Here is a 68038-nt window from a genome sequence, read left to right on the forward strand (position 1 = left end):
TTAAATCCTCTGAACCCCAATTATAAATCAAAATTTCCCTGATACGTTGCTCCTATATTGAAGATAAATATACTTTATGACACAAAAGTTTTTTAAACCAACTTCACTCGAGAGTGCGATGAATGATCAGTAATGAGCAAACATTTTTCAAAACCAGACTTTGGAATATAATATCAGCATGATTGTCAAAAGTTGCATCACCCTCTAGTGGGAAATTGAGTTCTCAGGGCGTTAATTGACTTTACATCATACTCAATTACTATTTTTTTACAAAAAAATATAATAAAACTCAAGTAGAAAGTAAAAATCGTTTCATTTGGATAAACTACCAACCAGCTAATAGCTATTATCTATTCAACAGCAAAGTACTCGCGGCATGTTTAAGGTCAAAGGAGCAATGATGTACTCCAAAAGTAACGATGTACTAAGAGATGAGATTTCTGCACAATGAGGTTTTTGAAATGTGGTGCCACTGAAGAATGATGAGAATCTAATGGTCGACTCAGTACATCCACATTTGCATTTAAATAATACCCTGCGAGCCACCGCTAAGGTGTTTGACACCTTAGAGGTAGCTAATGAGGAAGTCCTAAGAAGTATAAGTTATTAGTATTGTATTATTTCAATTTCCCATAGTAATCATCATCCCAATTTTCTACAGTGGATGGCAGTAGGAGAGCGTCTGATTCAGTGAAGATTCCAGAAGATACTAAGCGTTTGAAAAGAGGAGGATATATGAATAGGGTAGTTTACTTCATGAAAGAAAACGAAAGGCATTGATAGCGATTCGTTACCCAACATTAGTGTATTCATAATACACAAATCATTTGGTTTTAGAAATATAAATTTAGACGAATGTTAATGGTCAATTTTAACCTCATTTGAAAAAAAGCCAGATTGGCGCCTATGCGATGCCACTCCACGTGACGTCACAGGGACCTAGATGCTATACGAGTAGATAGGAGTTTTACATCGTCTGAGGTTATCAATGCATCCATGAGGCACAGAGCTCAGGGAAACGTCTCTTAATAATCACCTATTAAAACTGCCTATGGTCGGTAAGTGTACTTCGTTTGATCGGGTATTAATAATCCTTATTCAAGCCAAGCGCTACCTCCTAGCAGCCTGAATTGTAGCGGCGCTCATAGCCTCGCACTAAGGTGGCCTCACATGGCGGCAGCCGGAACCAGAATGACGTCACACGGGCTTTTCCCAGCATTCATACTTAGCCGTCGCGTTTTTGCGCGCTTGAAAATTTTCACTTTTCATTAAATCGCGAAAAATAGATATATTCGTTTAAAAATCTAAAAGCGTGAAATACGTACTCCAGGAGTATTAATATTTCGATTTAGGCATTAAAAAAATAGGAAACCACTCTATTACGGAGAACAAGAGAGGCAAAAGACTTCATATCCTTAGTGCTACACAGCATACAACTACAGAGAAAATATAATCTCACGTCAATCCCATTTGTCAAGTGATGGAGCAGCGTATTGAGTTGATCGAGACGAGGGCGGGATGAAACCACTGCTGATCTTAAGCGAATACACGTTTTCAAGGTATACGTGTACACATTTTAGAGAACGGAAGGGCTTGACCCATATCCAGAGTTTGTGGGGCAAACAGGTTTTAGGACCGTGCTTTCCAACGTCTTTAAAGCATGCCAAATGAGACCTAGCAGCCAAGGACAAACGTGAGTGCTGTGGGGAAAAACCACAAATATTTGCCCGACTCCGTGTTTTATTATAAACTGGTACGCTGGTTCCATTATATTTCATCATCGAAGCCCAGATATACCAATAAGCTGGTATCTATACTTGAGAATAAAATAAAATGGTTACCTTCCACACAATTTTATTTACTGAAGTACCGACCCGGTTTCGACACGTAGTGTCATTATCATTATCGAAACTTATCGTTACTTTAGTAAATAAAATTGTGTGGAAGGTTACCATTTTATTTTATTCTCATGGATGTAAAACATTTCCACCAGATATCGCCGGACACTGGTATCTATATCTCTGAAGAAGATACTCAACCGTTGGTTAATTAATTGTTTTAAGCAGGGGCAGATCCAGGATTTTTTTCTGGGAGGGGCACAAGCAAGGCCGTATCCAGGATTTTGTTCTGGGTGGGGCACAAGGATACCTCGTAATACAAAACGAACGCAATGATAATGGGACCGTATTAAAAATCTTGCATATTTTTGAGGGTCTGGGGGGGGCACGTGCCCCCGTGCCCCCCCCTGGATCCGCCTATGGTTTTAAGTATTGCTTGTTTAATGTTTTGGCTATTATTTCGAAATGTTAGCGCATATAGAGTACACTCCTGTCAGTTTTATCTTGTATATCAAAACATCAAAACATCAAAATTTCAGACAATAGAAAATAATTATACCAAAGCCTGTGCGAGCGGCGAAGAAAAATTCCTAGGGAGTCAAAATTACTTTTAAATTAAGGATAAAGATTCGACATGAAGAGAATCATTTGACTTATCCGGGACTCGCACCCGATTCTCCTAATTGCCCATCAGGTATGCTACCAGTGACAAAAACATTCCATTTTATTCTTAACCCTCGAGCGGGCACGCTGTCGCATGAAGTAGGCCAATCTTCGAAAAACCAGGGATTTCAACATTTTACGTACTACATTCTTGTTTAGTTTGGCCTAATGTATTCTTACAGTGTACTTTGACTGTCAATAGTGAGAGTTTTCAAACCTCGAAGTAGCGTAGCTAATTTATTTTAGATCCGCAAAAAGAACCGACACCCGTGACTTACTACGTACTTCGTGCGACTGGTCGTTACCTCGTGCTTGTCTTTTCTGAAATGGCCTCCTGTATTCATACACTGTTATTTTGACTGTCTATAGGGAGTTTTTTTAAAGCACAAATAATGTAGCAATTTTTTTTAGGTCGGCAAGAGTAACCCGACACTCGTGGCGTATAAATTACGCCGCGCGACCGGCCGTGTACCAGCTGTGCACCTTCATATCTGTATCACCTATAAATGTACTAGCTTGAACTATTTTCTACAAATAAAGATAAATTTTAACGAAAATAGTGTTATCATATAAATGCATATATCGTGGGCAAAGTATGGCAATGGCAATAGGCCCGGTCATGTATAGGACGGCCCTTATTTTTCAGAATTGCGAAAAGTTATGTTTTCCTAGATTCAAAATGATCCAGATGAGGTTTATATTCACATGTTAAAATTTGGTTACTTTAAAATAGCGGCAACCCGTGGCCCAAGGGCCCTAAGTACTGAGGACCCTCAGTTGAGTTTTTCGGATCAGAAAAAGTGCTATCCCTATGTAAAACGTAAAATTAAAGCTCTTTAGGACCGATTTTATGTTTGTTTTCACCTATATCTAAGCGTTTAAGAGATATCGTCCGTCGTAATGCAATCCACCCCCCAGGGCGCCACCGCGAACCGAGGCATTGTATAGGAAAAGCGCCCGGTCGTGTAAAAATATCCGAAGCGCCCGCTCGAGGGTTAAAAAAATCTTAGTCCAGTCGCATACCTGACCGGCAATCGGGAGATTTGGGATCGTATCACGGCTAAGGTAATCCATGTTGTACCTATTCCCTCTGGGTAATGTAAAAGATGCCATGGTGATATAAACCCGTACTAATCATCACTCATAAAATAATTGTGGTCTCAGCAAAGCCTAATTACAAATGATTTAACTGTTAATATTATAAATCTAACTCATATTTTGTTTGCAATGAACTGTTTTCAGGTTTTCGACCGCGTTAGGCCCTCCATTGCAACCGATATTTCATGGAAATACCTACTTTTTCGTCGAAGCGTTGGTAGACATAGCTTATCCCGTTTGTAAGCCCAAGAAGCTTTCATTGCATCAGTTCACCGAGAAAGGACGAAATAATAAATTTGTATCTTTTATGTTTTCCTAACGGTTTTGGACTTTTCCTTTCGAACTTTTCACTGTGTGATCACTGATCTTTACATGTGAAATATTTCGCCACCTCTACCGTTTTCTTTTATAGCCAGGAGCTTCAAATGCCTGAATTCTCCCAGATTGGTCTCTCGTTAAATGGTCACCATGATAGTAAAGTATAGTACATCGGAGTAAATTACAATACGCAATTCACTCACTCATTCACTTGGATAGGTGAGGGTAGAGATAATCTCGGACTAAACCACAGGTATGAGATTTTCACCCATACAGAGTAGCGAAGTAAGTTTATATCCCTGGGCTACCTCTCACTTCGCATCTATGTTTGCCATTTTTCATTTCTGAATCATTTTTATTTTCAACAAAACTATTTTTATGACAATATTACCAGATAAAGAACGAATATTTCACTGTCAGATAGCAGTGCAGGTAAAAATTGATACAGTGTAACGGTTCTCCTAGACGATGTAAGAAAACCATTACAAAAAAGATCGGCAGTTAGACAGTTCGTTTCCACAGACGAAAATTTTAATTTACACACAACAAGGAATTCGGTCTATCTATCGGGTAAATTCGAGAACTTTAATAAACCAATGTAGTAAAATTGAACCACAACACGAGTTAAGGTCACATTAATGATTTTGCAACGGTAATTAATTTTAGATATTGACATAATTTGTGAATTGGGCCCATTACATTTCATTAAATAATCAAATTGATTTATGAGAATGACCTAACTGTGAGTATTGATAATAAGATTGTAATAAATAATTGTTTTATTCACCAACATAATGGAGAAGATAGAAGTTAATTGGTGACTGGAAAAGTAGTTGCTAATATGGACAAAAGGTAGGTCAGATGTTGAAGTTTTTAGAAGCATCGGAGAGGCAGATTTTTAATAGGGATAGGGAAAAATAACCTGTAAATCTGTCATCGGGAGAAGCGAACGAGACAAGGTCAATGATTGAAGTGATAATGATAATAGCTAACAATAATAATCTTATCCATTACGTGATTTGAAAACACAATAGTAAGAAACAGAGCCGATTCACGATGAAAATTTCAAGTGATTGCAGATAACATATCAGTAATTGCGCATAAAATTGCGCAACGGTCACGTTTGTTAACGGCACTCCCCTGAGATGACCACCAATCTGGGACCAACACGGCCTTATGTGGTTTGCTTTTACGTTTCCCGAAAGCACTGCACACGTTATAAGCTATTCGATTGCCGAGTGGCCGTCCAATTAGGCCACCAAGCTATTAAAATCTTACGACACCAGAAGGTTCCACAGCATTAAAAAAAAATGAACCAACCTAAAAAATTCTAAACTCCTTCCCTTTTTTCGGTCCGAAAATGTGAGTTGAAATCCATCGTACTTTCCTCACTTTCTCTCCAACTTGACCTTAACTTTGGGAGAAGAGGACGAGTGTTAATATTGCAAATGAATGAACACACAGATGCATTACGTAAGTCATAAGGTTCCAAGCATACGATGAAAATGGACTATTATGACGCATAAAAATTTACTGTTATATGAGGCAACTTGGATTGAAACATCTACTAACAATACTACTTGTTAATTCTGGTGTTTAAACCTACTAATGCCCGTCAATTGTTCGAATATTTTCCACTATCTAAATGTAGAACTACAGTACTCCACTCCATTACTGCGGGAATAACATCAATTTGCTGCTAAGGCAACGACATAATGATTCCTCCACTGCACAATCCACCCTCCGAATCAAATTCGCTCATCTAGCAGCCCTAGTAGTACTACATTTGATTCGGTAAGCGATTGTTGAGCGTTTGTGCAGTGGATGTACTACCTATCCATATGAACTCAATTTTTCAACGGCTTAAATATAAATGACTCAAAATTGAGCATAATCCGTTTTGTTTAGCAATATAATGGGGAAGTTAGATGTTAATTGATGGCACATTTGAAGTGTTTAGAAGCATTGGCGAAGCAGGTTTTTAATAGAAATCCGAATAAATTGTTAAGGGTAACTTATCAGGGGTTTTTGGATTATGAGAACCTCTTCAAAGCATTATTTTTAAAGTATTCTAACGATAAAGGTAGGTTTTCATGGAATATTTAAGAAGTATTCTTTGACCCCCCCTCACTGTAACAATACAGATAATGCGTATGTACTCTACATAGATGTTTATTAGGTACGAGGCATGCAGAGACTGCCTCTGCAGACCACACTGGTGTGGACTAGCGGGCAATGACAAATGACATGCGATATACATATGTTACATTCACTTCATAGAGTTCACTCTTCAATTCACAATATTCACTTTCATTATATCTAAAAATCTTATTCTCTATACCCTTCCTCTCCCTCGTTTACTTAACATTCTACCCTCTAACACTGTTTTCAACATCCCCTCCACGCTAAGTACTCATCCATCAATACCTTCTACCTTCTACGTATCTCATCTAGAAGCTGTCTCTTCTCACCCACCACGTCCAGCACTTTATCGTTCTGCCTCCTCTCCGTTCACATAAGCATTCTTTTCCAGTTCAAAGCATTTAGAGAAGGAAAAAATTAAGATAAATTTAAAAAAGAAGCAAGTTTTTCTATTTCTTAAACAATAGCAGCCATTATCGCTTTTCGAAATTTCATTAAATGTTACTACTCATCTTCAAGATGTTCCATGTTACTTCATCACTATGAAGATAATGTTGAAACATTGAAACCTAGGTCGCAATAAATTGTCTAATCGTGGAAAATTGCGAGTATTCATTTCCACATAAAAAAATTCCACAAAATTTTGACACAGAAAGACAAGAATTTTGACATAAAAAACAACCCTGTGCAAAAATATGGTGTGTCAAAATTCTTGTGTCATTCTTTTTTCTATTATATTATTGTAAAAATATTGCTTGTAACCTTTAATTTTGTTTATGCATCAATATTGTACACTCATTTTTCATTTAAAGCCTTGAAGATGGGTTATAAATTAACCGAAACGACGGAATAAAAGTTTTGCATCATTTTGACCTAAACTCCAAGATAATTATGATCATTAAAAATATAGGTCAAGACAAGAAAAAATCTAATTATTAAAACACTCATTTTCATTTAATAATTCAACTTTCGATACTTATTTGAAGACGGCTATAGAGAGGAATGCTTCGCTGAGAGCTACCAAAGGTGGTGAAGAAGACATCAATACCTTAGTGAACTTGAGGAATTTTTTAGGCAGAGTAGCCCTTGAAATAAAGCCGGTAACGTGACCGAGCGTTAATTTCAAACGTCAACTGCGTGGGAACGTGACGCATATCTCTTTACAACTCGGGGAACACTTCCTCACCTCTCAAATATGCGCGGTGAGAAGGGAAGAGGATATAAGCTACGAAACCGGATGGTGTTTTAAGGCATGACGTTGGCTCATCGTCCGACACAGGCGAGAATAAATTCGGCAAACTCATCTTCACGCCAGCTCACCCATATAAGGTCACATTCCGAAGGGCGCACGTGAGAACAAATCGTAGAACTGTTAGGTTTCTTGGATAGTTAACTTTGATTTATACAAAAAAATTTTTAGCGCGACCGTAGTTGGACCCCCTGGTCGGCGCACGATAAACTTTTTGAAAAATATGTAAAATTACTGCAAATGTACTATTTAAGTACATAATTTTATTTGTACTTATACCAAAAAGAAATAATTAATAAGAAATTTATAATTTTACAGAAAAAAAATTTAATTTTACTTCGATTTTGGACGATGAAACCTTCTTTCATACACCAATCTAACACATACTTTTGACCGTATACAGGCAACAATGCGAAATATCCGATGGAATATTTCACCTATTATAAAAAACATTCATCCAAATTCTTCTTTTAATCCACAGATTCCATCGAAATCATGCTCGAACGTTTTCTAAATGTGGGAAACGTCGTACGTGGAAAAAAAGACATTCTGAATCTGTCTGTTCTACAGTATATCTCTCTTATTTTATTTATATGATCTAATATTCCGTAGTATGTTGGCGTCCGTAAGATATGGTTAACTAAAATGTTTAGTCTATTTTTCAATCTACGGTCTGACAGAGATTCCCACCCGAGTTTATCTAAGAGGCCAGTTACACTAACAAGACTATCGTAACGACCTTTCGCATACCTGGCAGTTCTTCTTTGCACGCGTTCTAACGCTGTTATTAAGCCTTTTTCATGAGGGTCCCAAACACTGGTAGCGTATTCTAAATAGCTTTCTAATTCTAAAAATTAAATTAATTAAATATTAAATTAAATAAATTCTAAAAATAAATATTCTAACGAGGGAAAAGTAGCTAATTTCTCTCACTTTGTCGTCGCACTTTCCTAATATTCTTTTCCAACCTAGTGGTGACCTGCACGGTACCTCGTAGATATGGATATCTACAACGATGGGGCACCATGAAAATCACTACCAGGGAGTGTGGCACGGGGTGATTCCGCACCAAGCATGCAGCACTCATCCCAGCCTTATTCGGGTTCCAAACTTATTTTAACCATTGTAACTTCCTCATTTGGTGACATAGGAGTTACTTTCATTACTCATTCGAAGATAGTTGACGAACGATATACATACCAGTATTGGCACAACTGAGTCATGAACGGCAGTGGCGCAGCGATAGGGGTTTTTGGGGGATAAAACCCCCCCAGAGCTCAGAGAAATTTTTAAGTGTAATCCATTTTACTTATTTGGATCCGTATTACTTATAGAATGGTGTTAGGATTTATCAAATATCCCTCAGAAAGCCGTAAAACTCGCCATTTTGAACCATTATTCTTCAAACTTTTCTGGAGGAGGGCCCCCTGCAACTCCTGCTTACCCCGGTGGGTATGCAATACCCCCACACCCATAAGTATTAGCATGGTATTAGTTACCCTAAAATCCCCCCTAGCCCCAAATCCTAGCAGCGCCCCTGATGAACGTAATATGAAATCGTTGATCTGAATTCTGGAAGAGAAACGCTGAGTGCTGTTGATTACACCACACAAAAGTTTTAAATATTATTATGATGCGTCCAAAAGTTTTCCCACCGAACATCTACAATCAGGATTTAATTTTCAATTTTACAATTTTTAATAAATCATTCTTACTTGGGTTCCACCTTAGATACATTCCCGCTAGTAAAGGTAACCATGGCTGGCTAGTTACGTGCGTAGCTCTAACCTGTGGCGCAGCGAGGGGGTAAGGGGGATAAACCCCCCCCCCAGAGCTCAGAGAAATTTTTAAGTTTAATCCATTTTACTTAATTGGATTGATATTACTGATAGAATAGTGTAAGGATTAATAAAATCTTCCTCGGAAAGCCGTAATACTCACCATTTTGAACCATTTATCTTAAAATTCCGCAATCTATTAATCTCGCACCTACCGCTTATCCTGGTGGGTATTCCATACCCTCACACACCCCGGTATTAATTGCACCTAAAACCCCCCCAGCCTTAATTCCTGGCTGCGCCCCTGGCTCTAACTAGTGTAGGAAACCGCATAGCGTAGTACTTGGGAATAAGGCATTTGCAAGTCAATGATCGGCGAAGTCCTCAACTTGAATTGCATTCGTCGGTACTTTGCGAAGCGCCCGTGACTAAAAACCACGTGCTCGGCAGCTGTGAGGCAACTAGGTAAGGACTGAAATGAATCGTGGTTTGGCTTGCGTCTTTCATTTTCTATTCCCATCCTTCCCCATACGCTCGACAGCGACTTTTTGCTGGCCATGCTCTTCTTACGATTCGCATGAATGGGCAAGCGATTAAGTCACGTGATCATATTTATAATTTGCGCCACGACAGAGAGGCATGGGCGATGACGGCAGCGGAGAATACGTCAAGAATAACATTAAAATCATCATCAGTGGTCAACAATCCTAGCATTGGTTTGACGTAGCTCTCCACTCATTTCTCCTATCAGCTAATCTTTTCACACCTACGTATTTCTTCTCTTTCACATCTTTCTTTACCTGTTCCATATATTTTATTCGAGGTCATCCTTTTCCGTTCTTGCCATCTACTTGTCCCTCGGCGATTGTCTTCATCAGGCCATCATGTCAAGGGCATACCCAGGATCAAAACTTGGGGGGGGGGGGGGGCAAGCCTTGGTTGTTCAAATTGTAGGTTAGATTTAAGCATGGAATGGGTGAATGAAATCAACATTTTAAGGAAGCTATAACAGCTCTTTATGTTTTCAAAGTTATTTGCTTGAAAAAATATTATTTTCCTTAAAAATATTTGCGATTTTTGCTTCCACGAGGAAGGGGTGTAGCTGCCCCCTTCTGTCCCTCGCTGGGTACGCCCATGCATCATGTCTAAAGATATGGCCTATTAGATTGTCAACCTTCCCAAGGAAACACTAACTGAGTTATCATTGACCAGTAGTCATGATTCTTGAGCGAACAAATAGGTCGCAATTCTCCCTGAAGGATGTCCGGTTCTCGCATACCGGCACGTAATTTGTATAAGTGGAGAGAATAACGTGATTATTTCCTGCGGCAATTAAAATATTCCCATGTCAATGAAAATTAAGTTTAGAAGAATGGCAAGGCCAATAAAACGATGGTTTGCTCAAGGAAGAGCTAATAGCAAAATGCTGATGCTACCTTGAGGTTAGCGGGCAATAAAATTCTCGTGACAAAGGTCACTTCACTTACCTATCCTTCCCGTCGGGAGAGACGGTGCAGATAATCGTGAAAATAGCGTTAAGTCCGGGAAATAAATTATACAAGGTCAGACTGGGGGAAGATGTGCTGGTTTCCCGCGATTGTATGCTCAAAAATAAAGACTGTTGCTATATAAGTCGTGTAAATACAATAAATAATATTCCTAATGAGATCAAAAATGGTATCATCGTTTTAAAGAAAGAGAAGAAAATAAATAAAGATTTAAAAGCACACTTTTTCCAAAAACAGTAGAAAGCCGCGAGCCGCCTAAAAGGCGCGTTGCAGCGGTTACTAGGACACCATCCATTTACACATAAAAAGGAAATGCTCATGCGAAATTACGACTAGCATTTATTAAAGTCCTTTATATTTCGGGGGAAAAACGAATTCCCATCTATTTGTTCAGCAAAACATCTCTCTTAATTTATCGCTTCCGTCGGACCTGGAAATATAATGTGGCTCTATTTTCTTCTCCGTGTCGCCCTTAAAGATATCCATTCTAAATCGTTCAAGCAATCTATGCCTAGCGCTGAGCCTCCGAGTCTCCAGCGGCTCCCACCCTAGTTAAAAATTACATCACAATGGAACAAAATTTCAAATATCTGATTGTTGAATATTTAATTGTCTTCAGAAGTGTGAAAAATTGCTTGCCGATTCCGGCAAAGGGATGTGGGTTGTCAATCAATTGCAAGATTCCATCGATAAAATAGTCAAATAGACGGAGCAAATTTAGAGATAGCGTGTGGAAATGGAAAATATTAGGCTTGAAAGTACCCACTTGATACCTCAACCCACCTATTCATATCGTCCCATTGGGCTCCTACGGAATGATAGCAATGTAAGACAATAAATCGCGATCGAAACCTGATGTCTAATATTTCATAAATATACTTATTTTTATTTTTATTACACATTGCTTCAAGTAGACTATTGCCTGGTGGCAGCATTAGATGTACATGAATAACAAATGTGTACATACAAAGTTTCTATCTATCTAATACAAAGTTTAGAAACATAATAGTCACCCATGGTAAAAATAATACCCTAATTCTAATCTCATACTACTAAGAATTACACATTGTCCCAATAAACCAATTTCAAACAATCCATTAAATACATTAATTCTAATATAATACCACTAAAAATTAACATTGACCCAATTAACCCAATTTCACACACTCCCTTTTAAACCACTATGTAATTAATCAATAAGTGATGAACACTTCTTCCTAAAAATTTTCGTATTTGCAGGGAAGATCTTAAAAATGACTTCAGGTAGGTCGTTCCACTCTTATATTCCTCTATGTGGAAAGGATTTTTTCAAAATGTCTATTTTCTGTTTTTTTGACTTAATTTTGAATCTATGATCTTTCCTTCCTATGTAGCAGGAATTGTGTAGCATTATGTCGTCGTAGTTATGTAATTGAGATTAAAGTGTGGTTATATTGCTCATTTCTAACATTTATACATGGCATTATTAGATGATTTTTACTATGCTGGCATTTCAAGAAATGAATCCCGTAACTTATCGTGGGAAAAGGAGGAGGGATGTTGTTCAAAGTGTATTGTGCCACCAGAGGATACCAATGGTACTCATGCTGGTGAAAGCACGAGCAATGAAGATTTGGAATCAGAGTCACCTGATTACTACAAAGTCCTTCAGAAATTTTTTCGAAAGTGTGCAAAAATCAATGTACACATGTGTTTGAATAATCATTCCAGGTGTTTCGTTAAATTTAATTAAGAATACCGCGGTTTACTGTTATTTATACCAAACATCTACGGCAAATCTCCAAATGCTTCCCCATTCATTTTTTTTATTTTGCTGAATTGATGACAGCACATAGTACATCCATTTTATAATAGGTGTTTGATTATGATATGTAACTCTCCCCAAATTTATTTCACTAAACAGCCGTCAGATTTCATCAGACACGTTATTATGGATACATTTTTGTTTGCGGTTTGGAAAAAAAAACTTTTTTCTCTAGCATATATTCTTTTATGCTGCCAGCTGATGTTTGATTGTAAATGAGTTATTTATGATTTCCACATTGAGATATTATGGAAGGTAAATTTGAGCAGGGTTTGAAATGTTCCAGTGTTGTGCTATTATGACTGAATATTATAAATAGGCAATTAATAAGCATTTATTTCCTTTATATTTAACAATTGCACGGCGGGTAGCCTACCTTCTGGTGGAGCCTAACGTGCCGGGAATGCGCAATGTACCGAATTAGCCACATACGTAAATATTAATCAATTTCGAGAAAATAAAAAAAATGGGTAGGTGTGCTTTCTGTGAACTCCTTTCATTGAAATTTGGAAGGAAACAAATTTTTCGATAGGAAAAAAAAAAATTGTAGTCCAGAAAGAGTTTGGCAGCATTCTTTGAGTAGGTATGCCAAAACAAAGAGTAGATTAATTATCGAGGAGATCAATTACTCACAAAACGTTTTCGGCAAATTTTCGCTTGATAAAGCTTCTTTAATTTCCGTAACAATGCTATGGAGCATGATTCTAATCAAGACTACTTAATAAAATAATATTATATTATTTTGAACTGAACTATGGTAAATACACGAAAGTAAATCTTGAAAGGATTGTGCATTTCATTAAATTTTATCAAAATATCTCCTCGGAAAAACAAATGAAATTTACCAAGAACTAATATCGAGAAAAAATGCTAAAATACTATTTTTGCTGTCGCCATGGTACATCAGAACGTGCATGGTGAGGAAATAGGATGAGAAAAACTGGAGAGTTCTAGATGTGGGAGTGTAGGATAGAGAAGAAAGTGGAGTGGACGGAGAGAAAAATGACTATTGTGAAATAATTTGTGGCCAACACGATTACCTACATTGTTCTTATAAAATAGCAGCTTTGAATTCTAGGAAGGTATCCTCAACACAGAATTTTATTTGATATAAGACACGGTCTCAGGCGTTACTTTGTGGAATTGCTTCATTATAGATTAAATAAAATTACTTTGTTTTATTCCACACGTTATTTTAAATAGCACGACCCGGGTTTAAGCATCTAATGCTAACATCTTACAATAGATATATGATATGATGATAGCATTAGATGCAAGGTATTTTATTTAATCTATAATTTTATTGGAGGCTACATAAAGCTTCTCATAGTATTTTATGAGAACTGTTTATATTTTTCGTGAACATATTTTGTTAAGAAATAAAACTAAATATTGTAAGCACCACGCATTAATAATAATTTGGCACAGGTTATTTATCGAGGAAGAATTAAGTAATTATATTTACTATCACCCACTGTTACAGGTTCAACCAAATCGGTTTCTTTCGCAATGGATAAGCATCACTCCAGAGTCATCGTCTTGGGTCAACACACCTACTTGGGCGCGTGGGCCGTGTAATGCACACAGATGAGGACTGTTTACGGAGAATTCGAGTGGTAAACACGACCCTTTCATCATTTTTCCTGGGCGTGTATTGGATTGCTTTATATGCAAGGGATATTTTTTTCAAGGTTCGAAATCAAATCCAATTAAAATCTGCGTAAATATATCGTGCTGCGTCTCTAGTATCTTCGTCCACCGTGTTACGTCGCCACTGTTGCATCTTCACTGAATTGTTGAGATATTTACCTTGTAGAATTCCATCAAGGAGGTTTTAATATGCGAGGGACGTTTATTTTCAACCTCCGATAGCTCAGCAAAAACACCACACAAGCGACAGGCGGGTACTGCGCGTAGGTATAGGGCAACTGCGCATCCTCCGCACCACACGCTCAAGTCATTTCTGATCATAAGTTTATAGTTTAAGGTTAGTAGAAATCTCTTAAACTACAGCGCCTCGATTAATTCACCCGCAAAGCGTGCACTGCGGAGCAACAGCCAGAAAACTCGCCGAATAGCTTCAGCGTTGACTTGTCTTTTATGCCGATAAAAGAGAATTTTTTAATGCACTGTGGCTAGAAAATGAAACAGTGTGAAACATTAAACCCATTCCCATTCAAAACAAAAGAGGAGACATGCTGGCTTCAGGAAGTGTTCTGATCCATGATAACGACCCTCATCTCAGCGCTGATGCAGCTCAACCGCTCCTTGGGCGATTTCAATGGGACATTTTCGATCATCCGCCGTGCAATGCCGACATAGTGCCGTATGACTTCCATCTCAACACTGAAGAGAAGAAGTGGCTAGGAGGGAAGGGTTTTTAAACAGATTTGAGCTTCAGAACTGAGGCAAAATTCATTGGAGGTCCGTGGTGGCAACATCTTCTGAAGAGGATATAGTAAAACTTGTCCACAGGGACGACCAATACCTGAATTGGCGAGGCGATTATGTCTAAAGGATACCACCCGTGTGATCAACATTTATCAATGAAATAATATTTAATCATTCACTTCGTCTTCTGTTCATGACCCATCGGAGGTTGAAAAAAAACGTCCCCCGTACTAGAGGAGGCACCACTGGTATCGAGCGTGGAGCGAAGTGCGGCAGGAATGGGGGTAGGATTTGCCACGCCTACTTTGACCAAAACATTGGCAATCCCATGAGAGTCAATGCTTACTATATGGTGAAATTTTTAGTCATTACCTATTAATACATTAAAATAAACTAAGGAACCTACACTAAAATAAGTGGCGGATCCAGGATTTTTTCTGGGGGTGGGGTACAAATGTCTGGCAGGCAAACGATCTTCTCATACTTGAGATTAAAAACAAAATACTGCAATTACTCTACAAAATATTCTATTTATTTTGATGTGAAATTTATTAATTTGAATGAAGGATCTAAGGATTTCCCGGCGAATAGACTGGAGGAAGAGTTCTGGGGTTTCCAGCCGGGTTCAAGAGTTTTTCAGCACTGACGTTTCGAAGGATAAGTCTGCCATCGTCTTCAGGGTGAATGAACCATCCACCCTGAAGACGATGGCAGACTTCGCCCTAGAAACGTCGGTGCTGAAAAACCCTTGAACCCGGCTGGAATCCCGAGAAATCTTCCTCCCATTAAAATTAAATTAAATGATTGAGGTTCTGTAACACAAAAAACAATACGAATGTAATGATACCAGTATTAAAAAATATTGTCTATTTTTTTAAAGCGTCTGAAGGGAGGAGGTACGTGCCCCCGTACCACCCCTAAATCTGCCTATGTCCAAAGTCACGTAACTCACATTGCTTGATATTTATACACCTGACTCAAGGGATTATTCCAGAAAGGGATATAAGGGATCCGCATCGGGAACCGGCCCTGAGTTGAGCGACGAAAACGCACCCAATTATGACCCCAGTATTTATTCCGCGCAATGATCCAGCTACCGGTGATAATACGTATACCACATCTTCAACGGTATCGATTGTATGTTAAATACGCACTAAAGGGACAAATGGCACAACAAGTTTAAGGAACAAGTGTTACCTTTTCGCTGTAAGTGAAGGAGATGACGAAGACAGGCTACTTAAAGTGAGGGCGTGCACAGAAAAAAGTTTAGGTAGAAATATCAGATTCGGGTGAAATTCATCGAACTTTTCGGTTCATATGGAACATTTGAATATTTTTATCACATGACCAAACCATTTTGATAAATTCAGTCAAAATGGTCACAGCAGTTGTTTGCACTTATCATACGTATTCTAGTTTTCAGTGTCTTTGATGTTACCAGCTTACTGTTAACATTACACATTAAAACAAAAATTAACAGTAAAACGAACGTAAACAAAATTAAATCATTCTCACCATTACAAATAATAAAATAAAATAATTTTTACCCGTCTATCTTTTAAGTAAGGTCTGTTCAGGAATCTTTCAACTGTAATTGTGCATTAGTGTACACAAAACAGGAACGATAGTCCATTCGATAGATTACGCAAAACGATTAGTAAATTCTATCAAACCAAACAACACAGTTCGATAATTATTACTAAACAAGCAAGCGCCTTCGCTAAATTAACCATCACTTCGGTAAAAGTTACCAAACTTTGAAGCGTATCGAATTTATGTTGTTATTTTTGCCAAACTCTTTCTTATATTTGACCAAACTATGAAATTTCGAAATGTTCGGTAAAATTTATCGAGAACGTTTGATAAAATTAATCAAGTGCTTTATTATTTGCATAATAAAATACAAATATTTAACAAAACTACTCTCCATCAAAGCAGTTTGATAGTTTTTAACAAATCTTTTTTCCGTGTATGCAATGCACACTAAATCTAGTAAGAACTAAACCAAACCGATAAATGACATCGGGAAAATAGTCCAAATGCACTGCTGTAGTTCGGCCGGTACGGGCAGATACGGCGTACCCCCTAAAATCCAAACTCGTCATAAGCGTGCCGGTTAAACGATTGTATAATACGTGCATATCCAGCTGTTGGAAGTATTTGGTGAGGACCGCCTAATTTTTTTCCAAACTACAGCATTGTCCGAATGCATATCAACATGTTTAACATACAATTTTAATTTTTTCCCTTTAAATGTACTTCGTTTTGCATATTTTTTGTTCTATAATATATTATGATTTTTAAAAAAATTTTACCTTTAGTACATTTTTCAATTTGCAATATTTTATCATTTTTTCCTTGAGTTCAGCGCACGTTGGATCAAACTCACCCCCTGCCAAACACCTCGAAGGCAATGGGCCGAGCACCATGAAAATGTCGGTGAACGCAATCCGAACTCTATCTCGCACCTTTTGCGTCGAGCGAGCCGCCTCCTCCGCATTCGTAAACAAGCGGCCGAGAATTTTTCAAGTGAAACCGAAAGCGAAGTCAAAAAGGAGAGCTTGAGGCGGGCTATTACCGGTTTCGGCAGCCAGTTTTCGTGTTGTGGCCCCGTCAAGGTCAACCACTTCGTTCCCATAGCGAGTGTTTTTGTGAGCCCACGCGAAGACGAAATCGAGAGTGAGAACGAAAATGAAAACTTAAACTCCCTCTCTCCCTTCACGACCCTCGAGGGCGTATGTCAACAATTCTATTTGCTCGCGACTTTTTCCTTTTCTTTTTTGAATGCATTTAGTGTTTTGTTTGCCATCGGCGGCGTCATAAATCCGTTTTAAGAATAGAGATAAAGGAAGTCGCGATAAGTTTCTTCGTGCAATTGAAACCATAACTGCGCAATTTCTGCCATCTTATCCCCGATTTTTATAGTTAGGTTTGGCCATAGAAATGACTTCATTCATCGAAAAATAATTCTATATCCACATTCTACCCCGCGTGCCGCCTCAGTAGGCGTGTGGCAGAGGGTGTTAGGGCACCAAATGAAAAGAAAATCCTCTAACGAAGTTCTGCCCAGCATTTATTCCTTTATTATTCGGGAGAATAACGAACTCTCATACCTATTCGTTTGGTAAAATATCTCTCTCAATTTATCGTTTCTGTCGGACCTGGAAATATTGTGGGGTTGTAATATGATTTTATCCGTAGGTATCTTTAATCAATTACCCAAGCAATCTTGCATCAAATTATTGGGCTAAGCCTAGCGCGCAGCCTTTGGCTCTATAGCGGCTCCCAGCCTATTTCGTTTAATATTTGCATAACGCTTTCAGTATCTACGGCAGTTTTTGATGAATCGCGTAGCTTTCCTTCAACTTCTTTCACCTACAAATGATTGTGTCACTAAGCAACCAATGGAATTTATACAATCATCCTAATCTTATGCATTCGAAAATGATATTTACAAGATTAAATTCCGATAATAATTAAATGCTCTCCGAGTACGAATGCTCCCGATATTTTTTCTTGAGACCGAATTTTGGGTCTTGCTTGCTATCGGCAACGTCTCAAATCCATTCTAATAGAGGAGCCGAATGGAGTCATGATTCACTACCAGAATAATTGCATACATGAGCGCTCAAGGTGGCAGGGAAGCAATTTAATGCCGAGGCCATCACCAAAACCCCAGCTTCGGTATTATTATGGGAAATGGAAATAGTTCGCTAATGAAATGCTACCAGACATATTTAAATCTTGATACTTTTCCTTCTTCGTTAATGTTATATTTGAACGAAACTAATTTATCAATTGAAATTAACAACACGAAAACAAGCCCTATTGTTGTAGTGAGACAATCAAGCTCGGATTTTACTATTTCAATCTCAGAGTAAGGATTGGGGTAGAGGGCGCTTTCAGGCTGCGCAGTAGCAGATTCTTGTAGTCAACATGGTTACCACGTGATCGTGGGAAGTAGTGCGGGAATCCCTTGTGGGAAGAATTGTGGGAAGTGTGGGATGTATATGCTGTATATGCGGGATCTTGACTACATGCGCAGTAGCCAAAGCGCACTCTCCCCCATCCTTACTCTGAGATTTCAATCATCATCACTAGTGCAGAAGCCGTGAGACGCCCTTGTTTATACTCACTCTAAGACCGTGATAAGTTTCTTTCGGCTAGTGAAATCATTTCTGTTATCTCCTCTCCAACAGTCTCATATTTACGGAATAATTGGGTGCGAATTCCAGCAGTCTCGAGATAAACACTCTATACCTATACGAAAGCAATCCGGCTTCGACGCACGTTAAAATTTTCACTGTGCACAAGTCTAAAATTTAAAAAATGAAGTGATAATTTTAACAGTAGAAAACCATCAAAGGAATATGCACTTATTTTTCAGAAAAATGAACCCAAACCGTACGCGTGAGTCAATGCTATGGAATGTTCTGCCATAACCATGAAGAGTGCGCGCACAGCGTTTTGCATGTTTGTGAAAAATCGTCGCCTTATAATTACCCTTCATGACTCCGAGGACACCACGTAGATGCAGATGACAATAATTTTTTTTATCATTTTGTCGATCGAATATTTCCTTTAGCGGAACGAATGTTTCGCAGTAGACGCAGAAAAAATTCTGACATGGAATCGAAAGAGTTCACGTAAAAACTGTCACAAAAAGGCAGGCGAAACAAAAGACGCTGCCCCGCTTAAAGTTCATCTGCTGATTGTATTAATATTTTATTTTGTTCTTTCACAATTTCTCATATTAAAAAAAAACTCATGTGATTTTTCATGCCTTAATGGTAAATCATGCATGCATCTGCAATTACTAAATACGTTCCAAGCCACCTCTAGGGAGCAGTGCAGCTAGGAATATGCTTTGGGGGGGGGGGGGGATGAGATGGTGTGGGGTGGCCAACCCATCCCCCCTCCCCCAGGTAACTTCGGGAAAATTTTAAAAAAATGACATGTCTGGAAATATATTTTACATCATATTTGCATTAAATATTTAACTTTAAGCAGATGTAGCTATTATATGTCAAAACTAGGCAATAGTTTTAAATAATATTCTTATTTCTCTGAGGCTTTGGGGGGGGGGGGTCTATCCCCTCACTCCCCCCATAGTTACGCTACTGCTAGGGTCTTTGGGAGGGGCTGGATAATCACCGGCCTACAACACGGAATATGTGCACCAAACGTTGATAAAAATATATAATGATAAAAATAACACGAAAGCATATCCAGGTAGTGTGAGCTTCTACCAAGAATGCACCACACCGTACAACACAAAACCATAAAACAAATATGAACACTATTAGAGTTCAAATTTTGTAAATGATTAGAAATAAAAAGAAGTCTATCCTGCAATGTTTATCAAACAAAGGGTTTACATCTAAGAAATAAAAAGGTCAAAACTGGAATACACATTGTGTATTTCACAATCGTGAGATATATTCCGCCGATAGGCTTCAAAAATACACAAACTCCATATTTATACACACACCACGCCACTTTGAACAGCGAATCAGCTTGCGAGAGGTCAACGTTCGTAGTCCAGAAAGATAAAACTGAATCACGTGATCATGTTGCCAAGCATGTCCCCGATGATGTGTGGGACTTCTATTGGCCTGCTAGGGAACCTCGGTGGATAAAAATACCGCTGATAATAGCCACTTGAACGCAAGCTCCCCTTTCTTCTTCCCAGTGGCGCAGCGAGGGGGGGTTTTGGGGGATGAAACCCCCCCAGAGCTCATAGAAATTTTTAATTTAAATCCATTTTACTTAATTGCATTAATATTACTTATAGAATAGCGTAAGGATTTATAAAATACCCCTGGGAAAGCCGTAAAACTCACTATTTATCCTTAAATATTTCTGGGGAGGGCCCCCGCACCTTCCACTTACCCTGGCGGGTATGACGTACCCCCAAACATCCCAGTATTAGTTGCGCCTAAAATTCCTCCCAGCCTTAATTCCTAGCTGCGTCCCTGCTTCTTCCAATCAACGAATCTAACCGTAATCACCACGGGCGCAGCTAGAACTTAAGGCAAGGGGGGGTTTCAGGCGCAACTAATACTGGGGTGCCTGGGGGTGTGGTATACCCTCCAGCGTAAGCAGTAGGTGCGGGGGCCCTCCGCAAGAAAAAAAGTTAAGACAAATGGTTCAAAATGTTGAGTTTTACGGCCTTCTGAGGGATATTTTCTTAACACTCACACTATCCTATAAGCAATATTAATCCAATTAAGTAAAATAGATTTAACTTAAAATTTCTCTGAGCTCTGGGGGGGATTTTATCCCCCAAAACCAGTGGCGCAGACTCCATGGGACCTGAGGGGGCCTGAGCCCCCTCAAAAATTAATTGTAGGTGTGAGGAAAAAATGTGTCAGGCTTGTTGATTTTTCCCGGAATGTCCAGATATCGATTCTCGAGTTATCAGGGTTCTAATCTTGATCATATGACTCTTCTAAAATCCTTAAAAAACTTAAAACTCACTACTTATAAAATTTCCCGGGGCAAGATCCCCGGTTTGGGCCCCCCAATATTTTTTGTAAGTCGGCGTCCCTGCCCAAAACCCCCTCCTCGCTGCGCCGCTGGTACTCACTACTGCTCAGGAAAAAAGGTCCTCACAATACGCTCTTATCTCCCTCCGATCACTGAAGCTTCTTCTTTCAGCCTTGTCTGTCATTGTGTGAGGAGGATTATACTCGAAGCTAGTCTAACAATCAGTGGGGAGCATCTATATTCTTTTTCGGCCGCAACGGATGGAACAATTTTGAAGGCCTCCCAAGCGACCTTGACACACTCATTTCCCTTGTCATTAGTTTTCAAAGCGTTTCACTTTTCTTGCTGTCCGTAGGGACATACGCAGTGAAAACAAGCGTAGGAAAGTCATATCTGATTAATATTCAGTAAAGTAATGTTTGCCGGTGATGTAATGAGCCTAAAAATCTGTACTCAAAGAGAATTATCAGCGTGCCTCATATCATTGGTACCCTTAATATTGGGAACCCCTTTGATTTTGTAATATTGACCGAATTTTTTAACCCCTCCTCCCAAAATATAACCCCCTTTCTCCTCCTGCCGTTCGGACCTGAAATTCCGTAACCAGAAAAAAATAAGGGATTTTATTTGGAGGGGAATCAACTATTGAAATTTAATGGAGTTCATTCGGAGAGTATTCACTTAAGACTATTTGTTAAAAATTGCGAGGTAAAATTACCTCCTTGAAACCCTTCCCCATCTATGAATTCGTCCTGCAGGCCCTTTACTTACTCTTACTATTGACTTGAAAATCATATTTTAGTATTTTTAATTAATATAATCATGATCGACAGAGTAACATGCAATTGGGTCCTCCGTACCTTTCGAAACGGCATCATAAGTTGAATTACACGGCTCTTACATCTGCGTTAGTAGGCGTTTCTACATGAAAAAATTCACCTCGTGAAACGGCTAATCTGAATTGCGAACCGCGGCTGTTGGACTGGATGGAAAATACACCTGCCATAATTCCATTCAGGCGTGTATAAAAACAGAATACAATCCTTTTTAGATTTATTCCTTCGCGTGCAACGGACATCATAGAAATTTACGCGGTCAACATCTCAAATAATCTGGGTCTTAATCAGTGTTGATTGCACTTGGGGGGCAGCGTAGTACAAGTGATGGGTCCCAGCGGAAGAAATACTCGCAAGAGAAGAGATAGGAAAACCAACGCTTTAGCAGCTGCTTACTTTTCCGTATTGGTAATAACTCTATACAGTCATAAAATAAGAGGAGTAGAGAATTTATGGTTGGAATGCGTGATACCACATCTTCAATTATGTTGTAAAAATAATTATAATTTTTAAAACAATCTGTCATGAAGTCACTCGCGTATTATACCAGTAATGGTGTCGGAACGCGCCGAAACGCCGTTCCAGCACTGGTTAACAAAAGACATAGTAATTAATAGTCAAATAATACTTTTAAAAAATTTACTGCCTCAAAATTTGTAATATACACATTCGAAACCAAAACACAAACTTTTGCAAAAAAATGTAAATAATAACTTGTAATATTAGAATAACCAGAGTAATATTTCACTTCTTAAAAGAGTTAAGGGAAGTTAAATGTATGCTCTGGCACTGTAAATTTTGCCATGACGTCACTCTTTTATACACGTGCAATCCAGTCGAAGATCCAAGGACGTAACTAACCCGAGAGGGGAAGAAACCTTCAGCACCTTCCAAGTGCGGGTCTTCATTTCGCATCTCGCCGCAAACACTGCTATAAGCCCCCTCCCATCCAAGTTATATATATGGGTCCCGCGCCTGTCATCCCATTGTAAAATCGACCCTAAAGCACTGTTCGTCACTCATCTCTGGATAAAATTCTCACCTTTTTAAAAATATTGACAATATAAAAATAGGTGACACTACAACAACGCTTTATACGTCCTCATGAATATATTAAGGCTAGTTAATGTTAAAAGGTAACAAGAGAATCCTAGTGATGCACCCATTGCGATAAAGAAGAATAAATGTCGGCGGATACACAGCAAACTGTATTTGTAGTGTGTCTTCAGACCTGTTTTTGGCACCAACATTCACCACGCCAATGTTATACACGTACCAAAACTCCGCTCAATAAAAGCCTAAAAGTGAATTTAGATATTAAATAATTTCATCGACTGAATGGGTTCACGTAATGCGTTTACAACATAATATTTCTTCGTGAATTGGTAACATAATGTGAAATAATTAAATAGATCGAGCACTCACGATCCAAATGTTTGTTGTTAGGACAGTACCGTCAGTACTACCTCGCCATTATTAGTACAGATTCATCTCGAAAGCAATGTATGTACAACGTTCTCTATGAAAGGGAAATCATTCCACTTCATAGTGCCTAGTGAAATTAGGTAGAGCGATACGGTGAAAGGAGTTCCGACGTTGAGAAAGACTCGAGAGTGGAAGAAGCAAGGCTGACTTGCAAGTTGAAAACTCCGGCCACCGCACGCGCTTCAGTTCTCGTTTGTTCTCGCTCGCAAGCGCAGCTCATAAGCCCACGGCGCACGTCCGTTGGGGTAGTCCGAGAAGGATGACGACGGAGGAGAAGTTTCGTGCTGCGGTTAATGTTATAAGGAGCCTTCCTAAGAATGGTAAGTGGGTTTCCTTTTTCCATGCAAAATTTTAGGGCTCCCAGTTGATGGTTGTTACCGAATTCGTCTGTTCAGTGAAATCGAAAGTGAAACCTCGCGTGTGTGCATCCACCAATTAACATGGATATCAAGTGCTGTGTTGTGTGCTTATGCCTCATCAACCCGTCGGTAATCGGAAGTTCGTGTTGATCTGTGAAAAATTCATGATTGTGAAGTGTTAATAGTCGATCTAAGAGGCAGTGTGGGAATCAAGAGCTATGGTAGGACCACCCAGTGACCCATATCTGTGACTATTACTTTCCCTAGTGTGCTTAGCCCTGCAAAATGTTATGATATAACGTCGCCGAATGCGGACGCATGGATTTCTACGTGTTTGGTGCCGCTGCAGCGTCTCATTGACAGTGTGCCTGGTGATTGATGTTTGTGGACCCCAACTTGGTGTTTGTAATATGACCCTTCTGGGTGTTAGATAGTCCATAATGTCTTCCCAGGCAATCTTCCTCCTTACAGCAGTGTTTTTTTAAATTCAATGCATCGTTGGAGTGGTATAATTTTTGGGTTAATTGAATGCTCTTGGAATTATTGCGGAAATTTTTTGATGTATGGGGAAATCTTTGGCGTTTTACTTTCATGGTCACTCTTCATTTCCTTTGATTCATTTTGAGTGTGTTCAGAAGCATTAGCTGCTTGCACTCCAGCGTAGAGGCTGTCCTGAGTGTTCTTTATCACTACAATTTAGGTGTGAATTGTGTTCCCCCTCTTCTCTATTTAGTCATTTAATTTGAGGTTTCAGGATTAAGTCATAAAGTGATGTTCCTGGTATATATTATAAGTGCATCAATATTTACTTCTTGGCCCTTACTTTCAATAAAACAATTTCAAGGAAAGTCACCTCAGTGACTGATTGCTTTAACAAACGCTTCTGTTTTTTCCAGTATTGCAATCTATCAGTAGTAAACAAAAATATATTTAACTCTTTGCTACTATATTTCTCGGAGAGGTATCGACTTTAGAAGCTATTTCCTGTTTATTTTGGATTGCGCTATACATTATGTTGGCTGGAGACCCGGTTTACGCTATTTTTCATGCAATCGTTTGACAATGGAATGGGTCTTAATTCCCTTGGGAACAGTTCAACGCCAACATTGCCTTCATGCTCGGTGCAGCCATGCTAATGTTGATGCTTGTCCTCGATTTCGTTCATACCGCGTATGAATTCCTTCTGCATTGCGAATCTCAAATTTCTCCAGTCAATGTTTGAGTCAGATGACATTACTCAAAATGAACCATATAGTTGGTTATCTCATGTCACATCTCGGTACTGTCCTGGGGCGTATTATTGATCATAGATTTACATTTGGAATGGCTGTGGCAACAGAGTAAGTGGTTACTGCAAGCGATATTATAATTCATTTCGCATCATTTGTCATTTCACTCCCGAGTGAAAATACTCGCTCGTACTAGTCACTCACGAAGGTCTGGTCTTTTTTATGCTATGGAATGGCGTAGTTGCGAAGTTATGAATCAAAATATACTTAGCTATCTTTCCCTCCTGATATTCGCCCTTCTTCCTGAGTATAATTGATGCGTCCTTTAATGGCCATTGTGGTTTCCTTTGTATTTAGTTGCTTAAGAATCCTTTCTGTTTTGTTTAGGAAGCTACCAGCCTTCCGCAGATCTTATGCTGCGGTTCTATGCCTACTACAAGCAAGCAACCGAGGGTCCATGTAAAGGTGCTCGACCAGCATTCTGGGAGATGGTTAAGAAGGCAAAATGGGATGCCTGGAATCGGCTAGGAAATATGCCTCGGGAAGAGGCCATGGATAATTATGTGGAAGAATTGAAAAAGGTGTGGATTCTTTCAGTATTCAATCTTTCTGTATTTATGGGAACAACCTGGTGGTCTTGATTTTTTTTATTATTTGCCATATTTTTATGTGCTCGGTACCTTGTGATATTTCTAGGCTTATGTCTCAGTTAACTGTGTAACTCTCCACAGTGTATTAGCATTTTGGAAAGTGCATCCAGCAATCACAGTGCGGATATTCTGGTCTTATATATAGCTCTTTTAAGTCTGATTCGCCCACTCACTTACTTTTTAATCTGAAGATTAGTTTGGATAGATGAGGGTAAAGCTCACCCCAGACTAAGCCACAGGCAGATTAAAAACAAACAGAGTGACTAATTAATTTCCCTGGGCCAACTCGCACTTTCAGGATATTTATTCAGGGGTGTTTTGTGGTGGTTTCATCCAGGATTTGAACCAGGGGCCTAATTACCAGAACCCTAGCTCTCTACCTACTAAGCTACAATGCTCCGGATTAGAGCAAGAAACAAAATCAGCATATGGAGTTTCAGGAACTATCATTTTTATTCATTAGCTAAACATGTGGACCCCAACTTGGTTGGTTCTCCATTCTTACTAGCCAATCAGGCAGGGGTCAAGCCACATTCACACATTGGTTCCCTTAAGATCACCTAAAGGCCTGTTTACACGATACATTAACACGTACGAGTTAATGTACGTTTGCGTGAATGATTTTTGTGGACCGGAACGGAACATGTACGAATGCATGAACCAAATTAGAACAGGTTCTATTTTCTGTACATCCATTTGCGCAAGTTGGGTGGTTACACGGTGCATTTTGGCGTTCATTCTTGCGTTCATACATTTAGACATTAACCCGTACGTGTTTATGTACCGTGTAAACAGGCCTTAAATTGAGCATTATTGAGTCAAGACTAGGGTTGGATTGGTGACTGTTCATACCTTTAAGCACTGTGGTGCTCTTGCTTGCATTTGACAGGCATGGTAAACATGGGTTTGGCATAGTGAACCTTTTTGGTCCATTGTGCCAACCGTAGCAGAAAGTGCCAGAGCACTAGATAACCATGCTATCTTATCTAAACTGATGGAATCAGATCAGAGGCAGTCACTCGAAACTAAATTTTGTGACTAGGTATGTCATTATTCTTGTAAAATCCACATGTATTTTTTTTAGAAAAAAAAGTATATATCTATTTGAAAAAGAATAGCTTGGACAGACTTACTATGGCCCATCAAAGCATCAGCGTTTCATAAAAATGATGTGATGTAATCCTCAGCTACAGATGCTTTAATCAATCCTGAAGATACCTGTGCGATGGTCTGGTATTTGAGCGTAATGATTTTGAAGAACAAATACAATTTTCCATTATTATATTTCAATGTAACTATTTTCTAGGTTTGAAAATTTTTCTTACCATCATGAAATAAACTAGGCAAATAACATTACTTATAAACCTAATGATTTTAAGTTCTCACAAATTGCTTCCGGCAATCACTGTGATAATATTGTCACGCCTTCCATAGGTCCTAATATAGGTCCGAACCAAAATCAGTTTAGGGAATATCAGATAGTTAAGAGTATCACTTGATCTATAACGGATTCAACCCAAAAGTTTGTTTGGATAGTTGAGAGAGGGTCTTGTCCCAGACTAATCTAAATGTGTGTGGATAACACACATATGTACAGTATTTGTTTCGTTCCGTAATGTATGAAAGTAATGTATAGAAGTAACTCAAGAATCAGCCTACCTTCCTGTGAACTGGACTTATTTTGGAGTTCTTAAAGCGCTAGCTGTCAAAATTGGTATCAAGATCACGATGTTATACAAGGATTATCCATTATCTACGTAAAACTCAGTCTAGTGGCATAGCTGGGGGGTCCAGGGGGTCCGTAACCCCTACCTTCCCCCCCCCCCCCCAACATTTAAAAACGCAATTATTTTCCTTTGTAAAAGAAAACAGAATATTGAAAAATCATGAATTTACAAAATATTTCTTTAACAAATGAAGTTTATTCGATTATGAAAAGTGTTAAAATTAGTTAAAAACCCATTACTTAGAACCCTGTTTTTCAAAATTTTCCCCCCCCAGGTTTTGGATCCCCCCCCAAACAAAATTCCTGGCTACGCCTCTGACTTACTCATCACTAACAATTACATAGTGATTTGACATGTTTTCTGGTGAGAATAGGCCAGGAAAGAGCTCATCGCCAGCCTAAGCCATAGGTTGTGAATTTCATTCAGGGTAAAGAGGCCAGTTTCTTTCCCTTTGCCCCCTTGCAGTATCAGATTTTTTTTGTGTGGGGGTGTGTGTAGAATTTAACCAAGGACCTATTGATCTGCAGTCAAGTTATCTACTCAGTATGATACCACACTTATCAATCATCATTTTATATTTCTTATTAAGATTTTTGTCAAAAATGATTCAATAATTTGGATATTTTTAAATTTATATTATTTAGAATTGTTTCAGGTGCTATATTGTGGAATTCTAAATTATTAATAAATTAAACCCGTTTGAAAAATTTACACTTTTTTTTTCTTTTCAAGACCAGTTTCAATACATTTTGGAATATGTTCTGAAGCAACTGAAGATAATGGAAAATTTATTGAAATTTGTAATGACTTTTTTAGTGTTCCTTAAAAATTAGCAGTAACATTTAATTTATTAACTTGAAAATGTAGGCTTGTACTTGCATTTGATACATGGCGTTTCAGTGCCTGCAATACTTGAGGAGATGGTAGAGGAGACATTTTCAAGCAAAATTTTATTGTCCATAAACTTGCGGTCAAACCTCCTAAGTTACTGAGGTACGGAAATGCAAACATTTTTGTGGATGCACTCTGCGGGTAAAAGTGATTTTTCTTGCATATTCAGCTTTCTGTGCATTTTATTTAATACTGTGGATTTTTGAAATACCTTATTCCTCCGATTATAGTCCCCCTCTGAATATAGTCCCCCCCCCCCTAATTTTTTGAGGCTTCGGTATTGGGAAAAAATTTAAAAATGCATTTGAATATAGTCCCCCCGATACTTTTACCATGGGCATTTTTGGAAATAAAGGGGGGACTATATTCAGATAAATACGGGAATTAAGGTTTGACAAAAATTTGTGATTATAATTGCCGGAAACTATCTCAAAATGTTTTAGTGTACCGGGACAAGCCATGGTGATAATGTTTATGGGAGTCAACCGCAATGCACAAATTGTGCGAAAAATCCACGGAGAAAAAAATCATTTGCCTTGACCTGGATTCGAACCTGGATTTTTGGTCAGGTACTTTAGTCAGTTAAGCTACCAAGGTTCATTCTTCTTTGTGGATATTTATCGACACTACCAGACAAGGTGGAACCACCCTATCCGGTTGTGTGGGGTTCTGGGTTCCAATCCCAGTTAAGGGGAACTATTTTTTTCTGTGGATTTTTTTGCACAATCTCAAAATGGTTGAGATTGCACTATTGAATTGTTGAAACTTGTTAAAAGCTCTCGTTTAATTAAGCTTAACTGCAAAGTGCATCTATAAAAATGTTTACTTTGTCCTAGCTCAGTAAGTAAGGAGTTGCGAACCCATGTTTATGGGCCAAAAATGCTTAAAATTGTCACCCCATCCACCTCCTGAAGTGTTTTCAGATTCCTCCGGAAACACCCTGTATTTGGACTGTAGTGGACTCCCTTTTAATGTTGTTGTTTATTTCTCTCATGCAGATTGTGGAAACTATGTCATACACGGAAAATGTGGCCCAGTTCCTTGAGAGCTTAGATTCATTTTACGAGAAGGTTCCTGCCGAGGATTTGAACCTGTTGGTGGGTAATATTGTGGAGCGAGTGGTCGGGAGCAGTGGCGAGTCAAGCCCGTTGAGGCCCTCGTCCCCCACCCATGTCGCCTCCTCTGTACCCAATGCTGCGGCCCTCGCTGCGAGGTTTGGCTCGAGTTTGGAAACAAGTCCAGCAAGTTCCATCTACTCCCCATCGCCGCAGCCACCTCCTTCATCCTCTGATCGGGACACTGAGGACGAAGAGGATGAATTCATCGACACAATGGAGGTAGGTGTTGAGATTTGTATCTAAAATGAAAACTAAACGACTCAGCCTTGTAAAATCTCATTGCTTAGTGGTGGTTAAAAATTTTTGGGCTGTCTCCATATCAAATTTTGGATGGCCCCAAGGTTTCCCGACCTATGCTGGCCACTTTTCATAGGATATTGTACATCATCAGATTATAAATTGTTGGGTGAAATGTGTTGTCATTCAAAGAAAATATTTTGGTGCAACTCTCTCTATGTAGGTTACTCTCACTTTTACCATCAACAGTTTGGTGTACATGCCTTTGTTAGATATGGAAAAACTGTCCCTCGCCAATTTATTGGGGGCAACATATAAAAAAATGAGAGATAAATTGTAATTTTCTTTGATAACATTCGAAGATAATTCTTCAGCTCCAGGAAAGAATCTAGGTGGTATAAAATAGTCTTGTACTAAAAAAATTAAAAATCTGAAATCATGCAAACTTCCTGAAAATAGTCTTGCAATATTCACACATTCTACTTAACCTTCCGTCAGACAACATTTGCTTATATGGCTTTGATTATCATATAACTGACCTGCTGAGGGATTCAAATTTGGTTTGAGGTTACTGCATTATTTATTCACCTTGGAAAAGTCTTTTGGGCTTCCTTTTGAAAATGTTTTGAGTAACTTTAGTGAGATTGTTAGCCAGAATTTGAGGTCTCAGGCTCCCATCAGTAAAGTGAATGGGTCGTACATATCTTATACAAATAGGACTGATAGGTGTATTTGAATGAAGGGGTTTCAAATATGCTAGGTTGGAGAGGAATTTTTCTTTCCCTCAATCTCCGTGCACATGAAGCCTGAAATGGGTCATATTGACAGACTTCCTCCAGGCAAAAGTGATATGCAGTGCAAGCCGCTGCTACCACAAGCTTATCTGGAAGATAATTGAAATAGTCTAGAAACCTGAAAGTTGAAACTGGGAGAAAATTTCAGTGGGCTACATTCTGGCTTACACAGTGGAGCCACAATTATCTGTTTGTTGGATTCTTGCAAAGCGAGAGTGCTTGTGTGTAAAACTCACCTATATATAGCCTGTTTAAATGAATTTCTTTCTCAATTAACACATAATGGTCGGCTCATGTAAAAGCACAAGTTTCTGCCTCCAGCAGTTGAGGGTCCCGTAATTTCACGTGTTTTTGCATTGCGATTAGTGAAACCTCTTATGGCTTCATTTTAAATTATTTATAGCTAGTTCTTGTCATTGCAAAAAGTATATGCGTTAAAAATATATAGTTGAGGACCTCAATATCGGAATCCAGAAATCCGGAAAACCATAAGTCCGGAACGTTTGAAAATTCCTCTGCGTGGCGTTTTGACTTGCCACCTCATGGCACCACTCATCGAGCCTTGTTCTAGGATGAGTAGGAAGTTAGCACACATGATGAACATACGATAACAAGCTAGGCAGGGACACAGAGGGATCTCAGATATTGAGCACAAGAGCCTGAATGCACTTATAAATTAAATAATTAACTAAATATAGCTGTATTTGTGCTTAGATCAGATATCCAGAGACCCTTTGGTCCCAAGCTTCCCAGATTTGAGATCCTCAACTGTATAATAAATATGTGTATTTGAAAATATGCATTAGTTATGGAGCTGTGCGAGTTTAATCACACACGTGCTTTCTTAGCAAAAATGCTAAAAATGGCTAGCCTCTAAGGCTAGTCAAATGTAAAGGGTGCTTTATCAAGAAGTGTTTACTGCTCTGGCGTGTCAGGGTATGAGAAACCATTTTCATAAAACTATAAACCCGAAGGAACAGAGAAATACACAATTAACTTTTAAACATTCAAAAACAAATATATTCGTTACCCTTTAACAATATCATAACAAAATCGTAAGAATAGCGAAAATAATGGGGGAAATTTCACTCAACAGTCAGTTTTCAGTCAGTAAGCCTCCTTGACTCCAGTTTCTCCGAAACTTGAGCACATTTAGGGGTGGGGGAGGGGCTGGGGTAGCTGAAGCACTACACGGTCCCACTCTGAGTTCCACACACAACTGAATGAGGAGTTGACGACGACTCGTCGCACATACACACACAAAAATTGAACATCAAAATAAAACTACGCCCTCTGGTGGCAGTTACGACAACTACAAAAAACACTTCTGTTTACGGAATACAGGGGAATAGGTTCTTCAAATGAGTTCTGTTCTTGTATATTTGTCCCAATTGAGTGTCTGCAGCAAATTTTCAATTGCCCTAATTACTAGGACTACTGTGTTATCCTCCTATAAATTCTACTGTATCGTAAATGTTGGATTTTTTTTGCTTGCAGGATGGTGCTGGGTCCCCAGGAAATGTTAATGGAATTACAAATGGAATTGAGGGTGTAAAGCGTAGTCTGCCCAATGGCAATCTAGTGCAAGCATCCCACAAGATGCAATTTATTGAGAAGGATCTCGATGCGAATCACAACCACCGTGATGTGATTGTGAGCCAGAATTTGATGTCTCAGGCTCCTGTCAGTGAAATGAATGGGTCGTACATATCTTATACAAATGGGACTGACAAAGTTCAACCTCAAGCAAAACGTTTAAATGGAAGTGTTTATCAGTCTTATGCAGAAGGAAGACCAGTTGTGGAAGGTGATTTAGTTGGGGGCCGTAGGGATCCACCTCTAAATGGACATAGTAAGCCAGATGCATCAAGGAATGGTGTTGTACAAAATGGCTCACACGAAGAAGGTTGGTGCTTGGTTTATTTTTTATATTTATTTATTTGGCAGCATTAGATTTAAATAAATGAATGACAAGTGTACCAATGTATAAACAAAGTAAAGAAACAGAAAGTACACCTCTAGTTGAAAAAAAATTACTGTATTTCTCCGAATATAGTCACCCTCCCTAATTTTGAGGCTTCAGTTTGGGGAAAAGTTAAAAAAATGCATTTGAATATAATCCCCCCCTGTACTCTTACCACAGGCATTTTTAGAAAAAAAAGGGGGGACTATATTCAGACATATACGGTAATTAATTGAATATCGAACAACTAACAAATGAAGAATGATCCAAAGAACCCAATTTCAAACTCTCCCTTATAAACCACAATGTCATCAACCAAGAATTGATGCACACTTATTCTTAAAAATTTTGGTGTTTGCAGGAAAGATATTAATTACATATACCTTCGGGTAGGTCATTCCACTCCTTTGTTCCTCTATGTAGGAAGGATTTTTAAAAAATTGTTCGTTTTCTGCTTCTTGAACTTAATTTTGAATTTATGATTGTTCCTTCCTATGTGGCAGGGTGAATCCAGTTTTTGACCTATTTCCTTCCAATCCCGCTCTTTTGTTAAGGCTTTACAGGCTCCAAGCAACTTAGTGGCCCAACTTTGAACTCTAGTTAGCTTACTCACTGGCCACTGCCATCTAATGAGTGATCTTCACCACATTATTGTATCTTTTATGTTATTGCCTTCAAAGCAGGGATGACAATCACAACTAAACGAAAGTCAAAACCAGTAAAATTCCAATAGTTTCGTTCCCACGTGTGAAATTTAGAAACAAATTGAAATGGATTTAACCCTTAACCATTGACGTGAAATATTTGATACACTGCCAGTGACTGTCTGGGAGACCGCAATAAAACAAAAATTTGAAAACCTTGCAAATTCATTTTTATTGCTTAGTTTACTGTTTCTTTGACTTCTCAGCTATTATAAAACTTATATTTAATATTATGCATTCCAAATACAAACCAATTTTTTTCTGTAAAAATTGTTATTTGAAACAGGATCAAAAAACTGATATCAAAAATACTTGAGTTATTTTTATTATGGTACTTTTTTAATTAAGTACTTAATTATCCACATTATGCAACTAGAAATGCTTCCTTATAAATTGTTAATTATTATTATTATTCTTGAAAAATCACTCATCATCATCATTAGTCAACAATCCTAAGATTGGTTTGACGCAGCTCTCCATTTCTCTCTCCTATCCACTAATCTCTTCATAGCTACATATTTATACTCTTTTATATCCTTTATAACCTGTCCTATATAACTCATTCGGGGCCGCCCCTTGCCCTTTTTCCCTTCCACTTGTCCTTCAACGATTGTCTTCATCAGACCATCGTGCCTCAAAATGTGGCCAACTAAGTTGTCCCTTCTTCTGCTTAATGTTTTTAGGAGGCTTCTCTTTTCTCCCACTCTCCTTAGCACTTCCTGGTTACTCACACGGTCAATCCATTTTATCTTCATCATTCTTCGGTAGCACCACATTTTGAATGCTTCCACTCTTGACTTCTCTGCTGCTGTCAACGTCCAAGCCTCGCTTCCATAGAGAAACATACTCCATATGTAGCATCTGATGAATTGTTTCCTTCTATGCTGGTATTTTCAGCTGTAAGAAGATTCTTCTTTTTGTAGAAAGCCCTCTTCTCCTGCGCTATTCTACTGAGTATTTCTTTCTTGCTCCGTCCATCGCTGGTAATTCGGCTTCCCAGGTAAGAGAACTCGTTCACCACTTCAAGCTTATGCTGTCCTAGGTTGATGTTTGTTTTAACTCGGAATCACTAGGAATTGTTTTAACAACTTTTTGAATCATTTCCACCAGCATTACGTTTATTGGATTTTCAGTTAAGCGACATGAGGTCTCACAGACGGCTACTTAAATTAAGTTGAAAATTTTCAGAAATAAATAATAAGAACGTTAAATTTTAAGAGTGCTATGTCCTTATTATACAAAATTATGACTCTCACGAGGATTATAGATATTTTGAAATAGCAATTTTGAAAATATTCATAATTTTAGAAACGCAGCGGTCTCTCAGACCACACGTCACCGCTTAAGGGTTAAACCCTAGGACCTAAACCCGGGGTAGAAACGAAATCGGAGTCAAATCTACTACGTGTTGAAACTAAACTAAACCTCTGGGATGAAACGAAAAAAAGAGTGTAACGTTTTCTTGTATTATTAGCTGAAGACAGGTCCCAGGTAGCCCATAGTGTGTGTCTATGATCGCACGGTGATGTTTGGAGAATCTGCCATCTTCTTTTTCTTTATTCAGTTACTGCTATTTATTTCTAATGCCTTTTATCTCTTAGTAATAATTCATTAGGGAAATATGTCCTGTTTTAGCCACTTTGACTCCCCCACTATGAAAGCAATAATGAGCATTTGCCAAACCTCTCTCTCATTTGCTAACGTAAGAGTTTTTGCAGGGATGGTTTTGATGGGATACTTCGGATCCAAATTCGCTGAAGGCATCGGAGCTGGATCCAAAATTTTTGTTTTACGCTTCAGAGAATGCAGCGTCCCATGCGAGGGAGTGGAAAGAGTTCCGATCAAATTGATTGAATCAAAGATTTTTTTAGCTATAAAAAGACTACACCAATATTCAACATTGCCCAAAAAGCACAATTTTCAAAGAAACAGGCATCAGTACTGTCAAACAAGAAGATACGGCCTGGAAATGCCAACTGTATGAATCACATAAGTCGCCCGGCTTGGCTTTGAAGGCAATGACATCACAAAATAGCAAGTTCTGACATGTTTGTCCTTGACTCCCTCGTTCACAGTCTCGTAGCTTGAAAGACAGGGGAGCACACCTCTTCCTCTCCACCTATCCTTTATGCGCTTCTGCTGTCCACTCCTTCCTCTCGCTGAGCGGTCGTCTCGTTCTGTTCCCGCAACTCGTCACATTTGATGCTAATGTTGTTCTAAATATTGTTAATTTTGTTCCAGATTGCACAGTTGCAATTTAATTTAATGAAATTCCAAGTAAATGTCTATTATTGTGTGGAAAAAATTTTTATGGAGATTAAGAGAACCATGTGCGTGTATGTACTGTTTTGTGAAACTATCGCAAGGAAGTGCAAAATCCACCTTTCTGCAACTGAAGGGGGAAACTAATGCGAGGAATATTAAAATACAGTCAATAGTTTATCCGAAGATTGAAACCTATTTTCATTTCCAAAGGCAAGCATAACAGTTTAGGTCCTGAGAGTGTAAAGATTTTATCGTTTCTAAAAAATAATTTGAAAGCTTATAAAATGATTTTTTGTTCGGTAAAAATATTAAAATGTGTATGTAAATGTAAAAAGTATTCCTTTTATTGTATGTACCCAGAAAAAAACTTGAGTAATTACTTCATTTTAAAGCAGTATTTGAAAAGGCAATTGGATCAAAAAATATCCAAAGATCCCGCTCTGAAAATCAAGGAATGGTTCCAGGTCCGAAAAAAATCTTGGATACCATCCCTATTTTTTTGTTTCATAAATGTGTTTGCTTCCGAAAAAGAAAACCAAATGTTTTATTATATTTTTGAAGCGTTTCTTTGAGAAGAATTTCTTATGAATATGTTAAAAAAAGTGCTTTGTCAAAGTACTTCAGAAGTATTAATTAGGTAATTAAATTTATCAAATATTTATAAATATATTATTATTATTATTAGTGCTTGTAACCCTGTAAAGTGTTGGAAAACTTTACTTTTATTGTGAAACCAAAATCTTCTACTCAACTGGTCCTTTCTTCAGTATGGAGTTTAACCTTTCTGTCTTGCATAAGTAATGGTGTGACATTCTCCACCACATGTTAGCAAAAGGAAGAAAAATCATTAGCCTCCCCTCCCCTTGGAGCTCTTGCATAATATGTACTTGAGTGGTCCCTATACTTATTCAGTTGTTCGTTAAAACTTTTGGGCTGTGTCGCCACACTAATTTTTGGGTTGCACCAACGTTTCCTGACTGATGTTGGTCACTTTTTCAAGGGAATCTGATGAAGTAGGATTTTTTTAAATTCCTACTTCATCAAATTCCCGAAAATTGATGCAGTGACATTAGCCCAAAAGTATTTTTTTTATTACTTATTCAATCGATTCATCAATTTAAATATTTATTTCTTTTTTCTAAAACTTATTTCTTCTCTTTCAGTTACTGTAAATGGGTCTCATTCCCTTGTTCCCAGAGATGAACAGAATATTAATAGTGTTAGGCAGCTGGTTCTCGATCTCCAGAGTGATATGGAAATGATCAAGACTCAGCTTAGGAATATTGAGAAGGTGGCTATGGCAAGGAATCAAAGGTCATCCGATGCAGTAGTAAGTATTATTTTTATTCTGTTGCTCCTTCAAGAATCATTTAAGTATCAGCATGATCCTTTAGAACAGGGGTTCCCAAACTTTTTTGTACCACGCCCCCCCCGCTACACATATCAGCTTTCCATTTTGCAATACCCTATTTCCACGGTGCCGTACATACCAACTCCTACTTGTACAAGTACTTGTACTCGTACAAGCATGTGCCTACTTGATACGGTGAGTAGGTAGATTTTTTTGTTCACTGTTGAATGCGGTAACGCAGAATGGAAAGATTCAATAATTGTACGTATCTGAGGAAATTCTTTTTGTAATTTTTTATTTATTTCATTTGGGTGTCACGCCCCCCCTGGACTTTCTCCACGCCCCCCCTGGACTTTCTCCACGCCCCCCCTGGACTTTCTCCATGCCCCAGGGGGGCGCGCCCCCCAGTTTGGGAACCCCTGCTTTAGAAGGTTTCATAGTGACTGAACATATGAGAACAAATTCTTTTTGCGTACCTTGTTTGTTAAAAGTTAAGTGTAAATGAAAGCTATGTATTATGGATAGCTTGTTCCACTTACGAGCTGGCTCAGTTTCCAGTTTGGTTCTTGGCTTTGTTTGCAGTTTTGTTCTCAATTTCTGTATTTAATAAAGTTTTTCATCTTTACTGCCCAATTTTCAAGCTATTAGGTTATATTTTTCTTGTAGGATAATGTGCAAGCCACGTAAAATGATACAACTTAGATGAAAAGTTAGGCAGGTTGATATATCAGCCTTCTGTTATGAATTGATTGCATGGCTCTGCAATGATTACATTTTTTTCAGACTGAAAATTTTTTTTGTCAGTAAGTAATTCAATTTATTGTGCAAACTCCTGTATAAGGATAGTTAAGAAATAGCTTCATAATGCTTATTTTTCTTTGGTGCTTCATTTAATTGAATTAGCCTTAGCATTTCGAGGCAGTATCTAAGAAAGAAGGCTTGCAGTGAGAGGGTTAAACTATGTTATGAACTTATCCTGCATCCAACCAAAATATTTTTTAAAGATGAACTATTGAAATATTCAAGATGTCTTTGGAACTTAAAGGGTGTTCCATATTGTATTGATCAGAGTGATAGTTTCCTAGGTACAAGGATGGGTGTGTATTCTTTTAATCCAAATACTTTTGTTTCGATTTTAATTTCATCGAAGGTTTTATAGGATTTTTTTTGTGAGGAAAACAATTACTTTAGTAAATAAGTTCACAGAAGTATCAGAGGTTTTAGAAGAATACTGTAATGGTTCAACGTCGGTTGCCCGGATGAAAAACCGCGAAAACCATTCATAAATGATAAACCTCCTTAAGTTGCCAGTCAGGACGATTTATCGAAAGATTTAATTTAGCATTACAATAAATGCGGGGGATTCCTGTTCGCAGCTTATTTCGTGGTGAAGAAATCCAAATTGGGGTAAGGCGCGTGACGAATCGGCGGCAGGTGAAGGAAAATAGGTTTCGTAGGAATACCCAAAGAAATGCAAGGACCCTTTCATTCAGCATTCACCCAAATACATATATTCAAAAATAAGAAACATCTTACATGAAATATTTAACCAGATGAGTGAAAATGATTGGGTTAGTGATGAATGGATGAAATAACAAATGATTTATGCAATTGGCATTTGAAATTACCATGAAATAATAATAAAAAAAAACAATATGTAACGAAAGTCAAAATGTATGCCGTTAAGCGGACTTCTTTCAACTATTAGACTTCGTTACACTTTTTATATCTGGGAAGTAATAAAGTCTGTCCCAATTGCACATTTAAGTTCCGTTGCTGACTAAGTTTGAGAATAATGAGAAAAATCACTGAGGCGTCGATGAATCTCACAAGGTGCCTTAACAGTGGCATATTGCTGCATACGGGGACAAGTACACGGACACAGGGGTGGTTCACTGGGGTCAGGGCAATATAACTTTACGTGACCTTGATGACCACCGGATGACTCCGTTCCTTGGTGCCGTGGTTCGGGCTGGACGCAGGCTCGTCTATTTCTGTGCGGCCTCCTATTTTCTCGGAGACGGCAATTTGCGCGGCCTGGCTGCCCCTGGAACCTCCTTGGCGACCACCTTTGGATTCCGAAGTGGATCCTCCGACTTGGCTTCCCGTCTTTACGCCGCTCGCTGCCTTTCCCCTTCTGCCTTGTGTTCTCACTATTTCTTGTAGTGCACAGTCAGCAACACAATTTACAATTCTCTCCTTCTTTCTTGCTGTGCGTTCGGCTTTTATACACTCCCAAAGGGGAGTGAGGGGGTTCCGATGCACACGCAACACACACAAAAAAAAATAGGGGGATACCTTGGGCCATTCAACATAGCTGCCCTCCACTAACACCGACTCACTCGCATCCACTCCACCTTGCATACTTGGGTAGGAAAAAGGGGAGGGGGGAGGATGGGAAACGGGTGAGGACGGTGAACGAGGGAATGAAGGCCAGGGTTGGGACGGCCGCAACCGTCACAATAGGTGTATACTCTCAACTGATAAAACTTGCACAGAAATTAAGTCCTTGCCTTCAAAGAAAAACTTAAACACCGCAACGTAAAGCACTTTTAGGACGTTAGAGTATTTGGATTGAAGAGATACAATGTGTGACATTTATGTTACATTGGGTGGAACCAGGTTAATGTAATGGGAATATTTAAATGTCTTATTTTGATATCAGAAGATTTAAATTCCATCAAAAACGGAGATTGGAATACATATTTGGAGTCAATGTTTTAGAGTTTTTAGCATGGTCGAAGTTCGTCGGGGATCGGGTTGGTGTGGTGGCTAGAGTGTTGGCTTCCCACCTGGCGGGCTCGGGTTCAAATCCCGGCAGTGGCAGAGAATTTTCAGTGACTGCTCAATCCATGCTTGAGTGTTGTGTGGAGGACATTTCGAGCGCAACACTCCGTCCGTGGGATGGGACGTTAAGCTGTGGTCCCCTTGGTGCCTTTCGTTAAGATCAGGCTAATGCCGACACCGGGTTTCTCTCCATCCTTCCTTCCATACCCTTCCCTCATGGCTCAAATGACCTCAGCTGTCGGTCGCCTCCACCAAATACCATACCTTGGAAGTTCGGCCATCGTATTTTGACGATTTTTAGACTTAGTCTTAACTAGTCAACATACAGTGTTTGAGGGGTCTAAGTTAAATGAGAATCATTGCCATAATCACTTGAATTTAGCCAGTGATTATCATCAAAGTTTTCTGGTCATTCACGAAACTACTATTAAATGTAAAAACTTTGTCTTATTAGCCTCTTTACTGGTGGGGATATCCTGGTAAACATACCTTTGTAGAATGATTGTGACCAGTCTGCGAATGTTAGATTACCATTGGCTGTAATTAAATTCAATACTTGTGGAAGTGCAGGAAAATGGCTAGTTTTTTCTCCTGTAAAATTTATTTTTAGCTGAGCTAGTTGTTCATCGTAACCGTGGTGATTTATAGTAATTTTTCCCTGGGAAAAGATGTCTGAGAAATAAATCCTATCAATATGGTCAGAAAAGGTTAAAGGCTGGGACACAATCAACACTAACGTGAGACGGTATATGGGATCCGGGAGAACGTGAGACGGGGAACGCCACCGTGCGGTCACAATTGACGTTCCCGTGGCCGGAAAGAAAATTGACTAACGCTCGCGCAGTGGTTTTGTTTGTGGTCTTCAGTCTTTTCGTTTGTGTGTAGGAAGAGTTTTGAAGAATGTTCGAAGTTGATGAGGATAGTATGCTCGTAAATTAAATTAAGTAATGGCTTACCTTAACTGACTTCTCTTCAGCTCACGTTGCACAACAACAACAACTGCTATATTCAGCAATGGGCGCCAACAATGCTGTATCGCTGTAAACAGATGGCTCCCATTTTCGGGCTCTTCTGATTGGCTTTCCGTGTACGGGACACGGGAAGAGATGAAAGTTGCCCATCTCTCGCATTTACGTACTCTCCGTAAACGGTGGTTGTGTCCCTTCCATAAGCTTTCCCTTCCGCCATCTTTTTACCACTTCCTGTTAACAGCTCGCATCTCACGTTAGCGTTCATTGTGTCCCAGCCTTTACTGTCTGCATTTGATTGTGTATTTTAATCTATTGAAAAGTTACGACCAAAAATTTGACCAAATATTAGGTACTTATTGACCATAATGAGATTGTCAATGTTTTGGTCAAAATAAGATCACAAATTTCCCAAAATTAACTCAATAACTGGATATGCTCTTAATATTTTGCTTCTTTGCACCTCTTGATTCTTAGGGGTTAATTTACCGTTGCCTGATGCCAATTATCAATCTAAAGACCATCAGCACAGAATCCAGCATGCTGCCATATGCCTCAAAGATTAGATTAAGATTATTAGATTATGTTTGGACTTATCCTATCCATTTCCGCCATTCTATGCTCCACGCTCAGAAGCAGTGGTGCCCCCTTCAGTATATTTAAACCTCTTTGCCATCAAAGCACTGGAGAAGTAATCAAAAAGTTTTTGTTCTCTCTCATACATGTTCAAATTCTCTACTACCAAATATAAAGACGTCATAATCACTTCAGTTGTTTAAAGAAAGGCTGTACTCCTATTTGAAGTCTGGGGCTTAAGTTTAATCTCCTCAACTAATTGAAGTTATCATCTTAAACTTGTGATATTATCAAAACTTTGTATGTATGTATATATGTCTGTGTTCATTATGGTCTGTGTTAAAACTTATATTTTTGTGTTATTAATATTGAATATTTTACACTTTTTTCTAAATATTTACTGCTTGTTAGCCTAGCAATAATCTCTATTATGCCATATTTTTGTCAAAATGTTATTTATTAAGATTAGAAAATTTCCTGTATTTTCTATTTTTTTGCTCTCATAGGTTTTACCCAGAGCATTATAATAATATTCAATTATTATTCATACAAAACTTACATGTATGCATGCATTATCTCTGTAATTTCAGGTGTCTCGCTCATCGAGGAGTTCATCTACATGGTGGCCCTTCCCAGAGCTCTCTCCTCAAACGACTACATTCCTTGTCTTCTGGCCCTTCGCGGTACATTTCCTCTTCTATTACTTAAGAAATCGCTCGCAGTCACGGCTTCATATGCGTTGAAGCTGTTGTTGTGTGCTGTGATCTACCCACCTTGTGCTTGGTTTCCGTTCCTTGGAAGATATTGATGAGAATTACGTGTCTCTCATTTAAAATATACATAAGTAATGGTAGGTTTCTCTATCTCTTTTAATATACTTTTTTTCCCGGAGAATCTCTTTGATACTGGGAATGTTCTCTTGATACTTGAAAATTCTTCTTCTCTACTGTCAGTCAATTAGTTTTTATGTTCTAGTATCGTAATGTTTATTTCCTAAAATTCTCGCTTGCTAAGGAAGGTTTTAAAATGGAAAGAAACATGTACATATTGTATATATAATTAATGGCCATGGAGGCTCATGTACCAAGGAGTTAGGCAAGATCCATCTTTACCCTGGAATACCGTTGTATTCAACTATTTACTATCAAAAATGACTTGGTAGCTATTTTAACATCTACACTTTTTCTGCTTCCAGTCTAATTATGCTTCACTCTCTTATTAAAGATGTATTCTTAATATCTGAGAAGATTGTACATTTGCATAATTCATAATATTCTGACGTGAACCAGCCTATGAGGTAGGCTAAGTATTGGAAAATGAGTACCTCTCAGGTTTTCTCGTTTCTGATCTTTCATTATCACTTTGTTGTACTGCTTGTCTGGAGAAATTATTGAGGTTGGCATTGATTCTTTAGCTGGAGGCTTTTTAGATATGGTGAAGAAAACTTTTGGATATCAACATTTCGTATGCATATTTGATTTTTTTAATATAACCGAGGATGATTGATAAAGTATGGAATCCAAGAAAGCTCAAGAGAAGTGTACATTGTAAAATATGCTGTTCTTTCCATGATTGATCTTTGTTTTCTTCCATGGAAAGTGGAGATTAAGGATGATTACATTTAAATGTGTTTAAGTATTGAGCCTAGTCAGTTACAAAAGCGTTTAGGTAGCCATGTTCAAAGATGCTGGCCAGGCAATGTGATAATTTTACAATCACATAGGTATTCTTACCACGTAAAAATAAGTAAAAATTCATTCCCATGATAAGGATCTTTAAATAGGGAGATTACTAGTCATGGTAACTAACCAAGTTTATGTATTATTATTCTATACTTAGCTTATGAATGAGCTTCCTTTTTCTGCAGATATATGCATTCCTCTGGTTATTATCGAATGTGCCAAATTATTGGAAATTCATTTTTGATTGCCTTTCGTCCAACCTTCCCCAAAATTAATTTAGCACATCTATGCACATTTTATTACTCATGAGCCACTTATTCTGAGACCTTTCTAGGTTTGAATCAAATGATCAGTCTAAGAACCCTTGATTTGAGTATTTTTTACTCTTTTTCTAAAGGCATTACAAAAGTTGGGAGTGTTTTCATGGAGGCTGTGCATTATTATTTTGATTATTTTTTGCTGAGACTTGCATGCATGAACCAAATTGTATACTCTTGCCTTCATTCCTTAGTGTTTTAAAGTAGTGGTTCATCATACTAGAAGATGAACTCATTCTACTATAAGTCGTGTGCGAATTTGGTCAAAAAAGTCATCCAGATTTTGCAACTGTTTTACTTTCAATTTATTAGTTGAAAGTGACTTCTCCTATATTCTTGATGTGTTCTTCAATCAAACAATTGGATTATGAGTAACAATCCACTGCCAGTTTTATGCTGCAAAAAATTGAGAGTATTTACTGAGTAATTACTATATTTATGCATGTACCACATGCTCTTACACAAGACTCAGCAACCTCTTTAAGAGGCTATTCCTGAAAATATTTTGTCTGGATTTTTTAATAATTAAGAGAGTTGGGTATTGTCTCCATGTTACAACAGAGGACTTCACATATTATTTTTCCATTTGGAGCTTCATGTTGTTTTATGTCAAGCATGCATTTTAAAGCAAGTATTTCTTTTCAAATATCTTGAGGTCTTGGAAGGAGGCCCAATGGCTTTGGGGGTAAAATTTAACAAAGCTACTGATTAGAATAAGACTCTGCCTTTTGTAGCCTTGTTACCTTTGACAAAATTACACGCCGATATGCTATCTTTTCCATCAGCCTCTAAATATTTTTGAAGTCTTATCTTCAAGGTCTCAAGTTATTTGAAAAGAATTATGTGCTGGAGAGAGGTAGCCTATATTTAACAAAACAAATGATGGTGTAAAATGATGGTCTCATCAAAAAGATGGATAAGTTATGATATAGGCATTCTCTGTGTTTTTTTAAGCCAGAATTTAATTTTCAAAATTTTCACGCTTGTACGTTTAACACTGGTAAGAGATAAGGTAGCTTCATTTTCCTGGAATTAAATTGGGTGCATATTAGGTAAATTGACCCAGGAGGATTCAGTCATGGGGTCCAAATGCTACTGGTTATAAAGTGATTGTCTTTTCAAACTATTATGTAATTAAGTTTTGCTCACCTAATTTTTTTCTCTGAACTATCGGAAAGAAATATGAATGTGGTTCATGCATATGTATGGTAAATATTGTAGTGCCTTCCAGCATGATGCTAAGAAAGGTATGTTGTTTGTACTTACTACTTGGCTGCCAAGTTTAAGGTTAATTCCACTTTTGGTGGACTTGCGTTGGTGCGCCCATGGGTTTTTTCATTACTCATATTGAGGATGCTGATAGTGAGGTTTGACCTCTTAGGTGTTCATGATGAATGCTGAGAGGTGTAATATGTTCTGTCACTTTATAAATCATCACAACTGCTACACTAGTGGTTCTCTCAAGATTTCACTCCAATCAGCTCAGAATTTGACTATGCTAGGCCATTTTTGTGGTTGATTGATTTCTATATTCTCTACACTAGTCATACAGCTCATTTGGATGCGGCTGTAAAATTATTGTACTGAAAATCTGTCTAATTGTGAATCTATACTGTTTTGAAAGAATCTTTTACCTTGCATTAACATCATCAACTGTTAAAGATAGTGAGCATATTTTTTATTGTGAGGGCTTGTCTGTCTGAACCACTAGCGAAGCATGTTGTCAGACTTAGAAAGGTGATAATACAGTTTGTAAATGATTTATGTAATTCATTGGCATTATGGGAGTGTAAGGATTGAATGTAAAAGTGACACTAGTCACTCACAAGGCTACTTTGCATAAATCATTTTTTCTTAAAGAAGTGAATTATTTAAAAAATTAGTGTAGGAAGCTGTGCCCAAGTCTTCATCAGCTAGAAGGCTTGTGGTTTTTTGCTGTGATTACTGCCATAATAAGGGAAATACTATATTATGAGAACTATGGTACACAATATATATGTGCACTTTAAATGGAGTAATAGAATGAAACTGTAGGTGCACATTCTCTCAAGGGATTTGAATACATTTTCCTATTTTTACCTTTCATATCTTAGTTTGTCAATCATATTTCATAAAAGCATGTGTATGTAATATATTGGAGCATCTGGCTGTTTTGGGATACGTTATTCAATGTCGAGGAATCTATTTATCTCGTTATCTTTTGCTCTCCAGTCTAATTTTGATTTTTGGATTTAAATATATGGCATTGCTATAAGTGGCATTTCTATCACTTAAGAGTGGTTTTCAGTAGTAATCGACATTATCAGCATTGATAGTTTTTGGAAAAAAATGATGCAGCAAGATATGGCTAATTTCTTCGGACAATTTCAGGGAATTTTCATTTACTTCTGAGTCGCGAAATGACTTTTGTTGTCTGATTTCATAACATAAGTGAAATGTGCGTACATACTCGGGTAAGATTTCAGTTGGCTTGTAAAGGTGATAGTAAAAACAGCTGAGATTTATTTCTTTGTGTACCTTTTCCAAATGCAACTCTGTGAAACAGTTATATAAATTGTTAGTGTTACAAATATTAGCTCCATATAATGTAAATATCCATTGTGTAATTTTACTTAATGTTCTGAAGATGATGTTGAATTATCTGTAGTTGTGGCTTCTTCCTGCTCCTATATTATCATTTTATGTATAGTTTATTGATGCTTTTAAATTGCTTTATTTTATTATTTTCTGAATTTCTCAGAGTAAATTATGACTTACATTTGACTTCTCTGTAAAGTTTAGGTTTGGCTAATCTCTTATGACTAGACATCTTTTGTTCATCATGCCACATTCTGTGAGCTACCCAATATAGGTGGTGATTTTGTTTCCCCTAGATAATACTTGTTATATACTTGTGAATAATTCATCCATATTTTTCTGAAGGCACTGAATTTTTATGACTTGCAATAAACTATTCAGTTCAACTATATTTCTTTCTGTAGTGTCAATACAGGCTAAAATCTACGTCTTCAGAATATATTAAACATTTCCATACTGCCTGTTGAACATTTATATAAATAAGCATTGTTGTACTGAGCTATGTGTTATTGTGATTCACTAAAATTCGGTGCTTATGATAGTACCTATTTACGTTTTCGTGCTATGCAACTGAGTGGACTATTAATTATTGACTGAAGGGATTGGTGTTTTAATGGCTGTTTAATGCTCTGTTATCTTAGTGTTTTTCATAAATTTGCCTCTTGAAAATGATGTACAGTCAATCTGTGTAAAAGTTTTATGAATAAGCATTTTTTACAGCTTGAATATCTGTAATGCTTTTCCAGTAGCATTCTCTGTGCATGCAATTTCTCATGTAGAAGTTGATGGCTTAACTGGATTCCAGAGGTGTTGTTTTTTTAATCCAATGGAGTTTTTATGCTGATGATAGCTTGCTTTTATAATTTTCGTTATAGTAAAATCGATCCTTTGATTGAAATCGCTATTCATATGTCTGTGGGTGTACCAATTGAAAAGCTTGAAATCCAAAAATGGACTATTACTTCTTATCTTCTTTTCCTTACTTTACTTTAAATATACGGGCTGTTTTTATAAATAAGGGCCGTTTTTTTATTATCCTGCCAAAATGACTTTTAAAGTACTGAGATAGGTTAATCATGTCCAGGGTCCAAGCAGTGGTATAAGGCCTTGCATTATCGTGGAGGAGTAAATTTCCCTTTGTCAGCCACATCTTTTGTTTTGTTCTGTTGCAGCTTGGCAATGGTTGCATAGTAGGCTTCTGTGTTGATTGTTATTCCTTGTGTCATAAAGTGGACTAGTAAAGAACCATACCTGTTCCAGAACATCGTTGCTATGATTTTTCGTCGCAACAACGTTTGTAATGAAAGGTGGCCAGCCTGAGTGATCATCATAGTGAACATTTTCGAGACCATCTTTGAATTCTCGGAATCATTTCCGCACTTTACATTCGCTCATTGCATTAGCACCATACACTTCACAAAGCTGACGTTAAATGTCTACAGCTGACATGTTTCTTGCAGTCAAAAATCACATCACTGACCGAATCTCACACGCGCTGTGCGATTCAATAATATGAAACATTTTAAAGATCCATAGTAAAGCGTACAGGTTAGATACAAACCTGCAACTGACATGTGGTACCTCACAAGGAATGGCAGGAAGCAGCGCACACACTCGTTACAGACGGCACGCGAACTACTACAGTGTATGGCACAATGGCCCTTGCTTAAAAAACAGCCCTTGCATCTCCTTAAATTAACTACAGTTGGAGAGTTAGGTAGTATGCTTTTACCTGTATCATATTATAAGAGTTGCTTTATTTGCTTGTACATATGCCATATTTATTTTTGTCCTTAGCGTCTCCCCAGTATTGGGGACCAGCCTCTGTTATGAATTTTTTAAATGGTATTTTCTTTCTTGGATCTTACTGAATCTTCTTGCTTCTGCTTTTACCAATGGTTGAATCTTGACTGTTGCTTTTGGTAACAATTTTTTTCACGTTTAAGAGGTAGAATAATAAATAATTTTTTTGTGGTAACTACTATAAAGTGAAAATCGTGTAACATTTCAGAAGCAGGGTATAATGGAGGCTAATATATGGTAGAATATTTGTGTTTTACAAATAATAAATTAAGGAATTCAATGGCTAAGTTTGAGTTATTGATCTAGGTGCAAAATCACTGTCATTGTGGTGACTCATTTGAACATTTCCTTGATGAAGATTTTAATCCCTGAGGCTTCAGTGTGGCATGATGGTTGGTGTTCACAAAGATTCTTTTACTATGCCAATTCGGTTATCAACATATTAACGTGTTTCTATGTCAAATAATTTGAATTGGGAGCTTGGTATGAATACTCCCCAAAGTATAGAGAAGTTGCTCCATGCAGCTTGATGTGGGCCTTTGGTTTTTTAATGGAAGACCAATTAAATGCTATCATTACTGTGTAATTTTGCAGACTATTAGTGATGTGATCTTTTTATTTAAGCATTTTGCTGTGTTATTGTTGATTGTTGCTGGTAAATTTTATCAATATGAAAAATATCATGAATTATATGTATATTGGGTGTAATTTTCGTCGAAATAAAATATTTTATATGTAGTAATTTTGTTGGTAATGTCAAGAGTGAGTTACTGTCATTCATTCTATTCTTCTTGCACTGTTATTGCCAAATGTGTCTACTTGCCTCAACTTGTTTTTAGAAACTCGCGAAACATGGATTCTACCGTGCTACCTTCAGGCTTGTGGCCAGAAATTTGCCCCTAGAGAGTGGAATGCAGGTGGCTTAGTCTGATATTTTCTTGATAATAGGTAAGTTTCCTTCATCAAAGAAAACGAAAGTCATTGATTGCGATTCGTTACCCACCATTACTGTATTCATAATATACAAATTATTTCGTTTTAGAAATACCGGTTTAAACGAATGGCAAGGGTCAAATTTTATCCTCATTTGAAAAGGGCCAGATTGGCGCCCATGCGATGCCACTCCACATGACATCACAGGGACCTAGTTTCTATACGAGAAGATAGGAGTTATACGTCGTCTGAGGTTACCAATGCATGCATGAGGCGCAGAGCTCAGGGAAACATGTCTTAATAATCACTTATTAAAACTGGCTAAGGTCGGAAAGTTTTCTTCATTTGATAAGGTATTAATAATCCTTATTTAAGCCAAGCGCTACCAGCCAGCAGGGTACTCAGCTACATGCTAGCAGCCTGCGTCGTATCAGTGCTCAACTCGCTTCAAGGTCACCTCACAAGGCGGCAGCGGGAACGAGATATACGTCACACGGAGAGATTTTCCGACATTCATACTTACGCGTCCCATTTTCGCGAGCTAGAAAATTTTCACTTTTCATTTAATCGCGAAAAATAGATATCGTCATTTAAAAATCTAAAAGCGTGAAATACATACTTCAGGAGTCAGGAAACCATCATCATCATTAGTCAATATTTCTAAGATTGGTTTGATGCAGCTCTCCATTCTCTTCTATCCGCTAGCCTTTTCATAGATATGTATTTCTTCTCAAGGCAGGGAGGATGATCATAAATGAGTGGGAGGGTTGGGCTCAATTGCCGAGGAGTGGCCCTAAGGTCTCGCTAAGCTGGGTGTCAAACCAGGCTTGAATGCTTCCGACAATTGCTTCCTCAACAGTCACTTCCCATCCCCCAAGTCTGCTATAGCTGATGTGCGGTCGTTTGAGTTGAAAAATCCTCGATGGTTATACCTGACTTAAATTCATCTGTGTATGAAAATACTCGTTGGCAGTAGTGTAGCCAGGAATTTCGTTCTGGTGAGTCCAAAACCAGGGGAATTTTTGAAAAACAGGATTCTAAGTAATGGGTTTCAAACTAGTTTTAATACTTTTCATAATCGGAAAAACGTCATTTGTTAAAGAAATATTTTTTAAATTCATGATTTTTTGATATTTTGTTTTCTTTTATGAAGGAAAATGATTGTGTTTTTATATTTCGGGAGGGTACGGACCGCCCAGACCCCTCCCTTGGCTACGCCACTGCTCGTCGGCTATACCCATTGTTTGGCAGGAAAGGATGAAGGATGTATATTACGTAGAAAACATTTTTAAATGAGACAAAAGTATTTTTTAAGTTTTTAATTGGGGGATCCACAACACTATGAATAAAACATGTAATGTTTTAATTTAACATTCAGAGGAGAAAGTGCCATCTCATTTGGTATATGAATTAAATGTCATAAATTCATAAGTTATCCCCAAGATAGTGAGGTGTTGGGCATCCTGGGTGAATTTGGGAAATGGCAGCTCTCCTTCAGATGTATCATTTTGTTGACTGGGTCCAATAATCTGTAAAGAATGAAAATAGAATCATTAAATAATTTCCATTGTTGATTTAAAAAATATCTAAAATGTGTAATATTTAACACAAGTATGCATTTTCAACAGAGCGTTCCACTTCTGTGCCTTTCATCAAATGTTAAAATTCACAGGGTGCGTTCTGAAAGTAATGCAATTGAATATCCTGCGCCGCTTGTATTAGTCAGAGTGGAATCAAACTAATTGGAGTTGGTGGGGTCAACACTAAGCTTTACAACAAGACCAGTTTCAATGCTCTCCAAGCTGTAAAAGAGGCAGGACGTCAGATATTGTAAACCTGTGTGTGCTGACCGTGTCACAAAAAAATGGAATTAACATTTGTGCAAAGTTGAAGTTCTATGCTACACTGAAAAAATCTCTTGAGGAGACAAACAAAATGATTCACGAGGCTTTTGGGGACTCTGCTCTGTCCTACTCACAAGTTTTGAGGTGGTTAAAGGCCTATAACAAGGGTCTGGAAGAGGTAAATCCCCAAAATGGCAAGAATGAGCAAATCAAAACTATAATCTGTACTCATTGTCTTTTTAGACACTATGGAGGAGTGGTCTATTAGGAATTTATTTCTTCAGGAAAGACAGTTAATTCTGCATATCACATGTAAGTGCTGGCAATACTCTGAAAAAGGGTCATCAGGACAAGAAAAGACATCTTGCTACTTGGCTACTCCATCACGACAAAGTACCTTCAGTGGCGGCTCGTGAGTCAAATGCTAGGGGGGGGGCACACTTCACAGGGGGTTCAACATTTTTTAATATTTTGTGGACTTAAGTGAGTTTTTAAGGCTATCTAGGTATTAAATTTGTCTAATTTAAAATAATATAATTTAAATATAATAGTATTTAAACCAAAACAAGGTATTCTGCGACACTGCAGCACCAAGTAGACACCAGATTATAATGCCACCAGCCGTAGTGGCTATGTCATCTCACTAGATTCGTCGCTCTGTGCATGCTCGGACAGCATCCTAAGACTTTCATAAGGCACAAGCTTATACGCGTCATAGCACCAGCAGCCCCCACCACTACCGCTCTTCATATAACTGCATGGCAATGGATTGGGACGTTCTGGCCTGTGCCCCACAGCTACAAATGCGCATTTCTCGTGCTATTTTTGTGTGCGTTTTCTACATTTTCGATGTATGTGATTGAAAAAAACACTTTGGTTAATTAGATGTATAATTATAATTGAATGGATTTTTTTTCCTTTTTCGAATCTTTGGGAGGGGAGGCGTCCGAGAGTCCTTATGGGTAAGCCGCCACTGAGTGCCTTGCCACAACGCTCTACAAGTCCGCGAGTTCCTGGCAACACTCGAGGTTCAAACGCTGCACCAACCCCCTAGAGTCCTGAAGTCAACCCAGCAGACTTTCTAATACCTCAGATTAAGGCAGCCCTAAAATGAACCAATATTTTGTCCTTAGAAGAGAGAAAATCAGTCGTGACTAGAATCTTGCGAGAGGTCCCCAAAGAAGCCCTCCAGAGCACGTTTCGGTTATGGCCAATATGCTAGGAAAAATATGTAGAACCCCAAGAGATGTAATTTGAAGAATTTAAAGTGTTTGTACAAGTATGTTCCATAAGTTTCTTTAAAAAAAAAATAATTGCATACTTTCAGAACGCATGCCGTAGGATTTTCTGACCCTGGAGAGAGTGGAATGCTGTGTTGCATTTGAGGGAACTGTGACCCAAGTAGATGGCGATATTTATTGAATATCTAAATGAGGTTGATACATCCTGAATATGTTGTTATTACACGATGGATAGTATCATAGGCGGATCCAGGGGGAGGGCACGGGGGCACGTGCCCCCCCCAGACACTCAAAAATATGCATGATATTTAATACGGTCCCATTATCATTGCATTCGTTTTGTATTACGAGGTATCCTTGTGCCCCACCCAGAACAAAATCCTGGATACGGCCTTGCTTGTGCCCCTCCCAGAAAAAAATCCTGGATCCGCCCCTGGATAGTATGACTATGTTTCATAGGCATCCTATGTGTAACATCTACAACTAGTTGTAAAAATAACGTTGCATAGATATCCAAGTTGTTGCATTTGTAATATTAAAACAAATGAGGAGGTGAGAAGCCAAGGGGTACAAGTGATTTTTTTCTCAACAGAGTTAGGTAAAGTTAATTATTAGAAGAAATACACAAAAACTAGGTTGCCAAGGGATATGATCTGGTGATGAAGGGGTGTCTCTGTCCTGTGCTGACATCGAGTGGAAAATCAATTACACTCTCAAATATGTAATTGATCTCATTTTTTCTCTATACCTACTTTCTGTGCGTAACTCCGTATAGAAAATAGAAATCACTTGTACCCCTTGGCATGTCACCCATTCAATTTTTATACCAAAAAGTATCCGTGGGTAGCATATGTTCTGTATAGAATTGAAGAGCACAAATTTTTAATTTGTATGCATGGGGCTTTCCAGAAACCTTAAAACTAGAGATGTGCGAATAGTATCCGCGAATACTCGAATACCTCGAATATTAGAAAGTATTCGATATTCGAGGTTTCGAATAGTTATGCGAAAAGTACCGCCTCGAATACCTCGAATACTTTGAATTTCGCGTCATACACTGTCGCACGCACGTCGTTGGTAGTTGACTCGGAAAAATGTAGAGAACTGTAGTCATTTAGTGCTCGCAGCGCCGTTTTACGCAAGTTGACGAATTACATCAAATTCGTGGATTTTAGCGGTGAAAAGAGTTCGACGAGGGGAACCGAAAATGGTCGGGTGTAAAAATCCGAAAATCCCCGTTTCCCCCCACCAGGAGAACCTCAGTGCCGTGGGATAGCAACCTTAGGGCATTTCCCACGATCCGCTATCCACCTCCATTCAGCACTCGCCTCACCCACTCTGACGCTTTCCGCTTTCCTCCTCTCCGAAATCAAACAAAAGGTCCCAGCTCGCGCAGGGATCGCATTACGAAGACCCCTGCTTCGAAAAAAATATCGAGTTACGAGAACAATAAAAACGTGTTTCACGCCCTCCCCCTTTTTCTCACCCACTGACCTTTTTCTGGCTACCTGCTTCGAAGTTCCCCATTTCTGGAGGTCAACTGATGTGTGAGTACCGTGGGATACTTACATTAGCGCATTTCCCAAGATCCGGTATCCCTCTCCATTCAGCACTATCCCCCCCTCTGAGGATTTCCTCTTCTTCGAAATAAAAAAAAAGGTGACAGCTCGCGCAGGGATCATATTACGAAGACCTTAGCTTCGAAAAAATACCGGGTTACTCGAGAACAATAGAAACGTGTTTCCGGCCCTCCCTTTTCTCCCCCACTGACCTTTTTTTTCCTACCAGCTTCGAAATTCTCCATTTCTGTGGAGGTCAACCGCTGCATGAGTCATCTATTAGCACAAAAGGTGTCTAAGAATGACTTTCGTCAATTGATGTTACACCTTTATTGAATTGAAATATTAGTAATGTGCGCGTAATTTCAAAAAGAATAAGACCAAACACGACGTATTTCTGAGTTTATTTAAGCATTTTACGCAAAGAAATAAATGTCAAAATACGACGGAGATTTAGCATTCTGGCGAAACTCAATACCCTCGCAACTGAGCTTCTCGGAAGTTGATGCAGTATTTTTTTCCGAAAGCATATATCAAGTTACAATTAATGAGTGGTGCATCTTTATTGTTACAGTCCCAGACAAAGGGATATTTTCACAGAATATTTGGTTTCTCCCTGATAGCAATTCCAATTCATCTTCTTATCTCGTGAGAACTCCCAAAGATGGACTGAAAATAATTGAAGAAAATCCGGTGGAAAAGAGCTTGTATTTTGGAAAATGCCTCAGATTGTCAGCTAGCACTTGGCAGCAGAAGTGGGGGTAAAGCGATGTTAGTTGAATTAATTATATGCCCAATTGTTTCCATAAAATTAAAATATTCATTAATCAGCTAAATTCCTGTTCGAATCATTTAAAGTAAATCAAAATTACTCCCCAAAATCTTGTGTTGCCTGCTGCATAGGCAACCGAGTCAAACATTCCAGCATTCATCATTTAGTATTCGAGGTATTCGAATATTCGAGCAATGATTTAATATTCGAATTCGATATTCGAATTCGAGAAATCTGCTATTCGACCCATCTCTACTTAAAACCATAATAAGTTCACCCATTATCTACTTAATAGATGTTGTGAAGATATCTAATAGACGTTGTGATGTGAACCTCAATGTCCACTGTTGGACTTCCGTGCAACTTTGTTTGGTGGGTCCTCTGGATACTTAATTGATATCCTTTCAACGTTAATGGGATTAACATGGATATTGTATGGATATCAAATATAAGCGCGGACAATATTGTTGGGATATTGATTGCTGCTTGGGGAGGCCATATATATCAGTATGTACTCAAGCAAACATTTAGTTATCATCCGCACACAACTGTAGTCAGAAAAACTTCTTAAGGAATGCAGTAAAAAGTTGGTTGTATTTATAGGGGAGGGGAAAAGGTTCACAATCTTAATCAATAAAGATTAACAAAGATTTCTTATTGCCCACAATTTAATAACAGATTACTACACGTGTTTCAATTGTTACCCAATCATCTCCAAATTTTGAATGAAAAGTGAAATCTCTGAGTTCAGTTACATGATTTTTCTTTACATAATTGTGATATAGACTACATGGATATGTGATAAATACAATGTATACATAGTTTTTATGTTTTATTACTACTATAGATATGAATATTATTGACTTAAACTGTACTTCCGATTGTAAACCGATTTCTGCCCTAGAAAACTCTCTGCTTGCGATCGTGCAGATATTTAGGTGCTCCTATGGGCATCTTTAATAATCTAGTGAAATATTTTGGTGATACACCAATTTTTTTCTTCCAAATGAACCCTAGCTTTATAGATAAACTTTATATTATTTAAACTATGTAGTTATGAGGCCAGAGTCTAATTTTTACAATTTCTACGAGTGATCTTGATAGATAGGATGAATATTCAGATCAAGCATATTTTTGTGTGAAGAAAAGTTTAAACAATCTTTAAAATGCCATTTCCTACTTACTTTTAGGATTCGTGCATGTAATTAACAGAATGTAGGCGTCCGTATTGAATTTCGGTTTCGCACACGTCTCTTTCCATCATCGGGCTTATTTCGACCGGCTTAACAAATAAACTAATTAGTGGATTAGGTTATTGCATGTTTCAACAACATATTAGTGACAATTTTAGAACATAAAGGAATGTGGGTTTTCTTCAAATGCCTCACATGTTCAGAATGTTAGGATGTAGGTATCCGTATGGTTCCAGTGGGAAAAAATTGTTTAAAATTGCCATTCTGAAGAATTTGGTACCTCTAGCTATAACTTACAGCCATACTTGACTCCAGTATAGCTTATTGCTTAATAACCCTCTTTTAGTTTTCAGGGATACATACCTTGATGCCTTTGTAGCCCAAGCTAATTAAAGATGATGTTTTTGATGTCCATAATCAGGTCCATCACCTGGTGAGAGGTATAGTGATCTGTGGGAAAATGAAGATATATGCAGGTTATCAAATTTTGATGATTTCAGTGACATCTATTTCCCTGAAATTGACCCTTTGAAAATTCATTACGAATTTGGGTTGGGTAGCTGGATGTAAAATAATCCCTCGCCATTTATTAATTCTCCTTAGGAATGCTGAATATGAATTAGGATTGAAGTTGAAAGAATTATCCTTGAGAACAGTTTTTATAAAGCACAGTTTCTGTTGAAAAAAAATGGCATGTCTTCTTCATCTCGCCGCGGGCAAAATATTTTATGGGTGCATTTTATTGTATTTTTATAGAATAGAATAATTTATTAGTCCAAAAGACACTGTACAAAATAAAGGTATAGAGCAGTAAGTGCATAGGACACGTCAAAAGAAAGAGAGAGGAAATCACAAAATCGCATAAGATATTCTTTCACACTGTAAAAACACCACGTGACAAGGAAGTTGAATAACTTTCTCGCAAACACATTGTATCTGTCCTCTTGTTTTATATCTTATGGTAATTTGTTATAAAGTTTTATGCACATGTTTCTCGGACTCCTTAGATGTTTAGTGGAGCAGGATGACATCACATGCGTATCATATTTTAGCCTAGTGTCGCAGGAATGGATTTCATTATTCTTTACAAAATCTGATATGTGCTATTTAACATAAATTACAGAGTGATAAATATAAATAGAAGGTACTGTTAATAGATTTAATCTCAGAAACAGTGGTCTGCAGTGAGCTCTATAGTGTACTTTACAGATTGTTCTAACAAACTTTTTTTGGATGACAAAAACACTATTTAAATACGTTGTTGATCCCCACAAGACTATTCCATAAGATATACGTGGGTAAAATAGTCCGTAGTAAAGGGTTTTTAAAATTTTTATGCTAACGGTATGTTTCAAAATAGATACCATATAAATTACAGAATTCAGTTTTTTACATAGATTAGTGGTATGCACATCCCACTTTAACACGGAATCGACATGCACCCCAAGGAATTTAACACTGATATATTTAACACTATAGAGAGGACGACATCTTTGCATTACAAATAGCTTTTCAAAATTAAACCTTAGCCATTCTTTGATTTTTTCTGCGGCCGAAAGGTGGATTTCAATTGCCGCGGTGTAGAAAAGAAAAAAAATACCGAAGTTAGGCATGCTTTATGTAAAAAATATTTCTTAACTTTTCATGGAAGGGAATGTTTATATTGTTTCTCTCACTTAAAATAAACCAAAAAGACGAAAATTGCCTCCCGGCAATGCACATTACCAAAACGGCAATTTTTTTTTTGGTAGAATCACTCGTTGGTCCGTTGCGACCCACGTTTTCACTTACACATTTATCGGATATTTGTGTAATTTTTGTTATTTACTAGAGTACCGTTGAATAAGTATGAATTATTATCCACGAAGATGCTTACCTAACCAAAGCTACCACCTTCCGCCGTGGAGTATAACTAATCGGGTCCCTTTTTAAAATGTGAATGTGAGAATATTAACTACAATTTATTAAAATATTTTCTATTCAACGAATTAATGTAAAATAGAGCAATCTTTCCATTCATGTGTGTTTTTTTTTCAAATTGCTACTACTTTTTACTGAGGTGTGCTATACTTCATTAAAGATTTGACATTATTAAAGCAATATACCCAAGGGCGAATCCAGGATTTTTTCTGGGAGGGGCACAAGGATCTGGCAGGCAAACGGTCTTCTCATATTTGGGATTTAAAACTACATGCAACAATGACTCTACGAAATGCACTCTTAATTTTAATATAAAAGTTAATAATATGTAAATATTAAAAGCTTTTATACTAAAATATTAAATTTATTAATATTTGTATTTATAATCTCGTTTATTTTTTAAGCTTCTGGGGAGGGGGTGGGAGCACAAGTGTCACCCTTAAATCCGCCTATGAATATACCAATTCTTAACGTTGAATATTTCATTGCAAGTTATTTGCTCACGGGGACTTAAAAAGAGCAGCAAGAGAAATCTACACCTTCCTCATCATTAGTCATAGTCACATTACCATATCGTAGCAGACTTACAAAAAATATTGGGGGGGCCCTAACCGGGGATCTTGCCCTGGGAAATTTTATAAGTAGTGAGTTTTAAGTTTTTTAAGCATTTTAGAAGAGTCATATGATCAACATTAGAACACTGATAACTCGAATCTCGATATCTGAACACTCCGGGGAAAATCGACAAGCCTGATACATTATTTCCTCACACCCATAACGAATTTTTGAGGGGGCTCGGGACCCTTCAGGCCCCATGGAGTCGGTGCCACTGCATAATATAACTTAATTAATTTCTTGAATTATTGGGGGGGCTCCGCCCCCCCAAACAAATTATTGAGGGGGCTCGAGCCCCCTCAGGCCCCATGGAGTCGGCGCCTATGTATCGTAGTCACACCTAAGTAGTAGCCCACCTTTTGCGAAGTATAGTATAGTTCAGTAAAAAGTAGTAGCTTTTGTTATTTATATAAGTTTTCAAAGACAATCAAGAGGAAGGTAATGATGGGTATTTAACGAGACAGGGGCGCAGCAAAGAATTAAGGCTGGGGGGGGGGGGGGGTTTAGGCACAAATAATACAAATAAAGGGGTGTAGGGGTATTGCATACCTGCCAGGGTAAGCAGGAGTTGCGAGGGCCCTCCTTTAGAAAAAATTTAAGAGAAATGGTTCAAAATGGCGAGTTTTACGGCCTTCTGATGGATATTTGATTAATCCATACACTATTCTATAAGTAATACAGATCCAAATAAGTAAAACGGATTAAACTTAAAATTTCTCTGAGCTCTGGGGGTGGGGGGGTTTGACCCCCAAAACCCCCCTCTCGCTGCGCCACTGTAACGAGAAGCATAAATATTCGGATATTTTACGCTAGAAATTAATCATTAAAAAGAGGTGGGTATTATTATTGTTAAATTAAATTTACAAGTCTACCATTCGGTCGGTTGGTAATATAGAGTGGTTGCAAGTTTACTCAAATTTCTAAAAAGACTTTGAAATGAGGAAAAAACAAATATATGGAGAACCAGTGGCGGATACAAAAAAAACTCAAGGGGAGGGCGCAACATATCTTGAGTTGTCTTTACTTTTATCGTAATAAAAGATGATCAAGTCACAAGCAAAGTATATGAAAATTTTATTTAAAGTGATTATAAACATGTAAAAGACAATGCCATCTTATGATATAAAAAATTTACAATTGTGGTTTTGCAATGTTCGGCAATACGGGCGGACCCGCAAGGGGGGGGGCGGGCGCCCCCTGCGCCCTCCATCTGTATCCGCCACTGGGAGAAACTCATAAACAAGTTATACGATATAAACTTTAACCCGAACATAGTGAAACATACAAAATGAAAAGTCGCTTACAATTCAACCTTATTTAACTTTCTCATAAAAGGACTCAGGATTTCGCGGAAAGGATTCAAAAACTACCTCAGGAAGACCCTTCTAATCTCCTATCCCCCGGTGCAAAGAGTATGAGGGTTCAGGGCGAACCCTTCAGGGATACAACGCACCGGGGCCGGATAACAAGCCCGTGGCTTATACGCCCGATCACCCGGGGAGGGGCTGGAGGGGAAGGGAAAAGGAAAGGGGCGCCGCCGCGATAGGAGCCCGACGACGCCTCTGGGAAAGGATAGGAGCGGAAGGAATGGGACTGGGAAAACACCTCAACGCTATAGAAGCGAAGAGGGCCCTACTAGAAGCGAAACCAAGCAAAGCTATTAATGTTCTAACCACTTCGGAGAATCATTCTATCAGGAAGAATGATCCAACGATCAAATCGTTAGATATCGTTAATCGTTAGGAACAGGGTGCAAGAACATTTCACCAAATTTGATAGCTGAGATGTATTCAACGGTGTTTGGCGAGATGTTGTGGAACAAATTGCAGTTATAAATGAAAGTGAAAAAAATTTGTGAATGTCCACAGTATTTATTCAAGTACGACGCGTTTCAGCGAATCATCGCTATCATCAGGTACAAATGCATGGTTTACGTCAAGAAGTCTTATATATGTACATGCGGAAAGGAGGGGGGTATGGTTATGAGTTGGTGGAAGTGGGAGAGGGGTTGGGGGGTAAAGGATGGGGGAATGGAGTGGGGAGGCGGTTGGGATACGTAAGGAACTGGGGTTCGGTTGAAGGTTTTAGCGGGGGAAGGGCTAACAGCGGGGAATGACTAAGGAACTCAATGTCGTTCATGAGATTTACTTTGCGTTTCCTCCTTCTGGTGATCTTCCAATGCTCAAGTGCGTCGAGCCGACGTCCTTAATTCTCGAAGGCCAATAATTTTGGGTTGAAATTGCACGAATGGCCCTCGTTGATGAGATGAGCGGCTACCTGGGATTTAGTGTCTTTCTTTTCCTACTTCCACCAACTCATAACCATACCCTTTCCGCATGTACATATATAAGACTTCTTGACGTAAACCATGCATTTGTACCTGATGATAGCGATGATTCGCTGAAACGCGTCGTACTTGAACAAATACTGTGGACATTCACAAAGTTTTTTCACTTTCATTAATAGCTGAGATATATATGAGATAAGTAATTACCTGGTATTTCCACATTGACGTATCCACCGCCGGGTATATTCATGATGAATGTCCGTCTCTTCCTCACCGGATTAGTAGCCATCGCGTCTCGTCTATTCGTTACAAGTTGAAGACAAAGAATGAATCTCGCATTAGGATGCGGGGCGTTTATGTACTCTAACTCGTCCCAGATGGCATTGCTTGTGAATGACGTAGCCTTTTCCATATCTTCCGGTGGTGAAAATTGTTATGGTAGCAGATTCCTACGAAATGTGATGTTTGCCGTTAATTTTAAAAACTATTGCTCAGGATGTTGCTATCTGGAGAATTCAGAACTGAGTTGTATGGAGGTGACTCAAGTTGTGATAGCATTGTTATTATTTTCTAACGCAGCTAATAATACTTCCGGTAATTCTCAAGCCTCTATTGTGAAGAAACGTCACCCTTTACGAATACGTTATTTCTAAGAAATATTTTATAAACCTTTATCCGGCTGCTGTGCCTGTGGGTAGTGATAAGAAGGCTATAGATTTCTCTTGAAGCTCTTTAAAAGTCCCCGTGAGCGTATAATTTTTATAAGGAAAGGAAATTTTCCACGTTAAGGAATATTGTTGGAATAATTTCAAATCACTTACAAATACGTCTTAACACTTAGAGTGCCGGGCGCTAATTTCTATGCCCTACCGAAAAATCCAGCCATTTTTGCTAAATTCGCAAATTTTTTTTTTAAACATTAGCATCAAAAGTATATTTATATCGATGTGTATTTCAATAAAAATGGACTTTGCTCTTCTTTATGAATGAGTTGAATAACATTATTGCTAATTTTTAAATATATAATTTAATAATGAAAACCTACTGTTTTTGAAAAATAAAAAAAGTTGCAACATATGATGTACCGCCATTACATGCAAAATAATTTTTTATTACGCTCAATTTGAACTATTTAAAGCATGGAAATCATAAAAAAAGCATTGTTCCAAGCAAAGAATTATAAATCCTGGATGACAAAAAGGGTCACTGCACCCTCAACGAACGGTTCATTGGCCCAAAGAACTTTCACACAAAGTGGCCTAAGATAAGAATGCCGGTAGCTACAGAGGACTTTTCGTCCTCAAAACATTAAAAGAACTCTTTTTCCATCGAGCAGTTGATTTTTGAAATAACGGAACCACTAAGCAGTAAACTGGAAAAGTAGCACGGGGGAAATATTACGGCTTCACGCATACAAAGCCAATTAAATAGAAAGACGTAGTATTACGTCCATGGCAATCTTCAGAAAGATTAACAAGACGTAATATTACGTCCATGGCACGCAAAGTGTTAAAAATAACCAACCCTCTCACCGGAAAGTACTCAACCTTATGCTAAATCCACCGAACCGTGATACAGGTTTAAGACGCACTTGTGTTACTTAGTAAAATTAAATTCACGGAAAGAAATATCTCGAAGTGTTTTGGTGTTCAAGCTACAGTGATTGAAATTTAAAATCTTCGGACTCCGTGAAAAATTTTCTCAGCTAAATTTTGAAAATATAATATTAACACATAACACCAAAATTTATTTATTTTTAATTTAAACAATGAGAAGCATTGAAATATTTTCAATTAGCTCTTGTTACTTATTAGAAAGGTGTGTCAAAAAATGTCAAGATTATTGACTTATCATAATAATGGCCCTTGTGTGAGCCCCTTAATCAACAAATGTTGTCACTAGGAATGGACGGATCCAGGATTTTTTTCGGATCCGGATTCTGATCGGATCCTTGATTTTCGGAGCCGGATCTTTCGTATTGGATATTTTCGGATCCAAATGCATTTTCAAATTCCTGACGTTGAGATTCCCCCGATAATTCATCTACATCTACACAATACACCGCAAGCCGCCTAAAAGGCGTGTGGCAGGGGGTGTTAGGACACCAGCTGTTTACAACTAAAAAAATGAAGTGCTCTATTGTTCAATCTCTTGGGAAGAGTTACACTCTGTGCCAGTCGTATTTTGTCTTTTTTATTTTCCACGGCTGAAATTCTCCTACGTAACCTCTGCAAGAGATTTCAAACAAAACGGTTCATGAGTAGGACAAGAATCGCATGCGACGGCGCATTCGAAGAGAGAATCGGAACTCTTTCCACCCATATGAGGCGTTGCATTCACTGAAGCTTATATTAAAAATTTCGGATCCAGATCCGATGTCTTCCGCGACATCGTATCCGATGAAGGGCAATATCCGCGAATATTTGGATCCGAGGTATCCGATCATCCCTAGTTGTAACTCCACTTTTTATGAGACCATTTTACATTCGCATTGACCATAGAGAGTGACCGAGGAGGAGGGTCTGGGATGGCAGAGCCCCCCTTCAAACGAAAGCGAACCTATAAATTCAGTTGCGGCGCCTGTTAGCTACTGCACAACCAAATAGAATGAATTATAAAAGAAAACTTTGTATTCCTTTGCAAAGAGGAATACAAAAATCCTGTCCACACAAAGATGGAATATAAAGCTCCAAACGCTACTGGTATCTCCTTGGCGAATGGGGTGTTTGCATGGATTTTTTTTAGCGATATATGCGGAAACTTCACTTCATCCTAGATACAGAAATGCTATTTAAACTTAAATTCAGGGTAATTTTGACCATTTCTGGCTGCGTAAAAAATTACCCGGTTTGAACGTCCGTGAAAACAAGAAAAATGAACATGGCCGCCTGTGACGTCACGTGCCCGTAACTTCGAGTACTTGCCGTAAGGGTATGCTGTAGTGAATGGTTACGCGCTCTCTTGAACGAGAGTCAGAGATAAACTGTGCGCAATGTCGGCATATAAATGGTGTTTTGTACCAGAGTGTACAAATACAAGCAGCAGGAACCCTAGCAAAGTGTTTTTCGCGATTCCGACGGAAGAGAAACGGAGGAAGAAATGGTTTAGAGCTGCAAGAAGGGACTTCAATGTCTCTCTGAAATCAACCCTTTATTGCTGCGAGGACCATTTTAAGGTATTTTAATATTTATTACTGACGCTTATTGAATAGATGCTAATGTATGTATATGACACGTAAATTATTCATGATGAAGAGCCTTTAACATCTGCTGAATGAATCCATTAATCGTACAAAATAGCCAACGTAATGAAATGAAAAATAGATGCTTCCAAAAAACTGCAATGAAAAGGATGTAAATTGTTGACGAAGAAAACCTTGGAAGAAGTATCTAGTAGATCAGAAGCAAACAGTTTGAGCTATGATTTTGGTATGTACAGTTAAAAGTATATACCTAATGCTTTTGTTCATAGATGGAGGACGACATGAACTACGGGCAAGTGACGTCACCAACCGTATCTTCTCCCGCTGATTTCCTTGGCATTTTAGCGATTTTATTATTCATTTAATAATATATTTCTCCATTTTACTGCATTAAAACCTATGTTTTCTTGATCTACTTCCTTTCCTCTATACGATGAAGAAATATTTAAGAGCAAAAAAATTTTATGCAAACACCCCATTCACCGCTCTACATGTGTGCGATCCCGTGGCGTCGAGCGGGGCGCATATTCGGTCAACGCGATCGCTTGTGGGTGCTCGGGTGCAGTGGCGTAGCTAGGGGGCGTTTTGGGGGTTAAACCCCCCCCCCCAAAGCTCAGAGAAATATTTAAATTTAGTCCATTTTACTTCATTGGATTGATATTACTAATAGAATAGTGCATGGATTAATAAAATATCCCTCAGAAAGCCGTAAAACTCACCATTTTTGACCGTTTATCTTAAAATTCCGCAATTTATTAATCTCGCACCTATTGCTTATCCTGTTGGGTATTCCATACTCCCACACACCCCGGTATTAGTTGCACCTAAACCCACCCAGCCTCAATTCCTGGCTGCGCCTCTGCTACCCTAGAATATTTTAGGCAATTGCATGTGCGGAGATTGATTCTGACGCAATTCAGGCTCTTAAAAACTACATTAAATTTAATGAAAAATAGCAATTTAGTTAGGACTTCAAATACTTTTTTTCTAACTATTCAGTGGCGCCGACTCCATGGGGCCTGAGGGGGCCCGGCCCGAGCCCCCTCAAAGATTCGTTTGGGGGGACGGAGCCCCCTCAATAATTCAAGAAAATACTTAAGTTATATTATGCTTTGTGAAATCACAAAAATATATTGGTAATTTTTATTTCCCATCTTTGACGATAGTTACCTTTTAAAATAAATTCAACAATGTGTTAAAACGAATAATTATAAGGTTAAGCAGGTTAACTGAATCAGGTGGTGTGAATCATGATAGTGTTTCGGTGCTGCGACACACTTTGAATTTAACGTCTTCCCGGGGCAAGACCTCCGATATGGCCCCCCCCAATATTTTTAATAAGTCGGCGCCCCTGTAACTATTCATTATTGCAACCAAAAAATCACAAAGAATAACGCAGAAGTAAAAACTACTAAAGGAAGAAAAGTAAGAATTTCTTAAATATTCTTCTTTCTTTTGAACTTTGAAAAAAAAAATAAATTGCGGAGTCCGCAATTTATTAATCTCGCACCTACCGCTTATCCTGGTGGGTATTCCTTACCGCCACACACCTCGGTATTATTAGTTGCACCTAAACCCCCCCAGCCTTAATTCCTGGCTGCGCCCCTGCTCGGGCGGGACGAGGTAAGCGTGGGGGGCCATGCCATGCTCAAATGGGTGCAGACTCAGCACGACGCGAGTGCGCACGCGCATATTGGGTGAGTAACTCGCAGGTAGTGTAGCGGTGTAGCTGCCTCCTACACTACCTGCGATTAGGCTCCTAGTCCGTCAATGCATTCAGTGCCATTTAGCAGCATTAATTTGAACTTCATGTCCTTTTTCATCATCGTATATCTTCTCTAATGCACACCCTGGATATATAACCGCCTGCCGGCACTGGTCTATGTGCCATAAAAAACCACTGCCGACCACTGACCGACTCACTCAAACAAATGTGTGGGGTGAACGAGACAAAATACGACAATAAGTCATAGAATCCGCACCCTCTAAAATCGTCTTAAACCCTGGGAAAAATTGTCGAGACACAATTTTACATCTATTACAGTTTTTCCTACTGTCTCTTAGCATCTGCTTTTTGGGGAATTTAGGCGTTAAGAAATCGATAGTAACGAGTAATTCGAGCATCAACCCTTTAAAGACCGAGCTAACTTACCAACTGATTTTTATTATTTTGTGCTTACCCTATTTATTTTACTACTAATTGATTTTTTTGTTCTCTTCTATTCTTGACCTAGTTTAATAGATTTTATAATATTTCTTGGAGTTAAGGTCAATGTAAAACAAGTTATAGCCAACGTTTCGATTTATTTTAAATCATCATCAGGGCTATGAAACATATATATAAGAACAGAATAGAATACACAAAAAAATTGATAATTAAGAGATACTAAAATTAACTACTAATTAAGAGATATTATGAAAGAAATTCCGAGCAAAAATTTTTAATTGCGTTTTCAATCATGTTCCCAAATGCTTGAAAAATTAATATACACTTGACCAAAAAACTAACTAACAATGTATTATATGTTGATCTTTTGAATGAATGAGCATTTGTTACTGGAGAGCGAGTGTAGGGAAAAATATCGAATCAATCGCTTACTCACTACGGAGGTGATGAAAATAACTAATTTTGAAAAGGCATCATTAACGATCAATGTATACACAAGTCATGGGATTCACTTAAAAAAAATACTTCCATTCTTTATATACACAACGAAAGCTATAAAAGTAGTCACAGATAAGAAATGTAATTTTCATGAATTTTTATAAATATGTTCCCAAATGGGAACATTGTACTCTAAATGGTTAATGGCACCAATAAAGTCATTGCGGCAGCCAATAGTCCACACCTTGTAACAATCAGAGAGTCTGGAAACCAAGAACTGTTTGGTATTCCTATGATTCAATTTTAATAGGTTAGATAATACTGAAAAAACGATTATTAACCCTTAGATCCTCCCGGCGTATCAAGTGCAGAAAAATTCTCTGATTTTCCACCGGGAAATTGCCTCTATGTCTCCTGATGCATGTGTCTTTATGACCTATATCACTTTTGTATATGTTTAGTTTATTTTCTGTTTTTAAGTTAATTTGATGTTTGTTTTGTTTATTTGTGAGTATGTTTGTTTTTATTTTGATTTCTTCTATTTCTTTGCTTGAGACGATGCTATGGTGATAAAAAGATAAAGAATGGATTGTTAAGGAGAGAGCCATCTTGAAGTGGATGTAAAATAGGATTGAGAATAAAACAGAGTGTCAAGTGATATTTTCATTGAATTTAATCGCTGTGATATGTTACTCCCGAAGTTTCGAATAACGACGTACTCTTCATCCTCAGGGGATCTTCAGAAGCTATAATCCAGGGATTTATGATTTTGGTCAATTAGCGGAATTGGTAATCTATGTACGATAAAATTTATTTACTATAAAATCTACGTACTCTAGAACCCACTTGTGACTGATTCACCTATACAGATATTTGGTGTGACGAGACGAGATGTGACAAAAAGTTGGAAGATCCTGAGGATGAAGAGCAAGGCGTTCTTCGAAACGTCGCTCGGTAGACATGGACCCGATCACCTGGTGGAAAATCGAGAATCCTTTTTGCACTATTCTTAACCCATTTTCGCCCTGAAAAACATCTACTTGGGATTTTGACGATATTTAGATGTTTCCCTCCTACGATCGACTCAAGTTATCCTTTTAAAATATTTTGGTTGATGCATTCATCAAACCTGTTTTCCCAGAATGACCACATTGCTACACTGGGGTAGGGAAGGTAACAAAGTCTAATGTGATCTATCCTCTTTCACCATAAAAAAGGATTAATTATTCGGGGAAAGTATACTTTTCGATGAAGGAAAATTAAAATCGTCATCACTTCAATGTCCTTCAATTTTTACTTACTACTTTTATACTTGAAAATTAACTACAGATAATAAGCAAATTCCGCTTAACACCCGTTTCTTTCAGTAAGCAGAATTATTATTTCTACCAGCTTCAAAAATAAACTAGTTGATGGATTAGGTAAGTCCTGGATATGGGGTAGTCAGGAATTTTGTTCGCGGGGGGGAGGTCCAAATCATGGGGAAATTTTTTGAAAAACAGGGTTCTAAGTAGAGGGCTTTAAACTAATTTTTAATACTTTTCATGATCAAAAAAATTAATTTGCCAAAGAAATCTTTTGTAAATTCATGAATTTTCAATTTTTTGTTTTCTTTTACGAAGGAAGACAATCGTGTTTTTATATTTTCGTGTTTTTATATTTCGGGGGGGGGGGGGGAGGAGGGGTACGAACTCCCCGGACATACCCCCTCGCTACGCCACTGGATCAGGTTGACAAAACTTTAAGCAGCATACCTATTTGCGACAAATTGATCTAATATGATGTGATCTATTTTCTCCCGGCATAAAAAAGGATTGATCCGTCAGGGAATGCATACTTTTCGATGAAGGAAGATTAAATCAATCGATTCGGCTTTTACTTTGTGAATATCCAGATGTTGAAATGAAAATACACAACCCTGGTAACTTTTGTAACTTGTAACCTGGTAACTTAACCTGGAAACTTTCCAGTGAAAAGTTACCAGGGTTGTGTATTTTCATTTCAAGGAAGATAAAAATCATCATTTCTACGTCCTTCTATTTTTACCTCTGTTACACTTGCAACTTTATTACTAAGAGTAGGCGTCCATGTCCAAATTCCAATTTGGACCGATCTCTTTCAGTTGGTAGAATTATGAGTTCTACCAATGGCGTACCCAGGATCATAACTAGGGGGGGGGGGAAAGCCATGGTCTAGGAGTGGGGGAAAGCCATGATATAGGGGGGCGCAAGCGATGGGATTTATGGGATTATTTCCTTGAAAAAATAGTT

The 68038-nt window shown here is 38.2% G+C and overlaps 1 protein-coding gene and 1 long non-coding RNA gene across 2 annotated transcripts; one reads left to right on the forward strand and one right to left on the reverse strand.

Annotated features, from left to right (window-relative positions):
* The first annotated feature begins 23104 nt into the window (after positions 1–23104).
* On the forward strand, positions 23105–48335 carry LOC124169833 (acyl-CoA-binding domain-containing protein 5). Its single transcript, XM_046548619.1, has 6 exons — positions 23105–23919; positions 25575–25768; positions 29454–29792; positions 32102–32510; positions 36700–36866; positions 41809–48335. The coding sequence occupies exons 1-6, from the start codon at positions 23859–23861 to the stop codon at positions 41959–41961; spliced, it is 1323 nt and encodes a 440-aa protein (XP_046404575.1). The 5' UTR covers positions 23105–23858; the 3' UTR covers positions 41962–48335.
* A 1414-nt stretch (positions 48336–49749) lies between these two features.
* LOC124169421 lies at positions 49750–60315 on the reverse strand. The gene is made up of 3 exons (XR_006867125.1): positions 60169–60315; positions 55503–55589; positions 49750–50022 (listed from the first exon to the last, which is right to left on the reverse strand). It is a non-coding gene; the product is annotated as an uncharacterized LOC124169421 (long non-coding RNA).
* Between the last annotated feature and the right edge of the window lie 7723 nt (positions 60316–68038).

The sequence above is a fragment of the Ischnura elegans genome, chromosome 12 (assembly GCF_921293095.1).
Source record: "Ischnura elegans chromosome 12, ioIscEleg1.1, whole genome shotgun sequence".
Lineage (NCBI taxonomy): Eukaryota > Metazoa > Arthropoda > Insecta > Odonata > Coenagrionidae > Ischnura > Ischnura elegans.

Coding starts and splice junctions, on each gene's coding strand:
- LOC124169833 (XM_046548619.1), top strand. CDS start 23,859: ATGACGACGGAGGAGAAGTTTCGTGCTGCGGTTAATGTTATAAGGAGC. Junction 29,793..32,101: donor AATTCATCGACACAATGGAG/GTAGGTGTTGAG, acceptor TTTTGCTTGCAG/GATGGTGCTGGGTCCCCAGG. Junction 36,867..41,808: donor AAAGGTCATCCGATGCAGTA/GTAAGTATTATT, acceptor CTGTAATTTCAG/GTGTCTCGCTCATCGAGGAG.